Here is a 68,180-nt window from a genome sequence, read left to right on the forward strand (position 1 = left end):
TCTCATTACCTTAAATGGAGTGAATCACATTAATTCAAATTAAATAAGTATTTAATTGGCTCTGACTCCATTTCCAGAAGTGAGTTCACAGCCCATGTATGCATCTTTGGGCCTCTGATGTTTACATATTTTACACTTTTTTTAATATAGTTTTTCTAAATTTTTTTAAAAACTTACCTTTATTGAGATATAATTAACCTACAGTGAAATGCACTAATCTTAAGAGTACAATTGGATGAGTTCTGACAAGTTTGTGCATCGGCCTAACCGCCACAGTCAGGACACAGATGTTTCCATCAGCAGGAAAAGTTCCTGTGTCTCTTCTTAGTCGTTCTCCTCCCTCCCCCACCCCAGCTAACTGACCTGCTTTCTGCCACTTCAGCTTAGATTTGTCTTTCCCGGAGTTTCACGTAAGAGAATGAGACAGTGTAATCACACAACATACGTAGGCTTTTTTGTCTGGCTTCTTTCAGTGTAATGATTTTGAGATTAATCTGTGTTGTTACCTGTATCGGTAGTTCATTCGTTTTTACTGTTGAATGATAAACAGTTGTATTATTATACTGTAATTTGTTTACCCATTCACCTGTGGATGGCAATTTGGTTTGAGTTTTGAGCCATTATAAATAACTATGAATGAATATTTGTATAGAAATCTTTGCATGTTTTCATTTCTCTTGGGTAAATACCTAGGAATGAAATCGCTGGGTCACTTGGAAGGAGTATGTTTAGCTTCGTAAAGAATTGCTCAACAGTTTCCCAAAGTAGTTGTACTGTTTTACATTCTCATCAGCCACATGGGATGGACATGACCTTGCTAAAAGTTGTCATTCTCAGCCTTTGAATTTTAACCATTCTAATAAGTGTGTAGCAGTATCTCATTGAGGCTTTAATTTGCACTTCCCCAATGGCCAATGATGATAAACATCCTCTCATGTGTTTATTGGCCATTTGGATATTGTCTGTTCAAGTCTTCTGCTCATGTTTTAATTGAGCTGTTGAGCTGGTCATCTTATGAGTGAGTCATAAGACTTTATGTATATATTCATAACACATATACATACATATAAAAATATACATATGTGTCTACATATAAATATATAATAAATATACAGAATGCATAATAAATATATCTAGAGAGTTGTCCATTGGTTGAAAAGACTATTAGATCATTTTTTAATTAAGATGCAACATGATTAACTCCATACCAGCCCTTTAATTTTTTCACCTTTTTTTTTCAATCAACAAACATCTGTTGAGTTTCTTGCATTGTTTTTTTTTTTTTTTTTTTGCGGTACGCGGGCCTCTCACTGTTGTGGCCTCTCCCGTTGCGGAGCACAGGCTCCGGACGCGCAGGCTTAGCGGCCATGGCTCACGGGCCCAGCCGCTCTGCGGCATGTGGGGATCTTCCCGGACCGGGGCACGAACCCGTGTCCCCTGCATCGGCAGGCGGACTCTCAACCACTGCGCCACCAGGGAAGCCCTCTTGCATTGTTTTAATTGCTGAGCATCAGCAGTGAACAAGGTGGAACAAGATCCTGCTCTCATGGGGGTCCTAGTCTAGCGGAAGGAGACAGTGAACAATTTAACCAAAAATAATAATAGCGAACCAGGTACTAGAAAGAAAAAGAAAATAGGGTTTGGAAACAGAGCAGCAGGACGTGCTGGAGTGAGACAGAGGCTCAAAGGATGGAGGGAGCAGGGACTGGGAACTCTGCAGATGGGCATTTAAGAGAAAAGCCTCATTTCAAACGCCCCTCCCCTCCATTGCCCACTCAGCTTCTCAGAAGCCCCCTTAGGTCCCTCTGCAGAGTCCTGCGTCCCGTCAGAAGCTACATCAGGCCTCTTCCATGCCCCAGCTGCTCCAGCCACCGCTCACAAAGCTGCATCTTAAAGCAGTGACTCTGCTGCCCAGTCTGCCGGGATTGACCTTAGCAGATTTCACTCCCTCATCCATTTCTGTAACCGAAGGCCGTGTATGAAGTACACTAAGTGAGCTTGGCACTGTGCTTAACCCTGGGGAGACAGAGATGAACGAATAAAGAGGAGAAGGTTGGAGAGTGGGCCCAAGTCACGGCTTCAGCAGGAGCCAGTTGAAGAAGAGTCTTAAATGCGCGGAGAGCACTAGGTCTGTCCTCTGGAGCCAGGCGAGCCCCGTGAAACGGCTGAGCCAATGACCGCTCTTGCTGCTGTGCAGGTACCAGATTTGGGGGTTTGGAGGTGGAGGGAAATGGAAGACTAGTAGGCTTGAGCCTGGGAGGTGCTGCAATAGGCCAGGCAGGCCGTGCTGCGAGCACGAGTTAAAGCAGTGGAGATGGGGGTGGGGAGAAAGACCCTAGGGAGACTCCAGGTCTCTGACTTGAACAAAGGGGGCTGGTGGTGCCATTGATTGTCTGAGGGGACCCAGGAGGAAGATCGGGTTTGGAATGGGTGGCTGGGGTGATGAGGAGCTCATTCGGGGCCTGCTGGGAGTGAGGCACACCTGGTAGAAATGTCTAGAGCTTCATTGCACTTGAAGGTCTAAAGCTCAAGAAAGAGGTCTAGGCTGGAGGTCAAGCCTCGGCAGTGAGATCGTGGTTGATGCCAGAGGTGGATGAGATACTCCCAGGAGGTATCTAAATAAGTGCTTGCTCTGCGGCAGCCTTTGCACCCAGCACATTGCTAAATGCATAGTACAGAGGTTAAAACATTGGGTTCTGACACTCAACTCCTTTCATTCAAACCTCATTCCCACTTACCACCAACTCACTTCCTGTCTCTATACCTCCACTTCCTTGTCTACAAAAGGGTGGTAATAATAAACTCACCCTGTGGGGGTATTACATGGATGGAATTATTTAGAATGTGTATAGCACTTAGATTAGTGGTTTACTTTGTGATCGATAAATGTTAGTTAATTATAATGCCCTTTAATTCTCACAGGACACCTATAAAATAGGGATTATCATTCCCTGTGTTACAGATAGGGGAATCCAGGGTCTGACAGGTTCATGCCCAAGGTCATGAAATCAGGAAGTGGAAGAACCGGGATTTGAACCCAGGTCTGCATGGTCCCAGAGTCTACCATGCAAGCCTGTCTCCCATGGTGGACAAAGACCTGGGGATTCTTTGGCTTCTTGACTAACTCAGCTCCTCTGGGCAGAGGAGTTCTGACACTTGGCTGAGTGCTCATCACTGCTATGCCATCAGCCATTGCCAGCTTCTTCTCAACCCCAGCCTGGCCGACAACCCAGCAGACCAGCCTGCAGGCCTTATGCATGCATGAGCAGGGCACTGCCTTTCTTACCTCCTCCAGTTGCCCTTACTCTTTAGAATCCAGATCCCTCCCTCCTCTCCCAGGAAGCCTTCCCTGCCCACTCCAGGTCCCAGGAGCCCTCCTCCTCTGAGCACCCTTAGCTCTGACAGCCCTGCCCATTCACTCGGGACGTGCACACACATGGTGCTGGACAACCTTTGGCATTTTGTGGCATGATGTTCCTCTTGTACCTATGATGCTGTGTCTGAGTCAGATGCTGTGTGTCCCCTACCTCAGCCTCAGAACAGAGGGAGAGAGGCGCCTTTGAGTTCGTGCTGCTGGAAGTCTGTTCTCCATGCCCAGTGGCCTGCGTTATGCTCCAGGTGCCCATTTGGAGAAGAGAGCTCATCAGGGGCCCTGGCTGAGAGAGCCTGGTGGCCTGGGTTTGCAGCCAAGAGAGCAGACTTGGAAGGACTTGAGGCTGTTAGCAAATAAAGCACAGATAGAGGCCAGGAGTTCTGACAGGAGCCACAGGGTTAAGGAGCCGCCTGAGTCATGGTCCAGTGGGGAAGCAGGAAGGCAGCCAGCCCGGGGGAGGACCCTGAGAGCCAGCAGACCTGGGCTGGAAGCCTGGCTCTACTTATGTGCTCTATCACAAGACACCCGACCTCCCTGAGCCTCAGTTTCCTCAACTGTAGAATGGGTATGACACTGATACAGCCCTTCCAGGGTTGCTGTGAGAACTCTGTGCAGTGCCATGGGGGTTACTTGTAGGTTTCCCTTCCCTTGCCCTGCCTCCCCAGGGAGGGAAGACGTCCTACAGAAGACAAACCTTTAGCAGTATTTGGGAGACAAGGAAGGAGGTGGATTGGGAGAGCAGAGGGAGGAGGGTGTTGCTCAAGGGTATGAGCCTTGCAGCCCTGGAATTAGCTGTGTGGAGGGCGCTATGATTGGAGGGGTTAATAGGCATCCATACATAAAGAGGGAAGGAACCGGCTACTGTCAGTCTATAAATCCTCACTGATGCCAGCTCTGGACTTGCCCTTGGGCTGGACTTGGGTGGTGCCAGGGTGAATGGGGTGCCACCTCTGCCCTCAAGGAGCTCCCTGGTGATGGGACAGTCAGGCTAAGTAATGGGGCATCTCCATTCAAGGTGTTAGGTGATGATCAAGGGGTGGGCCAAGGCCACAGAGCTCAGGTGAAAGAGCGATTGCTTCTGCCTGGGCGTCTATCAGCATTGATTGCTATGGCCTGGCGGCCCGTGGGTGGACTGAAACCCCAGTGTTCCCCTAAGGGTGCAGTGCGGTCAGAGAGACTGTATTAAACTGGATGCTGAAAAGGCAGCATGGGTTTGTACCAGGAGGACTGAGCTGGGCAGTGCCCTGAGAACCTTGACCTCCAGCTGGGGTAACACAAGAGCAAAAGATCTATGGGGAGCAGAGACTTTCACAAACATTATCCCACTTTATCACCCCTTAATGCACAGAGGATCCCTAATGTATCCCTCTTTTATCTGACGCCCAAAGAGGTCAAACAACTTACCTAGAGCTACACAGGGAACAAGTGGCACCACCAAGGTTCCCACTGGGGTCCTTCCGGCTCCACCAGCCTGATCTTTCCCACATGCCCCCTCCTGCCAGCCTCGTGCCTTCCCAACAGATGAGCCACTCCCACGCTTCTGCGAAGTCCTGCCTTCTTCCAGAAGAGCCGGGGCAGCCGCAGGGCCTGGCCCATCCCAGCCCTTCCCCGTCCTCCCCAGCTGCCAAATTAGTGGGCCTGGCATCGTGGACTCCAGTGCGCGCTAGCGGTTGCTCTCCTCCAATCACACCTCCCCTAGAAAGCCTGGCCACCTCAGGCTATATTTAACAGCAGCTGTTGGCAGGGTGGGACGGGGTGGATAGAGAGGGGAAGGAAAGCGAAGTCCGCAGCCTTGATCCCCACACTGAGAAGGGGGTGTGAGGCCAGCCTCTCCTCCATCACCTGCAGGTGTAGCCTCACTGCTGTAGCACTGGGGCTGCTGCACACATTTGGCTCGAACATGATGGATGATGAGGTCCATGTAAAGTAGCAGTTGAAATCTTCAACATTAGACTTCTGTCTTCATCAAAACTGCCTTGTTTCGTTGACAGGTTTTGTAATAAGTAAGCATCACACATTTGTATGTGTATGATAGTTTTATATTAATGTCATCTGTTTCATACACTGAGATACTGTGCAAGGTTTCTTTTGAGAGGGGTTTGTTCCCTAAAACAAAAGTTGGGAAATCAGAAGCTTCAACCGTTAGTGCCTTGCTGCTCAGGGTGCGGTCCGTGGACCAGGAGCCTGGGCCTCACTTGGGAGCTTGTTAAAATGCAGAATCTCGGGCCCCATCCCAGACCAAGTGGATTAGAACCTGGGCTTTAGAGGATCCACAGGCAAGTCCTCTGCTGTTTGAGAAGCACTGCCTTAGCATAAATCAGACTCACTGGTGGAGTTTGTGAAATGCAGACTCCCTGGCCTGGCTTCATGAGATTCTGATTCAGGACCAGGGCAGGGCCCAAGCAGTCTACATGTTTCAGAGCATCCTGTCCATGGTGCAAGCCCTCGATCTGCCCCCAGAGATGCTAATGTTCACGCTCTGCTAATAGCATCAGGAAGGCAGGCTGGCGAGCAAATACACAGAAACAAGCTTTCCTATGAAAACTCCTTTCTTTCCTCCCAGGGACACTCTCCCTTGAGGTTCCTGACCCCAGGGACAGTGGGATGGGTGGCAGCCTCTACAAGCTCAGCCTGGGGGAAGACACACCTGTGGCCCACAACTTCACTCATTCTCACTTTGGCCTTGACCGTGGAGACATTCTTCAGCTGCAGGGAGAGAAGGACTGAGACAGTGGACGCTCTGGGGACCAGGCCTGTCCCCAGAAGGAGCAACCATGGTCTCAGACCAGATCTAATTATGACCCTTCCTAATTACGGTCTCCAGAACCACTCACCAAGGTGCTGATGCTGGTTCTTTCCTGCCCTGGCCCGACCTTCCTACAGGGAAAAGTGTTCCCTGGGAGAGAGATAATGTCCCAAGGTGGGTGGAAGGGAGGGGAGAGACAGGTGATCAGACAAACTGGATTATCCATATCCTGGAGGATGAAGCCCTAACAAGTTCTTGGTACCTGCTAAGTGCACAAAAACACTGAATTAAAAAATAAAAATAAAAATAAAAGACCATCCCTCACCTGGATTGCTGTAGAAGGCTTCTAATGAGCCCTTAGCCCCCAGTCTCCCCTGCTTTAATTCATCCTTCTTAGAGCTCCCAGGCCCTGCCATTCCTTGCTCTGAGTCCTCTGTGGCTCCCCGGGACTCTCAGGGTCTGGTCCAAACGCCTCTGCAGGACTTACAGGGCCTTGTGACCTAGGCCCTGCCTGCTTCCCCAGCCGGAGCTTTTGCCTGACCCTCCACGTGTCCTGTGCTCCACTTAGAATACTTTATGTCTGGTGTCTTGAGTGCACCATGCCCTTCCGCGTCTCTCTGCTTGTGCACCGGCTGTTCCCTCTGCCAGGGACACCCTTTCCCCACCCACTAGCAAGTCTCCTACAACTCACCCCAGGCCCCACCTCATTGGTCCATCATCATTCAGTTATTCAACAACAATTCAGTGAGTTCCTACCACATGCCATGCGCCAAGCTACGGTCTGGGCTATAAACGACAACAACTCATTTAAAGTACTCACAGACCAATAGGCTTCGGGGTAATCTCTCCCCACCCCCTACATGTTACTGATGAGGAAGTCGAGGCACAGACTGGTTCAAGAACCTGCTCAGGAGAAACAACTAGGAGGAAGCCTAGGGTTTGAACACAGAGTCTGTCTCAGAGCCCGAGGCTTGGGCGCCCGCCTCTGGGCAGCCCTGTTGCAAAGGCCTCTTCCCAGTGTCATCCAGCTCCTTATCCCTTGCCCTCGTGCTCCCCCTTCCCCTGCCCTGGTGCTCCTCCCTGCTCCCAGCTCAGAGGTTGGAACCACTGGTCATCCAGTAGCCCAGATCAGAAACCTGGAAGCCATCTTGGCCTCTGCCCTCCCCATCACCCGGTCCTGTCTGTCTGCCTCCTCAAATCTCCCTCTAGTGCCTGCCACCCCCTAGTCCAAGGTTCCCTCGTCTCTCACCTGGATGGTTGGTGCTTTCACTCTTGTACCCCTACAAGTCTTTCTTTATTACACAGAGCAACAGTTTCACAGCCAATCTGACCAGGTCACTCAATGTGGATCCCCATCTGCCTGGAGGCTCTTCTCATCCCTCACCCCACCCCCGCCCCAGCCATGTCTAGTCGTGCTCATTCTCCAGCTCCCAACTCAAGATTCATCGCCCCAGGGGGACCTCTTCTGATCACCTGCTCATCTCAAGTGCCTCTGCTTTCTGCGTGGAGCTGCCTTGCTTTATGATTACACACTTACGGGTGTCATTGCTTTATGAGCGAGACCAAAAGCTCCAGGACGACAGTGACCTGTTCTGGTCTTCACTCTATACACAGCACCTGGCAGAGCCTGGTGTTTAGTAGACATGCCAGAAATAGTTCATGAACAGATGACGGGGTTGCTGTAAGATCAGACCAGAGAGTGCATGTAAAAGCACGTGGTACAGCCCCTCGCATAAAACAGGCACTCAGTTATTAGCTAATACTAACTGCGGTTGTTGTTAGAACTAATCTTGAGCAAGCCTTACCTGATGCCCAAAGCAGGTGCAAATTGCAAATCACAGGGGCGGTGGCTGCAAACATCCGGAGAGGGATGATTAAGAGCCGAGGGTGGTAGCTGCGAACAGCTGGGGCGGTGACTGCACACTCCTGAGGATAAGGCCTGCGAATAAGCGGGGAGCGACTGCAAAGAGCTGGAGTGTTGAACTGCAAATGCCTGGGAGGAAGAGCTGCAAACAGCTGGAGGGGAGGCTGCAAATAACTGGGGAGCAGAGCAGCATGGGGACAGGCACGCATGCGTGTGGGTGCGGCCCGCTCTCCCACACCTGCCATCTGCCAGTAGTACCCCGGTCCCCACACACACACATCCTCCTCTCTCCTGAGAGAGGGGGCCGAGCCTCCACGGGGGTCTCTTGCGAGCCTACAGACAACTCTTGTGCACTGTCTGTGTCTGATCAACTGGGTGAGTTATTTCTTTCCACTCCTGTGCCCCAGGCATGCCGCCCTCTCAGATACTTTGCGGGTGCCAGTTCCTCCCCTGAGCGGCCCTCACCCTATCCTTCAGATCTGAGTTCCAACATCACTTTATCGGAAGGACTGGATTGGGCTCTCCTGCACCTTCCTCATTTCTTCTTCCTCAGTGAGAACAGTGATTACTCTTCCTTCATTTGCATATACCTGTGGGGTGCTCTGATTAAAGCCCATCTCCCCTACTAGGCCATAAGCTTCTAGAGAGCAGACGCCACGACTGGGCTCACCACCTAGCCCCAAGCCTGGCACACAGTAGGTGCTCTTAACTCTGAGATGGGTGCAAGGATGGGTAGAGGGACTGAAGTGGTGGCTGAGAGGCACCGGAGAGATCCTTGAAGGCAGGGCCAAAAAAAAGCTATTTATTGAGTGCCTACAGTATACTTAGCCCTGGGATAAGTTGTCCCCTTCTCGTTGGGGCTGGGGATGCTTGTGTGTTTCTCCAGGGTGGCAGAAGCCCTCAGTTCCCACCTTGTCTTGGCCACTGCTTCACTGAGGACCTGGCCTGATAGGAAATCTGTTGGGAAAGAACAAAATAGGCCCAAGACTGTCTGCACTGACAGCCACCCTCCCTGCTTCAGACACAGCAAGGAAGGAACCAAGGACCCTAGGCCTCAGTTTCCCCATCTTTAAGAGAGGGATTTGGGCTCCTAGGTGATCCCTGAGGACTGTGCCAGGTGTGATAGTGTGAGTCGGGGACTGATTTCTCTGGGAGCTCCCTATATGTTCATCCTACAACGAGCCAGGCCTTCCCAAGAGTCTCGGCCCCCAGACTCCAGACGTGAAAGAGTCTGGCTACCAATGTCCACGGCCTTGGCCAGGAAAGGATCCACAGTGAAAGCTCTCCTGGCTCCAGGCCACATTTTCTATCCACTGAATTGCCTACAAGAATCCCACAGATCCATAAAGCAGGCACATAAACCCACTAAGAGACCCTAAGTAATAACAATACTCAACCATTAAAGCACTAGCTAGACGCGCTAAGCTGAAGCTCAGAGAGGCTAAGGAACTTGCCCAACGTCACACAGATAGTAAGTAACAGTGCTGGGCTTTGGAATGAGGCCGGTAAGCTCCAGAGCCCCTGCTCTTGACACCTGCATCATAGTCTGAGACACCTAGACACCCCCACTGCCAGACACACCAGCTCACAAAAGTACACACACATGTGAAACACACACAGGCTTTTTCAGAGAAGCCAACAAAATGGCTCCCGCCTTCCTCCTCTTTCCTCTCCTGAAGCACACTGGGGCTCCGCTGGCTAGAAGCTCCGCACAAAGCCGGAAAGGGGCTCTCGTTACCGGTAGGTTCCTCTCTCAGATGGTTTGGCTTCCCCGGTCTCTCTGCCAGCCAGGCTGCAAATGAGGCTCGAGAAGCACTGAGCCTGCAGTTCCCTTGGATACGGGTACCCACAGTAGGGGGGAAGGGGTAGGGCTATTTCTCAGCGGGTCCCTGGCCTGGCTTGACAGCTGCTTTGGATAGTAGCCGAAATGCCTCCTTTATCTCTGTGCCGTTAATTCAAAGATGCCTAGGAAACCTGTTAGGAAAAAAACAAAATCGGTCTGCTGACCCTCTGCACCGCCCTCCACCCTTTCCTCCACCCTGCATCAGACACAGCAAGGGAGGGAACCCGGCGGCTGTGAGATGCCCGGGTCCTGCCGGGCACAGAATCTGACCTGTGGGGACCAGGGGGGACTGTTGGGCAGGGGAAACCTGACCAGGACTTAGAGGGGGCAGAGCAAACTAGCGGGAGGGACGAGAGCGTGGCAGACAGGTGCACAGAACAATGGGAATGTGGGGACGAGGGCTGGGAGCTTCTAAAACAGGTACGTACATGTCACGAGGGTACGTCCTAAGCATGCAATGGATGTTAGCTCTTATTACGGCAATAAGGAGGGTGATGAGGATGCAGCCGGGAAAAGAGCAATAGAAGGGACGGTGCCAGGGGCAAGGCTGGCTCTGAGCATCCTTGTATTACTCCAGCCACCCTGAGTTTCTTTAGTTCCTTAGATGACGTGCTGCCCTCTTTTGGCCTTTGCATATGCTGTTCCCTCCACCTGAGCGCTCTTTCCCGGTTCTTCTCTGGATTCGTTCCTACAGTGAGTGCTAAATAAGTATGTTGGAAATGAATGAAAGAACCACTCGTATCAGATCTTGTCCTATCAAACCTGAGTGACTCTTGAAGACCAACTTGGCACGTCTCTTAGCAGCTTGAAGACATACTGAGACGCTGAGTGTGATGTGGTCAAGAGCAGAGGCTGTGGACTCTGAATTCTCCTTCCTTAGTAGCTGCGTGACCTTGGGAAAGTCACTTAACCTTTCTCTTCCTGAAGTTCCTTATCCACAAACCGTTAATAATAAGAGTCGTTGGGAAGATGAACAAGCTAATATACTAAAGTTGCTTGGAACAGGGCTGGCCTAGAATGAGCTCTGAGTAAGCCTTAGTCATGTTGGACCAGACGTTCCGCCCAACACCCCCTGCCCACATGGGGAATTGTGTCTGCCCCTGCGGGTCCCTTTCCCTCTTCTGTTTACTGTTTTAGTAGGTTGTGGAAGCTGCTGTGATTTTTCCTAATTTAATGTTGATATCCTTCTATGTCCAAACCAAAAGCAAACAAAAAATGTATAAGGTTCAAAAAAGAGAAATGAAAGCCATGTTGGTTAGGGCAGGGTGTCTAATTTAAGCCCTGGTCAGTGGGACAAGGCTTGCCGGGCCCCATCTGGGTGGCTGGGCCTGCTGCTTCTGATGTGGCCCAGTTCTCAGCCCCACCTGGGCCCAGGACAGCCCTGTTCAGGCATCTCAGGCTGGCTGAGAAGGCTGAAATCCACCAGATCACGGACTGGCTGGGTTGTCCTCAGCTGGATGCCCTGTGAATAAATGCCGATGGAGGGGGCGGTGATGGGGGAGAGCCATGCCACTCTCTCCTTGCTTCATGGCCCTCCGTCTGACCTCAGTCTTTGTCTCTGGACTTCCTGATTCATCTGGTTTCTGGCTGAGGCTAACTGTCTCCTTCAGCCTGCTTGTCTGGGTCCCAATGTCCTATAGCTCTCACCAGCCCCTTCCCCAGGGCTGGATTCGTTCTCTAGTCCTTCAGCAGCTAGCTCGGCCCTCCTTCACATCTGGCAACTTCTCCACCCCAAATCACCCAAAAATCTGGCGTGAATGCCTCCCCAGGTCAGATCTGGAAGTAGCACCAGTTCCCATGAGGGCAGGCGTGCCTCAAAGCCACGCCTACAAAAGTTAGGACTCAGAATCAAGACCTAACGCCAGGCATGGCCGACAAGGTCCGGCAGACAGGGTTGGTGCTCAGCTCTCAGCCCCCGCTCTCACCATGCTCCCTCTGCTTTCTGCCTCCTGGCCACACTGGCCTTCCCTAAGTTTCTGGAATGCCCCCTGTCTCCTAGGGCCTTGGTAATGCTGCTTCCTCCACCTGGAGGGCTGTGCCTCTGCCACCCCCTCTGTAGTCTCCTCTCATCCTGCTGCGAGCTCAAAGGTCACACCTCAGAGACACCCTCAAGACCACCACGACTAGGTACAGTCCCCCTGCTGCCCATTCCCATGGTTCCCAGAATCTGTTCTCCATCAGCTTTATCATTGCTTACGATTATTAATGAATTAGCATTTTTATTTGATTAGTGTCTATCTTCCCACTAGACTTCGTGGGGAGCCCCCTGAGGGCAAGGCCTGATCTGCTCACTCACCCCAGGGCTCAGCCAGTGATCGTCATCAACACACTTTCCTTGAGCCCCTGCTGTGCACCACTAGGCGGTGAGCTAGCTGCAGCGGGTACCATGGTGAGCGAGACATGGGGTAAATGGCAGGTGACCGGGGTGCTGGGGAAGCACAGCAGAGGAAACGCAGCAGAGAGGAAGGCCATGGGGAGGAGGGGATGTCTGCGTTGAGACTTCTGGTCCATAATAATAGGTTCTGTTTCTTGAGCTCTTCTTCCATAGGGTCAGCCATGTTGGAGGGCTGGGTTGAAGGGTGTTTCAGTCAGAAGAGCCAGCAGGAGCAAAGGCCTGGAGGCCGGGAAGCATGTAAATACGACCCACAGCTCAGTGGTCCTGTTGCTGCCAGGGGAGCAGGGGAAGGGGCTGAGAGGTGGGTGGGGACCTGACTGGGGGGATTATGGTGGGTCATGGTGAGGGGTCATGGTGAGGGTAGGGAATCCAGCAGGAAGAAAGCAGCATGCCACTGAAGGTTAAGCAGGGCAGACCTGAGTGATCACCCTGATGGAGGGGAGCCATAGAGGAGAGTTTGCTGGGTGATGATGGGGGTGTCTTGAACAACCTGGTTGAGTCTCCTGCTTCCGCAGTCACCACTCACCACCCCATAATAAGTGGGCCTGTTTGCTACTCTGCCCCACTCCCTACCCAGCCCTACTACCAGACGGGTACTTCTAAGGGCAGGTCATTCCTGCCTCTTTACCCTCAGCACCCTGGACGGGGCCTAGCCTAGGGTAAGTAGAGGTGTTTTCTTTCTTCTTCCTTTATTTCTTTCTTACTAACTTCCTAACTCCTTTCCTCCTAACTCACTTCCTTACCTTCCTCCCTCCCTCTTTACCTCTTTCCTTGAATAATGGCTTGGGCTGTGAACTGATTTCTCTCCTGTTTCCCCTCCCCACCCTCCCCTCATCCCATCGTCTGCCACCTCTTTGTTAGAAAAGTTCTGAACTCAGACACACTTGAAGAAGGTAAAGGGAGGGGCTAAAAGAACCAATGTCAGTTGCACGCCTTTTCTATGCCAAGAGCCACACTAGGAACTTTACACGGATTACTTCATTTAATCGTTAAATCAACCCAAGGAGGTAGATATTAGTGTCTCCATCTTATAAATAAAAGTCAAAGCAGTTCAAAGCTGCCCAATGTCTCCTTATGGCAGAGCCAGAGGTTTCATCCAAAGAAAGGGTCTGTAGTGATGGGAACTTCAGGCATTATGATGGGACAGTGGGAGAGAGCTTTTGGAGCAGGGAGACCTTCCCAGATAACTCACATCACGTCCCCGCTGTGATGCCTCTCCCTCTACCTTGGGTCAGAGCAGGCCTGGTCTGAGCCTGGAGTAGACCATCAGCTCCCTTGGGCCAGAGGGTGCCCCAGACAGGATGAGCATCTAACTCAGGCAGAGCTGCAAAGGTGGTGTTGGAGCCAGAGTGGCAATGGGGCCAGAGGCCAGGACCCCAGAGATGCAGCACAGGGCTAAGGCTACACCTTACGCCAGGGATGCTCTGATGGGTCTCGAGACCCCCTTTTAGCATCCCCTCCATTTGGATCCATGTCACCATGTCCTCAGGCATCTCTAGCCCCTGCCCCTATGCATGTCTCCACGCCCCAGTCACAGCCCTTGGCCAGGATAGATACGCTTTTGTTCTGGGCCTCACCACGGCTGGTGGAAACCCTGAGCCATCCACAGCCTGAGCTTCCTCTGAAAGTTAAATTAATACATTCTACTCAGGTGAGAAAGCGACCCTGGCCCCTTGGCTCGGCATCAAAGGGCCCGGAATTATCAGCAAGTTGCTTTTGAAAGAGTAGAGAAACGAAACATGGGAGGATATAACTTTTAATTGAAAATACCGTGCCCTCTGCATTTGGATGTCAGGAGGGATCTTGGGTGACATTTGCGGAGCTGCTGGGGTCAGCCTGTGAGGTCAAGCGTACTCATTAGCCATGCTTAGAGGCTGCGGCAGAGGGAGTAGAGAGTAAATCGGTTCCAACAGCCAGGTTTCTCCCTATTAGGAGGGAAACAAAGCTGAGACTCACTTCAGCATCCCCTGGGCAGCGCCATGGATAGGCCCAGAGAGAGCATCTCCGGGGGCCATGGTGGAGCATCGGAAGGAGATCCAAATGGCTTCACAATCTCCTTGTCCCACTGGGAGGGGAGACCCCCAGATTGCTCCCTTAGAGATGGCACCTGTGTGGCATTGTTTCTGCTTAGAGCAAATCAGATTTTGGCTGGCAGGAATTTTACCAGGGGAGGAACCTGGATGACCAGACATTGTGGGGAATTCCCTAACCCATGACCTTCAGATATTTATGTAGCAGTGTGTGTGTGTGTGTGTGTGTGTGTGTGTGTGTGTACGTGTGTGTACTGTTGGGAGAGGCAGGATCCATAGATCTATTGAATTTTTTCAGATTCTCAAAGGGGTCCATTCATTTTTTGTTTCCATAACTATTCTTTCTCTTTTAATTGAAGTATAATTTTTTACAATAAAATGAACAAATCTTAAGTGTTCAATTCAATGAGTTTTTGACAATTCTATACACCCATTTAACTACCACCCCAAACAAGAAATGAACATTTTTATCACCCCCAAAATTACCCTCATGCCCCTTTCTAGTCAATTCTCTTATGGCACAGTTTTTTATTGTGAAAGCCCCCAAACGTTCTTAAGAATGTCTTCTATTTTCTTTAATTGAAGTATAGTTGATTTACAATGTTGTGTTAGTTTCTGGTGCACAGCAAAGTAATTCAGTTGTATAAACATACATATATATATATATATTTCATATTCTTTTCCTTTATGGTTTATTCTAGAATATTGAATATAATCCCCTGTGCTATACAGTAGGACTTTATTATCTATTTTATATATAGTAGTTTGTATCTGCTAATCCCAAACTCCTAATTTATCCTCTCCCACCCCCTTTCCCCTTCGGTAACCATAAGTTTGTTTTCTATGTCTGTGAGTCTATTTCTGTTTTATAAATAAGTTCATTTATATCATTAAAAAATTTTTTTTCAACTGATAATACTACTTTATTTTTTATTTTATATTGGAATATAGTTGATTAACAATGTTGTGTTAGTTTAAGTGTACAGCAAAATGATTCAGTTATACATATACATTTATCTATTTTTTTCAAATTCTTTTTCCATTTAGGTCATTACAGAATATTGAGCAGTGTTTCCTGTGCTATACAGTAGGTCTTTGTTGGTGATCTATTTTAAATATAGCAGTGTGTACATGTCAACCTCAAATTCCCAATTTATCCCTCCCCCCAACCTTACCCTCTGGTAACCATAAATTCGTTCTCTAAGTCTATGAGTCTGTTTCTGTTTCGTAAATAAGTTCATTTGTATCATTTTTTTTAGATTCCACATATAATCATGTGATATTTGTCTTTCTCTGTCTGACTTATTTCTTTTTGATGGCTGAGTAATATTCCATTGTATACATGTACCACATCTTCTTTATGCATTCGTCTGTCAGTGGCCATTTAGGTTGCTTCCATGTCTTGGCTATTGTAAACAATGCTGCAATGAACATTGTGGTGCATATTCTTTCAAACTATGTTTTTCTCCAGATATAGGCCCAGGAGTGGGATTGTCAGAATGGCCATCATCAAAAAATCTACAAACAACAAATGCTGGAGAGGGTGTGGAGGAAAGGGAACCCTCCCAAACTGTTGGTGGGAATGTAAATTGATACAGCCACTATGGAGAACAGTATGGAGGTTCCTTAAGAAACTAAAAATAGAGCTACCAAACCATTTTTTTTAGATTCTACATATAAGTGATATCTTATGATATTTGTCTTACCTGAGTTACTTCATTTAGTATGATAATTTCTAGGTCCATCCATGTTGCTGCAAATGGCATTATTTTGTTCTTTTTCATGACTGAGTAGTATTCCATTGTATATATGTACCACATCTTGTTTATCCGTTAATTTGTTGATGGACATTTAGGTTGCTTCCATGTCTTGGCTACTGTAAATAATGCTGCAATGAATGTTGAGGTGCGTGTATCTTTTCCAATCAGAGTTTTCTCTGGATATATGCCTGGGAGTGGGATTGCTGGATCATATGGCAACCATATTTTTGTTTTTTTGGGAAACCTCCATACTGTTTTCCATAGTGGCTGCACCAGTTTACATTCCCACCCACACTATAGGAGGGTTCTCTTTTCTCCACACCCTCTCCAGCATTTATTATTTGTAGACTTCTTAATGATGGCCATTCTGACTGGTGTGAGGTGATACCTCATTGTAGTTTTGATTTGCATTTCCCTAATAATAAGCAGTGTTGAATATCTTTTCATGTGCCTCTTGGTGCTCTGTATGTCTTCTATGAAGAAATGTCTACTTAGATCTTCTGCCCATTTTTTGACTGGGTTTTTTTTTTGTTGTTGTTATTGAGTTGTATGAGCTATTTGTATATTTTGGAAATTAATTTCTTGTCAGTCACATTACTTACAAATATTTTCTCCCATTCCATAGGTTGTCTTTTCATTTTGTTTATGGTTTCCTTTGCTGTGCAAAAGCTTATAAGTTTACTTAGGTCCCATTTGTTTATTTTATTTCATTTTTTTAAACATCTTTATTGGAGTATAATTGCTTTACAATGGTGTGTTAGTTTCTGCTTTATAACAAAGTGAATCAGTTATACATATACATATGTCCCCATATCTCTTCCCTCTTGCATCTCCCTCCCTCCCAACCACCCTATCCCACCCCTCTAAGTGGTCACAAAGCACCGAGCTGATCTCCCTGTGCTATGCAGCTGCTTCCCATTAGCTCTCTATTTTACGTTTGGTAGTATATATATGTCCATGCCACTCTCTCACTTTGTCCCAGCTTACCCTTCCCCCTCCCCATATACCCAAGTCCATTCTCTAGTAGGTCTGCATCTTATGTTCTTCATGACCTTTTATTTTATTTTTTTTAGATTCTATATATATGTGTTAGCACACGGTATTTGTTTTTCTCTTTCTGACTTACTTCACCCTGTATGACAGACTCCAGGTCCATCCACCTCACTACAAATAACTCAATTTCATTTCTTTTTATGGCTGAGTAATATTCCATTGTATATATGTGCCACATCTTTATCCATTCATCTGTTGATGGACATTTAGGTTGCTTCCATGTCCTGGCTATTGTAAATAGAGCTGCAAAGAACATTGTGGTACATGACTCTTTTTCAATTATGGTTTTCTCAGGGTATATGCCCAGTAGTGGGATTACTGGGTCATATGGTAGTTCTATTTGTAGTTTTTTAAGGAACCTCCATACTGCTCTCCATAGTGGCTGTATCAATTTACATTCCCACCAGCAGTGCAAGAGGGTTCCCTTTTCTCCACATCCTCTCCAGCATTTATTGTTTCTAGATTTTTTGATAATGGCCATTCTGACCGGTGTGAGATGATATCTCATTGTAGTTTTGATTTGCATTTCTCTAATGATTAATGATGTTGAGCATTCTTTCATGTGTTTGTTGGCAATCTGTATATCTTCTTTGGAGAAATGTCTCTTTAGGTCTTCTGCCCACTTTTTGATTGGGTTGTTTGTTTTTTTGATATTGAGCTGCAGTGAGCTGCTTGTAAATTTTGGAGATTAATCCTTTGTCAGTTGCTTCATTTGCAAATATTTTCTCCCATTCTGAGGGTTATCTTTTTGTTTTGTTTATGGTTTCCTTTGCCGTGCAAAAGCTTTTAGGTTTCATTAGGTCCCATTTGTTTATTTTTGTTTTTTTTTCCATTTCTCTAGGAGGTGGATTGAAAAGGATCTTGCTGTGATTTATGTCATAGAGTGTTCTGCCTATGGTTTCCTCTAAGAGTTTGATGGTGTCTGGCCTTACATTTAGGTCTTTAATCCATTTTGAGTTTATTTTTGTGTATGGTGTTAGGGAGTGATCTAATTTCCTTCTTTTACATGTAGCTGTCCAGTTTTCCCAGCACCACTTACTGAAGAGGCTTTTTCTCCACTGTATACTTTTGCCTCCTTCATCAAGGATAAGGTGACCATATGTGCGTGGGTTTATCTCTGGGCTTTCTATCCTGTTCCATTGATCTATATTTCTGTTTTTGTGCCAGTACCATACTGTCTTGCTTACTGTAGCTTTGTAGTTTAGTCTGAAGTCAGGAAGCCTGATTCCTCCAGCTCCGTTTTTCTTTCTCAAGATTGCTTTGGCTATTCGGGGTCTTTTGTGTTTCCATACAAATTGTGAAATTTTTTGTTCTAGTTCTGTGAAAAATGCCAGCGGTAGTTTGATAGGGATTGCATTGAATCTGTAGATTGCTTTGGGTAGTAGAGTCATTTTCACAATGTTGATTCTTCCAATCCAAGAACATGGTATATCTCTCCATTTATTTGTATCATCTTTATTTTCTTTCATCAGTGTCTTTCTGCATACAGGTCTTTTGTCTCCTTAGGTAGGTTTATTCCTAGATATTTTATTATTTTTGTTGCAGTGGTTAATGGGAGTGTTTTCTTAATTTCACTTTCAAACTTTTCATCATTAATGTATAGGAATGCCAGAGATTTCTGTGCATTAATTTTGTATCCTGCTACTTTACCAAATTCATTGATTAGCTCTAGTAGTTTTCTGGTAGCATCTTTAGGATTCTCTATGTATAGTATCATGTCATCTGCAAACAATGACAGCTTTACTTCTTTTCTGACTTGGATTCTTTTTATTTCCTTTTCTTCTCTGATTGCTGTGGCTAAAACTTCCAAAACTATGTTGAATAAGAGTGGTGAGGGTGGGCAACCTTGTCATGTTCCTGATCTTAGTGGAACTGTTTTCAGTTTTTCACCATTGAGGACGATGTTGGCTGTGGGTTTGTCATATATGGCCTTTACTATGTTGAGGAAAGTTCCCTCTATGCCTACTTTCTGGAGTGTTTTTATCATAAATGGGTGTCGAATTTTGTCGAAAGCTTTCTCTGCATTTTTTTTTTTTTTGCTTTTATTTCTATTGCCTTCAGAGACTGACCTAAGAAAACATTACAGTGATTTATATCTGAGAATGTTTTGCCTGTGCTCTCTTCCAGGAGTTTTATGGTGTCATGTCTTCTATTGAAGCCTAAGCCATTTTGAGTTTATTTTTGTGTATGATGTGAAGGCATGTTCTAACTTCACTGATTTACATGTGGTTGTCCAGTTTTCCCAACACCACTTACTGAAGAGACTGTGTTTTCCCCACTGTATATTCTTGCCTCCTTTGTTAAAGATTAATTGACCATAAATGTATGGGTTTATTTCTGGGCTCTCACTTCTGTTCCATTGATCCATATGTTTGATTTTGTGCCATTAGCATGCTGTTTTGATTACTGTAGCTTTGTAGTATTGTCTGAAGTATGGGAGGGTTATGCCTCCAGCTTTGTTCTTTTTCCCCAGTATTGCTTTGGCAATTCTGGGTCTTTTATGGTTCCATATAAATTTTAGGATTATTTGTTCTAATTCTGTGAATAGTGTCATAGGTAATTTGATAGGGATCACATTAAATCTGTAGCTTTCTTTGGGTAGTATGGCCATTTTAACAATATTAATTCTTCCAATCCAAGAGCATGAGATATCTTTCCAATCCTTGGAATCACCTTCAATTTGCTTTATCAATGTTTTATAGTTCTCAGCATATAAGTCTTTCACCTCCTTGGTTAGATTTATTCCTAAGTATTTTATTTTTTTGATGCGATTTTAAAAGGGATTTTTTTTTTTTACTTTCCTTTTCTGATATATCATTGTTAGCGTAAAGAAATGCAACAGAATTCTGTATGTTAATCTTGCATCATGCTACCCTGCTGTATTCATTTATCAGTTCTAGTAATTTTGGTGCAGTCTTTAGGGTTTTCTATATATAGTATTATGTCATCTGAATTTAATGACAATTTTACCTCTTCCCTTCCAACTTGGATATATTTTCCTTCTTTTTCTCACCTGATTGCTGTGGCTAGGACTTCCAATACTATGTTGAATGGCAGTGGTAAGAGTGGGCATCCTTGTCTTGTTCCAGATTTTAGCGGGAAGGCTTTCAGCTTTTCACTGTTGAGTATTATGTTGACTGTGGGTTTGTCATAAATAGCTTTTATTTTGTCGAGATGTGTTCCCTCTATACCCACTTTGGTAAGATTTTTATCATGAATGGATGTTGAATTTTATCTAATGCTTTTTCTACATCTATTGAGATGATCATGTGAGTTTTTTTGTTTGTTTGTTTGTCTGTTCGTTTTTGCGGTATGCGGGCCTCTCACTGTTGTGGCCTCTCCCGTTGCGGAGCACAGGCTCCGGACGTGCAGGCTCAGCAGCCATGGCTCACGGGCCCAGCCTCTCCGCGGCATGTGAGATCTTCCTGGACCGGGGCACGAACCCCTGTCCCCCACATCAGCAGGCAGACTCTCAACCACTGAGCCACCAGGGAAGCCCGATCATGTGGTTTTTGTCTTTTGTTGATGTCTTGTGTTTTCTTTTGTTGTCATTTATTTATTTTTAAAAAGTTTTATTAAGCAATTAATATGTACCTGGCATTGTTCTAGGCACTTGGGGTATAGCAGTGAACAGTTTGTTGATGTTCTAATCCAGGAGTATAAAATATAAATTACTATAAAATATAAATAAATCCAATAGTATAGAACAAATACATGACAGTACTTTGTTTGATGGGTCTTTGTGTCATGAAGAATAGAGCTTGGTAAGGAAAATGGAGAGGGATAGACAATAGTCTGTAGACAAAAGCATGACCCTGAAACTATCAGGAGCCCTTGGTGGAGACAGTAGTAGATTCCAGTCCATGTGAACTGTGTCCCTGGATCCACTGCACCTTACAGAACAGGTCTGGGTGTGAGCTGGTTGCCTTTGCAAGCCAAGCCCTCTGGTCATGAGGATAGACACCAGAGAGACAGGGACCTCTCCTGAGCCTCCTTCCTGCACCTAGCCCTGTGCCAGGCCCCTGAAGGGAGGGGTAGAGCCTGCCCAGCGAGGGGCAGGCTGAGTGGAACTCCATGCAGTGGAAAGCACCCAACTTCAGAGTCCCCCAAGCTGGGGCGATCTGCCCTCCTCACTCGAGAGGTGAGCTGGGTGGACACATCAAGCACCTGATGTCGTGTCTGGCTCACGGTGGCTGCTTCATCCATAGAATGTCTTCCTCCCTTTGCTTATTAGAGATACTCCCAGATAAAAAGTGTGCAGACATCCAAGTGCACTGGTGTGGAAGGGGCCAGGAAACTCTGGTCCTAAGAAGGTCACTCCTTAGAGAAGCTCCCTCTGCTCTCTGGGGTTCGGTGGCTTCAAGTGCAATGTAGGAGTTAGGTTCTAAGACGGGCCTGTGCTCCATTCTGGCTCTCATGTTCATGCTCATACATTTGCCAGCATTTTCCTGAGAACTCCTTTGTGCTGAGCCCGGTGCCAAGATGAACAGCACTCAGCCCTGACCTTGGGATGTTCACAGTCCAGCAGATGAAACATGCAAGCAGAGCAGCTCTGCCACTGACCAGCCCTGTAACCTTGGGCAAGTTACTTCAACTGCCCTGGGGCTCAGTTTCCCCATCTGTAAAATAGGGAGTGTCAGAGTACCTTCTGGGGCTTTTACAAGGATTAAAGAAGTTACAACATACAAAACACTTAGAACAGCATGGGGCAAAACCAGCTCCTCGGGGACAAGCAGACTGATGTGGTGATGTCTGTGTCCCTTGTGCCTGGCCCAGTGCCTGGCCCGGAGAAGCGTTTCCAGAAGAAAGGCAGAATGAACACACATGGGAGGAATCTCTTTCTGCGGGCCAGTTGTCCATTCCTGGAGCCACGTGAGATTTGTGTGAGCCCATGTGACGCTCAGACAGCTCCTGCAGGCTGCTATAAAGCTCTCACCAACACCTGTCCCTGCAAGCTTTCACACTGTGTATTTGAGCCTTTGATATACGGGGGATGCTTGCCAGGGGAGAGAAATGTTATTGGACATTTTTTTGTGGTCGTAAAGATTACTTCTTGATGAAAACACACACAGAGAAAGACTTACAGGCCTCCCTTAAGGTAGGCAAATGAATGACGTGTGCTTACAGCATCCCAGCCATTGTTCAGGGCTGTCAGCTCCGCAGGGGCGGGGGCAGAGGAAGGGGACCAGAGGCCACGTGCAGGCAGGGGCAGTTCCCGCTAAAACTGCAGCAGCACCTTTTTCTGAGCCATCCCTTGTCTCTCCTTGCTCCTCTCAGGTGGTCTAAGTTTTTCCTGTGGAAGACCCAGCCTTTTTCTTGAGGTCTGTCCGTGTCACTCCCCCTCTGTGAACTAGAGAGGATCTTGCACTGTGTGCCTCTGTCTGGAACATCCGCCCTGGGCTCTGGCATCTTGGGGGCTCAGACCCTCCCGCTGCGGGAGTCCTGTCTCCCGAGCCAGGTCCTAAGTCCGCGAGCGCAGTGTGCAGGGCCGTTCCTCTAAGGCTTCCTCCGACTCCATGGAGCACAGTTCACCTCCTGCATCAGGCTGGCTGAGGGCAGAGGGGAATTGCCTTTGGGCAGCCAAGCCTTTCCTCACCTCACTGCACTTCTCTCAGCTGCCTCCTCTGTTGGCTGACCTGGGAGACGCTGTGGGCAGGAAGCTTGTCTCATTCAATCCCTGCTCAGAGCCTGGGGCAGTCGGTGGAGTGCAGGGATGCCTGAATAATGAGGCTCTTCTTTAGCCTCCTTGCTGACCCGAAAACTGTTCCAGACCCCATCTCCCCCTTGGCCGGCCCCCCAGTGGGAAGGAATGTTCCCCCTCCTGGTTGGCTGCTCTGCTCCCTTCTCTGGGTCTGCTTCCTGTCTGGCTTGAGAGAACTTCGTGCAGCAGACACAGTGGTGCCCTTGCCTATGAAGATTGGGGCCTTGCAAGGGAGCGCGGCAGTTGGCCCGGAGAATCTGGAGGCAGTCGGTGTGGCTAGAGTGGGGCCCGGTGGGGCTGGATTCTGGCTGGGCCTGGCCTGGAGTCTGGTTGAGGAGGGAGTTAGAGGCGGACAGGGCCTGGGTCAGGATGGGTGCCTGGGAGCTGAGACTGGGGATCAGACGCCAAGATTGACTTAGAGCTGTGTACCCTTGGGTGGATGGCTTACCCTCTCTGTGCTGTGAGACGTATAATGGGGGAACAGTGAGGGCTGGGCCACATTCCCCCACCTTTTCTCAAGGCGGGTCAGTTCTCACTGCACAGTTTAACATGCAGAAGTCCCCAGGGAGTGCATTTCTGCAGCCACCCTCCGTCCATCCGCGTCCCCTCCACCTTCCCTCCCCACTCCCACCCCCTACCCCCATCCCTGTCCCTGGCTGGGGAAGCCATAAGTGTTGCCAAACCATAAACGTGGCCCTCAGAAACTTTAAAATGTTTTTATCTCCTAAGCGGCATGTTATTCTATACAGATCAGCTTCCCTAGGGAGTGTCAGTGATATAAACATAAATAGTATAAATATTTGTCTCCTGGGCTGATGGCAGTATCAAGCTCTGATTTATTTTGTGAATTGTGCTGTCTCTCTCCAGCCCACCTGAATCCTCTGAAAAAAAGTCCTTGGCATCTCTGAGAACAGTAGACTCTGCCTCTTTGGAAGTCCTCCAGGAGCCGGTCTTAGCACCAGCCCCTGAAGGCTCCCTGGGGCCCAGGAGGAGCCAGACAGGAAGGTGAGGGGGGTCAGAGTTGGTCTCCTGGAGACACTCTCCCTCACTCATCCCCCAGAGTAGAGCCCAGCCATCCCGCTGAAGGCACTTGCACATCCCACTTGGCCTTCCCAAAGTTTCCGGAAACGGCAAAGGAGCAGTCAGCCTCCCTGCCACGGGGTTCCACTGGGAAACCTCAGCTCTGTTCACGTTTCACACGATGCGTCTCCCAGAGCTGCTGGTAGTTGTTGGCCCCGCTCTCACTCACGCACACGATAGAAAGGACATCGGAATATGTCTGGCGTCGCCCAAAAGCTGAAGTGATGGGATTCAAGCAAATGACCCAAGACAGGCACGCTGCTTCCAGGGGGCTGCAGACCTTCCCGTCCGGGAGCTGCCCCATCAGGGCTGGCTGGGCGGCTGCTGCCTCCACGTGGCTAAAGGAAGGTCCGTCGTGAGTGTCCATGAGGCTGCTGGCGCACCCGGGGCCTTGGGAACTCGGGAAGTCACCACGGATGTGGCCCAGGCAGGGCCTCCAGGGAGGACAAACACTGCTTATCCACCGCATGTTAATCTTGAGTCATGCTGTCCAGGAAGGCGTCCTTGGGCCACTCCAGAAGCCTTGAAGAGATGCTCTTAACTGCCAGCCACTTCCCCAAAGTCCCTGCAGACACCCCAGGGGCCCCCATAATGATAATGGCCATCCTGAGGATGATAACTGCACTCATTTCCAGAGTGTCTGTCCCGTGCCCAGCCCGGTGCTAAGCTCCTCACACGCATTATCCCAATGAATCCTCCCAGCAGCCCGATTATTGCCATCCCCATTTTACTGATGAGGAAACTGAGGCTTAGCAAACCATGAATGACGCAGATGGAAAGTTCAGGAGGGAGGCAGCATGGGTTATGGAAAAAGGAACAAACCTTTTGGAGTTAAACACATATGGATTAGAATCCAGAGTTTGCCACTTACCAGTTAAGTGGCCTGGGAAGTCACTTCCCGGCTCTGGGTTTCAGGGAGGCAGGAGAAAGCAGGTGGGCACATATGGGTCCACCTCCCCACGGTCTCAGCCCTGTACCCACACATGTGAGCTCCATCTCTACAGGCAGGGAAGAGCTTCACGGGAAACCACCTCCCTCCTGGGAAGGTCCGGGCTGGCAGGAAGGGCTGCTCTGTCCAGTGGACACCTGCTCTTCCCTGCCAGCCACGGCAGGAACTGGGATTGTGCCAAGGCGCTTCCATAGAACTGCCCACTCCCAAGTGCCAGGCCTGAGCTCAGTCTGGGATGCCATCAGATGTCGCCTTGCGATTCTGCAAAGCTGGGTTCGCTTGCTGAGAGCAGAGACCAGGGGGAGATCTGGAATGATGGTCAGACGAATGATGGTAGATACAGGGATTCCCAAGGGAGGCTGTGTGGCAGCCTCACACAGGGGAGGTAGGAGGAAGGGAGTCCAGGGCGCCATCTCTGCAACAAGGCTTGCCTTTGGCTAGAGAGCCTAGTGGCAAGAGCCAATCATTCCACCTTGCATCACCATCAGAAACATACACTCATGCTCGTTCATTCACTCCTTCACTCATTCATTCATCTAAGGAGTCAGCCGAGCATAGTGGTTACCAGCAAAGAATTCTGAGTCGACGAGACCTGGCTTTGAATTTCTGCCTCTTGATGAATTCTTCATGCAATCTTGGGGAAGTCACTTAAGTTCTCAGAACCTCAACTTTCTCATTTGTAAAACGGAAGTGATACAGTATTACATGAGGATCAGATGACATAGTGTCATAAATCATTAGCACAGTGCCTGGCACCAGAAAATAATTCCAAATAATTCCAAAACATCTATCAATCGATTGATCTAATAGAAATATAATGTAAACCTCAAATGTGAGCCATTTATGTAATTTTAAGTTCCTAGTAGCTGTCTTAAAACAATAAAAATAAACAGGTGACTTAAATCTAATAACATATTTTACTTAAGCTAACATATCCAAAATATTATTCTTTAAACATGTAATCATCGTAAAACATACTAATGATATATTTTACATTTTCCCTTTCATACTAAGTCTCTGAGATTGGGCATGTATTTTATATTATAGCACATCTCGACTTGGACCAGCTGCCTCAAAATGTGCATATTCCCCAGGGTGTGGTCCTGTTCTGTTCTTTTCTCTCCATGTTCTTTCTCACATGACCTCACTGACTCCCACAGTTTCAATTATCACCTCTAAGTGAATGATGATGGGAGAGTCTGACAGGGAACAGACAGGATGTGCATAGAACATGCCAAGAGGGGCATGCGACCAACAAGGGTGAGTGTTAGCAGAGGCCTAAGAAAGTAGCCTTAACATGGTAAAGTCCTAACGGAAAATGGGTGAAATAGTTGTCATCACAAATATCAACAATCACAAGTATAGATTATCCTAATTACAAAATTGTCATAAACTTAGCAGCCTAAAACAACACACCTCCATTAACTCACAATTAATAATACTAACACAGTTATCATATAGGTCAGGAGGCTGGGCGTGGGCTAACTGGATCCTCTTGCTCAGGGTCTTACAGGCTGCCCTCAAATATTCACTGGGCTGCATTCTCATCTGGAGGCTCGACTGAGGAGGAATCCCCCTCCAAGCTCATTCAGGTTGCTGGAAGATTTTGTTTCCTAGCAGCTCAATTACTGAGGACCCTCAGCTTTCTGCTGGATGCCACCCTCAGGTTCCGGAGGAAGCCGTGGGTCCTAGAGGCCACCTCCATTCCTTGTCACATGGGCTTCTCCAGCGTGGCCTTTTAGTTCATGAAACTTCAAGGGGAGTCTCTATCTCCAGTCTGCTAATATGGCATAATCATGAGAGTGACATCCTGTCACCTTTTCCATGTTCTATTGTTAGAAGCAAGTCACAGGCTCTACCCACACTTAAGGCGATGGTATTACACAAAGATATGAACATCAGAAGGCAGGGAATTTGGGGAGATCACCTTGGGGTCCATCTGCCACATGGGATTTGTGAAAAACTGTAAAGAGTAACAAGAGTTCAAGGGGCTAAAGACACTTCTCTTCCCATTTAAATTTTAAGTCAAAGAAAGAAGAGATGCAAAGATAACTTGCCAAATAGTAGTGAAAGAACCAGCTTTATTAATTTCTGGACAAGCTCCCCAAAGTGGGGGACTTGAGAGGGCTAGACTGGAGAATAAGGTGGAGTTGCCCATCTTTCTCTCAAAGAAAAGATAGGCAGGCTCCAGGGGCAAGGCTGGCCAGATTTACCCTCCCAGACACACACAGGAAAGGTGGACCAGAAGGAGAGAATGGTGTGCTTTCCTTTAGAAGGCAGGTTAAATCAGAGCAAACACAAGAGTCAGCCCTTTTGCTCTCGAAAATATGGCCTGATAAATATTGGGCTCTCAATAATCAGTTGTGTTCCTCCTCTTTTCTTGAGGAGGAAGAAATAAGGGAGTAGGGAAAGAAGCCAGAAGTGGCCTCTCCGGAGGTAAGGACCTGCCCTCAATTAACATAAAAGGAATTTACAATTATGTTGAAGCAGGAAGAAGCGCCAGGCCCACAGCTAGGTAATAACTCCTAACATGTGCAGTGGAATTTGTAGTCTCCTGAACACTTTCATGCTCACTGACCCACTGAATCTTGATAACAACAGTCAAGGCAGGGATTATCATGCCCATTTTAGAAATGAGGAAGCTGAAAGTCTGAGTGATCACATGACCTCACTGACCAGTTGCATGGCTGGTCCTTGAAGCCACATTTTCTGGTTCTCCATCTTGTCCCCCTTCCACTGTCCATTATGCTGGCCACAGGTTGAAGACAGTGCAGAGCAACTCAACCTCTCTCTCACTTACATCTGCTATTATCCTTTATATCCACCTAAGAGAAAGTTTAGCAAAGACTTGATTTCGTAGCTGGAGAAGAGCTAGGTGCCGAACCAGCGTGGGTGCCCTCAGAATATGTCCCATCACATTTACCTTGCTTGTTACAGCTGGCCAGGGGTTGAGAAAATAACAGGTGTGCACGGTTCCCGTGCTTTAGCATCTAAGAGTGCTCCAACGGGGTGGTCCTTCACCTGTGGTTTTCTGACCTCCTTGCAGAAAACCATCCAGGGAAGACTTGGTATCCTCCTGAGTTTCTGTTATCCTAGAGGATGGAGCCCTTCAAACCAGCCCTCCTTCCTCTACCTCGAGTGTTTGTCCTGCTGCAAGGCTCTTGCTCACAGACTGGAGGACTGGAGGTCTGGAAGTACAACAGGAATGAGGCAGAGTGTGACCTGGGATCTTCTCAGAGACCCATTGCCCCAAATGAGGCATTTTTAGCAGGTTGCTCTAAGCCAGTTGGCCCCAATAACCCTGGGCAGGCCCTATGGGATGTTTCTTCCAACTTGGAAGCCCTGACTTTCAGGTTAGTACCTGTGGTGGGGTGGCGGTTGGGGGTGATCACAAAGAGCTCATGTGTTTTCCTTGGGATACCTCTAGAACACCTGTTGAGTGACGTTTATGGACCTTTGTCTAGGATCTGACCTGAGGAGTAGAAAGAGGAGGAAGTGGCATCACATAGAAAGATAAAGAAGTCTGTAGAGATATCTACATGATGTAGGGAACGGGGGTGCGCACACTCGAACTTGTGAGTGCAGGTGTGCTGCCTGATTAAGCAAGAGTATACCTGGGTATGTTCACACTAGGGTGAGTGAGCATCCTTTTGTGTGTAGATCCTTGAAATTCAAGCAGGGTATATTCTGAGAACTTGACATTCCCAAATCCTCAAGTATCTTTATAGGACATTTCCCCCCTTAAATTAGTAGAGTGTGTACTTGAAAAAAAAAAGTATTTTGATGACCTCTTCAGATCTTTAATGATTCCATTACTACAGACCAGAGCCATTTATAAAAAATTAAAATTAATTCTCCACTAAAATAAACTCCCCTCTCCATTGCCTCCTATCATTACTCAACCAGCATTCATGCAGAGTTGAAGCAAAGCTTCTAAGCTGAAAGGAGGTCATGATGAATGATAATGCCACGCCCCTATTAACTTTTGTGGCAAAGGGAAAACACTTTGCAGAACGTTTAAACCTTTCCTGTGCTTAGAGCCAGCCCATAGCCACACGACTGCCTCTGCCACCCAGTGCTTTATGGAAATGTTAATGGGGCTCCCAGCTGTATTCCAAGAGCATTTCCACGGAGAATCCTGGGTTCCCTGGGCAAATTCTCACAATACTCAACCGCCTTTTGAGCAGTCACCAAAGTATTCATTCCCACTCAGTGAGCAATTTTTGCCCTGGCTGAAGCACTTGCTGAAATGATTTCATAAATCTTTTCCTTGTTTTCAAACACTCACAAATCGGAGCCACCATCAAATTCAACATCCACTCCTTAATTCACCCATGGCTTCTATTTTCTAGCTAAAACCCATTACTTCCTTAGACTCCTCACTTACTTTTCACTTCCATTACCACCTTGGGCGGTTGGCTTTATTTTGGGAAATGATTTTTCACAATAAAATAAAGATTTTCATCACTTCACAGGAATCGCTGCATAAACCCAAGAAGAGAACCCCAGAGAACCAGAGATGTCCACTAGTCAGCCAGGTCTGCCCACTAGACAAATGTCTCCCTCCTATGTGATTCAAATCTAAACCTCAGTATCATTAGGAATGGTGTCCTGGGTCAAAGTTCTCTTTATGGAGCCTGAGCCTTCAAGGATTTGCAGCCCTAAGGGCAGAAAACGTCTATGGCTGTGGTTTAGATGTGCAGGTGGGACCAAGGTTGGCCTGGAGTTGAGCTCTTGAAGGTTTCATGGCTAGTGGGCTAGCTGGAGTCTGGGGTCGAGATGAGAGATCCAAGGTCCAATTCAATGGACCAGGGACTCCCTGGGAGTTCAGGGACCCTCGTAGGTTTCCTGTCCTGTAAAATCCAGATCTTGAATCATTTCTTCCTGGAAGCCATCCCTGACCTCCCCCTGGCCTCTGCACAGCAGGATAGCTGCTTTCCCGAAGTTCATGCCGCTACTGCCATGCCTCGGCCATTGGGCCTGGGGCTCTGTGCTGGGCTTACCTGCTGGCTTCTCTCTGCGTCCCCCATGAGACTGTGAACCCCTGAAGGCCAGAATTCTCTTCCAACCTCCTCAGCCCAACCTTCATTTTGCTGCTTCTCGGCCCGTGGAGAGGATGCGCCCTTTTCATAATTCCCTGCACTCAGGACCAGCTTCAGGGGTGTAAGGCCTGTGTGGTCGCACAGGGCACCAGGGCCCCTTGTGTGGTTTCATGCTCCACTGCTGCTATCTTGCAATTCATTTTTCTTTTGAATTTTATTTTATTTATTTTTTATACAGCAGGTTCTATTAGTTATCTATTTTATACATATTAGTGTATATATGTCAATCCCAATCTCCTAATTCATCCCCCCCCCACTTTCCCCGCTTGGTGTCCATGCGTTAGTTCTCTACATCTGGGTCTCTATTTCTGCCTTGCAAACTGGTTAATCTGTACCATTTTTCTAGATTCCACATATATGCGTTAATATATGATATTTGTTTTTCTCTTTCTGACTTACTTCACTCTGTATGACAGTCTTTAGGTCCATCCATGTCTCCATAAATGACCCAATTTCATTCCTTTTTATACCTGAGTAATAGTCCATTGTATATATGTACCACATCTTCTTTATCCATTCATCTGTCGATGGGCATTTAGGTTGTTTCCATGAACTGGCTATTGTAAATAGTGCTACAATGAACATTGGGGTGCATGTGTCTTTTTTTTTTTATTATTAAATACTTCTCTTTCCACTGTTTATTATTAATGTACAAAATATACAAAACCAAAAGAAAAAAGAAAATACTCATCCTCAAATCCACTGTGGCTCTAACCCAAGACCATGCACAAAACCCAACCAATCCACTGTTTTCATAGAAAACAACTGTGCTGAGATAGGTGAAGGAGAGGGCTGGGAGAGGGCAGGTCATCTTATCGAATCCACCCAGGAAGGCACCTGGTGGGTATTCAGAGGTGGCTGACAGGGCAAGGGAGCTGGAGGCCTCACACGCACAAGGTTCCAGGGGTGGGGCCAGGAGCGCGCTAACTCCCGGAGGCAGTTCGTGTAGTGTGACTGGCATGCCCAGCACGCCGGGCTTCAGTTGATGAAAAGCTGGTCTCACTGAAGCGTTTTAATTTCCAGAATGAGCTGCAGGCAAGGGTGGACCACCACCAGTGGCCTCACCTATGCCAGCTAAAACTTTTCACCGGATGCCGACCTGAATTTGCCATCATTGAACCTAGCAGACCCATGATGCAAACTTGGGTGTTCACGGAAGATTGCAACGTCTTACTTGAGAAAGGACTCAATGTAAAGCCTGTGTCAGAGGAGGAGTGGGGATGATGTGTTCCAGAGCTCAAATCCAGCCTGATTGAGTCCTCTCAGTGCAGTGGGATCCACAATACCCCTTTTACCATCTCCTCACCCCACGAGGAAGCATGAACTTGGCTGGGATGATTTCATAAGTGCAGCTGATCCCGTGTCAGAGTTCTGTGTGCATGTGGAAGACCCACAAGAGGAGAGTAGAGGTGTTCTCCAGGATAACCAGCTTTAGGTTCTCAGGCATAAAGGGTAATACCGGAGAGGCACTTGGCATAAAGGGCAAATCTCCTCAAAAAGTGAAGCCAACTGGGTCTCCTCTTCAGCAGCCCAGGGTACGGAATGTGTCCAGTCTCTCTCCTCCCCAGACTGGAGGAAAATATGTACATCAATGCGCGCCAGGCGTCAGAAAACCCCCAGGAACCCAGGCAGGTGGGCACTGAGGGGGCCGGCTCCTTATCAGCTGGGGAAAGGGGACAATGGGCCTCACAGAAGCCATAAAAGGGTGGAAGGAGCAAGGCTGCAGTCCACAGGGGCGTGGGCGGGGTGGGCAGGTGGTCCCTAGGGCAGGGGGTGCCCATTGACACCCGGGTGGTAGAAGGGACAGTTGTTCTCATAGCGGCAGTTACCCTTCATCATGAAATGTCGACAAACAGGGCGATTTGACATGTCTCCTCCATGGCTGTGGCCTCCATCATGCCGTCGGTGGCCCCCTCCGCCATGGCCAGGGCCATCATGGCCACGGTGCTCATGAGGGGGTGGCCCTTGATGGTCGTGGCCTCGGTGACCAGGGCCATAATGAGGCCGGTGGCCATGGGGCCCCCCATGTCCAGGGCCTTCATGGGGCCGATGTCCACCACCAGCACCCATTCCTCCACCAGGGCCTTCATGAGGACGATGGCCACTGCCACCACCCATGCCGCCGCCAGGGCCTTCATGGGGGCGATGCCCACCACCCATGCCACTGCCAGGGCCTTCATGGGGATGATGTCCACTGCCACTGCTCATGCCCCCACCAGGGCCTTCATGGGGATGATGCCCACCACCTCCGACCAAGCCCCCACCAGGGCCCCCTTGTCCATTTGGAGGTCCTCTTCCAGAGTGACCTCCTCTGGCCCCTCGGAATGGAGGAGGAGGAGAAGGTGGTTCACTCCCGCCTCGGCCACCACAGCCTCTATGGTATGGCCCCGGACCTGGTCCCCCACGCATCAGGCCACCCCGCATGGGGTCACCTGGGCCATCCCAGAAGGGATCAACCCCCGGGGAGGGGGTGGGGGACCCAGGAGACGTGGACCCACTGGCACACCAGGGCCCCCAGGGCCTCCATGGGGACCTGGCATAGGTCCGCCAGGCCCAGGGGGGGAGTGCTGCATGCCCTTGGGACCCCCAGGGCCTCCCGGTGGGAAACCATTGGCTATGGGACCAGGGCCTAAGAGTCCATGAGGCACCAGCATCTGCCTGGTCTTGTCTGAATAGTCTGGTTGCTTCAGCAGTTTCTCTGAGGGATGAATGTTAGGGCTACCCATGATGGAGGTGAGGATCTCCTGCACACTGATGCCTCCTCCTCCCGGACCCTGGGAGCTCTTCCCGGCACCCATGCTTCCCATAAGATTGGCCAGAACAGGAGGCAACTTGGAGCTTCCTGCCCCATCGGGTGAGCCACCGGTCCCCCCAGGCTCCAGGGTCTCAACATATGGGGTCTCATCCATGGAACATTCCTCATCTAGGGGGATGAGTTTTGGGGGGATAGGCTCATAGGGCTCAGGATCAGGCTCGTGAGTATTTTCCTGGTTCAGGAAGAGCTCCTGAAGGATCCCCTTCTCCCACTCAGCCTGGATGTACCGCTCCTGGCTGTTGCTTCCAGGGGTGACAGGAGGCGAGGGCAGCACCAGGGGCCGGGGGCACACCCAGGGCACCTTCTCTTCCATGTTGTTGTGGCTCAGACGCCGGGCCGTCTCAAACGCGTGTCGGTCTGACAGTATCTCTCGCTTAGCTGCCTGGCCGAAGTCCTTGATCTTATTCACATTCACTCGTTCAGTTTCATCCAGTTCAAAATAGAAATACTCTCTCAGTTTGCTCTCCTCAGGCCAGGTCACAGTTTTCCTCTTCCTGCCTTTCCGGGTCAGCTGGCTAGGATCTCCGGGACTCTCCACTGGCTTTGCATCCAGAGCTCCTGGCTCCAAAGGGGCAGTATCCATGAGCCCTGGGACTTCAACAGGGGGAACTGGGGTCCCTGGACGTTCTGTATCCATAGCCTCAGAAGGAGGTGCTGGCTCTGGGGAGGAAGGTTTGGCTGTGCTAGGTTCTGTGCTCGTTTTCCCTTCAAATGGGCTTGGCTTGGCAACTGTGGGTGATAGCACCTTCTTCTTCTTCTTAATTTTGATGCCTGGAACAGGGGCTGAATTGAGCGCATCCAGAAAGCCCAGGCCCTCCATAGGCTGTGGCAGGATGATCTTCACTTTGATCTCTTTGGTGGCATTGGGTGTTGTGTTGAGTGGCTTGTATTTCTTCTTTGCAGGGGGCGCAGCATCTCCTGGGACAGCTGTGGAACTCTGACGCTTGAGGGGGATGGGTTTAAGGTTGTACTTGTCAGAAACCACCACTGCACAGGCATTCTTCTTCCAGGCACCAAAGACGGGGTCTCCAGCTCTAGTCGAGTAGAGCGGAACTTGGTGTGACTGGGCGCCGTGGTTCGGAGGGACTTGGGCTTCTCCCTCTTCTTCTCCGGGGCCTCCTTAGCCCAAGTCTCAGTCTTCACCTCAGTCAACGGTCGCTCAGGAGGGGTGGTTCGACTCTTTCCCTCTTCTTTCCGTTTCTTCTTATCTTTCTCAGCAGGCTGGGTACTGCTCTGGGAGCGGATCACAGCCATCCAGTCGCTGACAAGGACTGAGGCCAATTTCCGGAGCTCTGCTTGAGATGGTCAACAGTGAGTGGTAGGTGCCGTAGGGTCAGTAGAATTTGCTGCAAGAGGGGAATGTTGTTGGTTGTCTTTGAATATGTCAGCCAATTGTTAAGAAGCTTGTAACCACCAACATCAATAAACTTGACCAATATTTCTGGTGAACGGGTCTGCAGGAGAATGTTCAAGTAAGTGCATCGACTCACTCTCTTTCGTGCTTCCTTTATCAGACTGAAGATCTTTGAAATCCCATCCACACTCTTGACTTCCCCATCTCGGTTAAGGAAGCTATCCAGGCCCTTGAGAAGCTCTTTGGGGTCCATGGGACCCGAACCCATGATCGAAGTTTTTATCCAATTTTTTTGCGATGTCAGCACCTTGGGCTCAGCGGGGGAGGGGGTTAAAATTTTGGAGAAAAAAATAAAACAACCAACCAGGACCCAAAACTCAATTATTTGGGGGGCCTGATTGGATCAAAAAGTCTCCTTAAAAAAAGTAAAGGCCAACTCAGTATTCATTTCACCCCCCACCAACTCCATGTAGGGAGGGGGGTCGTAGAAAAAAAGTTCTGAGTGGATTAAAAAAAGTAAACTCTGGATGAGTGAATTTGGGTGGGTTTGGGAAGGGAGGGTGGTTGATTATTTTTGAAGTTATGTGGTGACGGTCCTTTGGCCACAGATTTCAAGTCCCAGGCAGCGTGGGCTGGTGGGGTGGGCAAGATAGGTGGGAAGGGGCAGAAGACATAAGTGGTGGGCTGGAGGCTGCTGTTTTCCCTTTCCCTCCTCTCTCAGGATCCTTTCAAGGGCTTAGATGTTGCTGCGGCTTGTTTCTTTTCTCCTCGTGGCCGGCCCGTCTTTCTCCGAGAAAATTCAAACCTCTAAACGAACCCCAGCATCTGCATGTGTCTTTTTAAATTATGGTTTTCTCTGGGTATATGCCCAGTAATGGGACTGCTAGATCATATGGTAATTCTATTTTTAGTTTTTTAAGGAACCTCCATACTGTTCTCCATAGTGGCTGTATCAATTTACATTCCCAGCAACAGTGCAAAAGTTCCCTTTTCTCCACACCCTCTCCAGCATTTGTTGTTTGTAGATTTTCTGATGATGCCCATTCTAACCGGTGTGAGGTGATACCGGTTAGAAACTACACCTCATTGTAGTTTTTTTTTTTTTTTTTTTTTTTAATTCATGTTCATGCCTAATTCGAAATTTTCTGCTATTTCTTTTTTCTCTTTTTCTTTTTTTGAAGATGTTGGAGGTAGGAATTTATTAATTTATTTTATATCTTTTTGCTGTGTTGGGTCTTCGTTTCGTTTCTGTGCGAGGGCTTTCTCTAGTTGTGGCAAGCAGGGGCCACTCTTCATCACGATGCGCGGGCCTCTCACTATCGCGGCCTCTCTTGTTGTGGAGCACAGGCTCCAGACGCGCAGGCTCAGTAGCTGTGGCTTACGGGCCTAGTTGCTCCACGGCATGTGGGATCCTCCCAGACCAGGGCTCGAACCCGTGTCCCCTGCATTAGCAGGAAGATTCTCAACCACTGCACCACCAGGGAAGCCCTCATTGTGGTTTTGATTTGTATTTCTTTAATAATTAGTGATGTTGAGCATCTTTTCATGTGCCTCTTGACCATCGGTATGTCTTCTTTAGAGAGATGTCTATTTAGGTCTTCTGCCCATTTTTGGATTGGATTGTTTGTGTTTTTAATATTGAGATGCATGAGCTGTTTATATATTTTAGAGATTAATCCTTTGTCCGTTGATTCGTTTGCAAATATTTTCTCCCATTTGGAGGGTTGTCTTTTCGTCTTGTTTATGGTCTCCTTTGCTGTGCAGAAGCTTTTAAGTTTCATTAAGTCCCATTTGTTTATTTTTGTTTTTATTTCCATTACTCTAGGAGGTGGGCCAAAAAAGATTTTGCTGTGGTTTATGTCATAGAGTGTTCTGCCTATGGTTTCCTCTAAGAGTTTTACAGTGTCTGGTCTTACATTTAGGTCTTTAATCCACTTGGAGTTTATTTTTGTGTATGGTGTTAGAAAGTGTTCTAATTTCATTCTTTTATATGTAGCTGTCCAGTTTTCCCAGCACCACTTATTGAAGAGGCTGTCTTTTCTCCATTGTATATCCTTGCCTCCTTTGTCACACATTGGTTTACCATAGGTGCATGGGTTTATCTCTGGGCTTTCTATCCTCTTCCATTGATCTATATTTCTGTTTTTGTGCCAATACCATATTGTGTTGATTACTGTAGATTTGTAATATAGTCTGAAGTCAGGGAGTCTGATTCCTCCAGCTCCGTTTTTTTCCCTCAAGATTGCTTTGGCTGTCTCAAAAATTTTTAAGATTTTTTCTTCTAGTTCTGTAAAAAATGCCATTGGTAATCTGATAGGGATTGCATTGAATCTGTAGGTTGCTTTGGGTAGTATAGTCATTTTCACAATATTGATTCTTCCAATCCAAGAACATGGTATATCTCTCCATCTGTTTGTGTCATCTTTGGTTTTTTTCATCAGTGTCTTATAGTTTTCTGAGTACAGGTCTTTTACCTCCTTAGGTAGGTTTATTCCTAGGTATTTTATTCTTTTTGTTGCAATGGTGAATGGGATTGTTACCTTAATTTCTCTTTCTGATTTTGCATTCTTAGTGTATAGGAATGCAAGAGAATTCCATGCATTACTTTTGTATTCTGCAACTTTAACAAATTCATTGATTAGCTCCTGTAGTTTTCTGGTGGCATTTTTAGGATTCTCTATGTATAGTTTCATGTCATCTGCAAACAATGACAGTGTTACTTCTTCTTTTCTAATTTGTATTTCTTTTCTTTCTTTTTCTTCTCTGATTGCTGTGGCTAGGACTTCCAAAACTATGTTGAATAATAGTGGCAATAGTGGACATGCTTGTCTTGTTCCTATTCTTAGAGGAAATGCTTTCAGTTTTTCACCATTGACAACGATGTTGGCTGTGGGTTTGTCATACATGGCCTTTATTATGTTGAGGTAGGTTCCCCTCTATGCCTACTTTCTGAAAAGTTTTTTATTTTATTTTTTATTTATTTATTTTTTTAACATCTTTATTGGAGTGTAATTGCTTTACAATGGTGTGCTAGTTTCTGCTTTATAACAAAGTGAATCAGTTATACTTATACGTATGTTCCCATATCTCTTCCCTCTTGCGTCTCCCTCCCTCCTACCCTCATTATCCCACCCCTCTAGGTGGTCACAAAGCATGAGCTGATCTCCCTGTTCTATGCGGCTGCTTCCCACTAGCTATCTATTTTACATTTGGTAGTGTATATATGTCCATGCCTCTCTCTTACTATGTCACAGCTTACCCTTCCCCCTCCCCGTATCCTTAAGTCCATTCTCTAGTAGGTCTGTGTCTTTATTCCCGTCTTGCCCCTAGGTACTTCATGACCTTTTTTTTTTTTTTCTGGAGAGTTTTTATCATAAATGGGTATTAAATTTTGTCAGAAGATTTTTCTGCATCTATTGAGATGATCATATGGTTTTTATTCTTCAATTTATTAATACGGTGTATCACATTGATTGATTTGTGTATATTGAAGAATCCTTGCATCCCTGGGATAAATCCCACTTGATCATAGTGTATGGTTCTTTTAATGTGTTGCTGTATTCCGTTTGCTAGTATTTTGTTGAGGATTTTTGCATCTATTTTCATCAGTGCTATTGGTCTGTAATTTTCTTTTTTTGTAGTATCTCTGCCTGGTTTTGATATCAGGGTGATGGTCGCCTCATAGAATGAGTTTGGGAGTATTCCTTCCTCTGAAAGTTTTTGGAAGAGTTTGAGAAGGATGGGTGTTAGCTCTTCTCTAAATGTTTGATAGAATTCACCTGTGAAGCCATCTGGTCCTGGGCTTTTGTTTGTTGGAAGATTTTTAATCACAGTTTCAATTTCATTACTTGTGATTATTCTGTTCATATTTTCTACTTCTTCCTGGTTCAGTCTTGGAAGGTTATACCTTTCTAAGAATTTGTCCATTTCTTCCAGGTTGTCCATTTTATTGGCATAGAGTTGCTTGTAGTAGTCTCTTATGATGCTTTGTATTTCTGCGGTGTCTGTTGTAACTTCTCTTTTTCTATTTCTTATTTTATTGATTTGAGTCCTCTCCCTCTTTTTCTTGATGAGTCTTGCTAAAGGTTTATCAATTTTGTTTATCTTCTCAAATAACCAGCTTTTAGTTTTATTGATCTTTGCTATTGTTTTCTTTGTTTCTATTTCATTTATTTGTTCTCTGATCTTCATGATTTCTTTCCTTCCACTAACTTTGGGTTTTGTTTGTTCTTCTATCTCCAGTTCCTTTAGGTGTAAGTTTAGAACATTTATTTGAGACTTTTCTTGTTTCTTGAGGTCGGATTACATTGCTATAAACTTCCCTCTCAGAACTGCTTTTGCTGCATCCCATAGGTTTTGAATCGTCTATTTTTCATTGTCATTTGTCTCTAGGTATTTTTTGATTTCCTCCTTGATTTCTTCAGTGATCTCTTTGTTTTTTAGTGATGTATTGTTTAGTCTCCATGTGTTTGTGTTTTTTACATATTTTTCCCTGTAATTGATTTCCAATCTCATAACGTTGTGGTCAGAAAAGATACTTGATATGATTTCAGTTTTCTTAAATTTACCAAGGCTTCATTTGTGACCCAAGATGTGGTCTATCCTGGAGAATTTTCCATGTGCACTTGAGAAGAAAGTGTAATCTGCTGTTTTTGGATGGAACGAAAATATAAATTTTAAATATCAATTAAATCTATCTGGTCTATTGTGTCATTTAAAGCTTGTGTTTCTTTATTAATTTTCTGTCTGGATGATCTGCCCATTGGTGTAAGTGAGGTGTTAAAGTCCCCCACTATTACTGTGTTACAGTCGATTTCCTTTTTTAGAGCTCTTAGTATTTGCCTTATGTATCGAGGTGCTCCTATGTTGGGTGCATAAATATTTATAATTGCTATATCTTCTTCTTGAATTGATCCCTTGATCATTATGTAGTGTCCTTCCTTGTCTCTTGTAACATTCTTTATTTTAAAGTCTATTTTATCTGATATGAGTATTGCTACTCCAGCTTTCTTTTGATTTCCATTTGCATGGAATATCTTTGTCCATCCCCTCACTTGCAGTCTGTATGTGTCCCTAGGTCTGAAGTGGGTTTCTTGTAGACAGCATATATATGGGTCTTGTTTTTGTATCCATTCAGCAAGACTGTGTCTTTTGGTTGGAGCATTTAATCCATTCACGTTTAAGGTAATTATCAATATGAATGTTCCTGTTAACATGTTCTTAATTGTCATGGGTTTGTTTTTTTAGGTGCTTTTCTTTTGTATTTCCCAGTTAGACAAGTTCCTTTAGCACTTGTTTTAGAGCTGGTTTGGTGGTCCTGAATTCTCTTAGCTTTTGCTTGTCTGTAAAGCTTTTGATTTCTCCATCGAATCTGAATGAGATCCTTGCCGGCTAGAGTAATCTTGGTTGTAGGTTCTTCCCTTTCATCACTTTAAGTATGTCATGCCACTCCCTTCTGGCTTGTAGAGTTTCTGCTGAGAAATCAGCTGTTAACCTTATGGGAGTTCCTCTGTGTGTTATTTGTCATTTTTCCCTTGCTGCTTTTAATAATTTTTCTTTGTCTTTAATTTTTGCCAGTTTGATTACTATGTATCTTGGTGTGTTTCTCCTTGGGTTTATCCTGCCTGGGACTTTCTGTTTTTCCTGGACTTTGGTGGCTATTTCCTTTCCCATGTTAGGGAAGTTTTCAACTATAATCTCTTCAAATATTTTCTGGGGTCCTTTCTCTCTCTCTTCTTCTGGGACCCCTATAATGTGAATGTTTGTGTGTCTTATGTTGTCCCAGAGGTCTCTTAGGCTGTCTGCATTTCTTTTCATTCTTTTTTCTTTATTCTGTTCTGTGGCAGTGAATTGCACCATTCTGTCTTCCAGTTCACTTATCCGTTCTTCTGCCTCAGTTATTCTGCTATTGATTCCTTCTAGTGTATTCTTCATTTCAGTTATTGTATTGTTCATCTCTGTTTGTTCTTTAATTCTTCTAGGTCTTTGTTAAACATTTCTTGCATCTTCTCGATCTTTGCCTTCATTCTCTTTCCGAGGTCCTGGATCATCTTCACTATCATTATTCTGAATTCTTTTTCTGGAAGGTTGCCTATCTCCACTTCATTTATTTGTTTCTCTGGGGTTTTATCTTGTTCCTTCATCTGGTACATAGTCCTCTGCCTTTTCATTTTGTCTGTCTTTTTATGAATGTGGTTTTTGTTCCACAGGCTGCAGAATTGTAGTTCTTGCTTCTGCTGTCTGCCCTCTGGTGGATGAAGCTATCTAAGAGGCTTTTGCAAGCTTCCTGATGGGAGGGACTGGTGGTGGGTAGAGCTGGCTGTTGCTCTGGTGGGCAGAGCTCAGTAAAACTTTAATCTGTTTGCCTGCTGATGGGTGGGGCTGGGTTCCCTCCCTGTTGGTTGTTTGGCCTGGGCAACCCAGCACTGGAGCCTACCCCACTCTTTGGTGGGGCTAATGGCAGACTCTGGGAGAGCTCACTCCAAGGAGTACTTCCCAGAACGTCTGCTGCCAGTGTCCTTGTCCCCACGGTGAGCCACAGCCACCCCCCACCTCTGCAGGAGACCCTCCAACACTAGCAGGTAGGTCTGGTTCAGTCTCCTATGGGGTCACTGCTCTTTCCCCTGGATCCTGATGCGCACAGTACTCTGTGTGTGCCCTCCAAGAGTGGAGTCTGTTTCCCCCAGTCCTGTCAAAGTCCTGCAATCAAGTCCCACTAGGCTTCAAAGTCTGATTCTCTAGGAATTCCTCCTTCCATTGCCAGACCCCCAGGTTGGGAAGCCTGACATGGGGCTCAGAACCTTCAGTCCAGTGGGTGGACTTCTGCGGTATAAGTGTTCTCCAGTTTGGGAGTCACCCACCCAGTGGTTATGGGATTTGACTTTATTGTGATTGCACCCCTCCTACCTTCTCCTTGCAGCTTCTCCTTTGTCTTTGGATGTGGGGTATCTTTTTTGGTGAGTTCCAGTGTCTTCCTGTCAATGATAGTTCAGCAGTTAGTCGTGACTCTGGTGCTCTCGCAAGAGGGAGTGAGCACACGTCCTTCTACTCCGCCATCTTGAACCAGTCTTCTATCTTGCAGTTCTTAACCATGCTTTGAACAAGGGGCTCTGTATTTTGCACTGGGCTTTGCACATTATGTAGCTGTTTGTGCATGCGTAATACACTGGTGACCAGGCAGTGGTTTTGGAGGGTTGGTATGCCTAGACATTAGATGAGAATCCCTCAGGGCAGGGACCACAGTTATCCAGCACTTTCTGACAGCACCGAGCATCGGCCTAGGCACAGGGGCATCCATCCAATGGCCTTTACCCACTGGCCTTGGCTGGGGCAATTTGAAAATAAGGAGAGGGTTCCCTGCACCCAAGGAGACTCTTTAATGAGAACCCTGGACCTACTCCTGAAGGTCATGTGTTTAGGGCACTAAGCATGGAAGGCATTTGTCCTCTGGCATTATTTCAAAGCCAAATGGCAGTAAAGCCAGGGGTGCTGGGCTCTGATGAGCCTCACAAATCAGGTAGGATGCAAAACCAGAGGCCTTTTTATCAGGCCTCGTCCCAAGAGGACTTGTAGGGGAAGCGGGGAACATGGGGGCCTGAGCTTCATGGTCAAGGGGAAGAGGATGAGTGGGGAGAAGAATTCTAATTCCATCCTGGGTGACTTTGATTCAAGCCTGTGAGATTTACCAAGCAGTTGCTTGCTAAATAGAGGTGACCAAGGGGGACAGAGGCAGCGCAGGTGGAAGTGTTAGGAGTGTCGCTGTTTTCTAAATGAGGAAACGGATCCCAGAGAGATCTGATGACCTGTTCGTGGTCGTCCAACTTGTTAGGGGCAAAGCAAGGTTGTAACCCAGACCTATCTCGTGCCGCAACTCACTGCCCCTCCCCTGTTCTACATCAGTGGCCTCTGGGGTCCAGAGGAGGGGCTTTCATATGAGGGGAAAGTCAGTCCCCCTGGGCAGGGCCAGAGGAGAGAGGAGGCTTGGGTCCCCATCCTCAAGAATAGAAACAGAAAAGCAGAAGTCTTGTTGGGAGTGGGAGGTGTGAGTCCCAGAATTATCTCAAAAAGCCTCAGCACCTTGAGGATTCTAGAACCTTTGTCATTGCGCCACTCCAGTTGCTTAATTTTCCATCCAGCAGACGTTTCCAGAGAGCCTGACATGTGCCAGGCAAGTTTTACTAGGCACCAGAAGTGTAGAAATTAAAAGATAAATTGCAAATATTTATGCGGTGCCGAGCTGCAGATGTGCCACGCAGTGGGAAAACACGCAGCAGTGGACGGTAGGTGTTCCGAGGAGGTGTGCTCAGAGCAGGGCTGCCAGACCCAGCCTGGGCGCAGTCAGGGGAAATGTCTCAGCCAGGTGACAGCTGATCACACACAAGGCAATGGCATCTAGAACGCTGAACAGGAGTTTTCCAGGGTAAGGAGGATGGAGGATGCCAGGGAAGGTGGTCCAGGCAAAATGGGCAGCTCCAAGGTCAAAGGCACAGAGGATGGAGAGACCAGCGTCTGAACGGGAACATCTTGGTGGTCCGTCGCCTACAGCTTGGGGTTGTAAAGCAAAGAACGTAGGGGAGGCCACAGAGGCAGGACACAGGCCCTGCGGAGGAGTTTGGCCTTTATCTTGAAGGTCTCCTTGAGGATAAGGGAAAAGCTCAGCAAATGATGACACTACCCTTTCCCGAACGTGGCTCTCCCTCTCCCGGGAAGGCTTGGGCGCAGCACAGATTATTGGGCGAGGGACTCGATAAAGGGCGTTAAGGAAGAGAGAGGTGTGGTCAGGGATGCATTTGAGAGATCACTCGGGGAGCCACAGCGAGGAAGGCAGGAGGGCGGGATCTGGACTCTCACCCCGGGACAGCAGGATCTGGGCTCTCAGGGGGGTGGTGCCTGCCCTTTCTTCCTTCCTTCACTTATTCATTCATTCAGTGGATATTTACTGAGGGCCAGCTATGTGCCCGGCACTGCTCTAGTGCTCAGAACAGGTAGGAACGAATCAGAAACCTCTTCCCCAAGGAGCTTACATTCTAGAGAATATAAACAATCAAGTTAAATGACTACAGAATGTGTTAGATGAGGAGAGGTGGGGCGAGGTGTGGGGCTTGCGATTTTAAATAGGATGGTCAGGAAAGATCTCACAGAAAAGCTGACATTTGAGGAAACAGCTGTTGGAGGTGAGAGAGTGAACCTTCTGATCTTTGGGAGGAAGATGGTTCCAGGCAGAGGGAACTGCAAGTGCAAAGGCCCTGAGGCAGGAGCGGGGGGTGGGAGTAGAGCAGTAGAGAGGAGGGCAGACGAGGAAGAGTTTGTGTGGGACCTTGCAGGCCTTCCCAAGGACTTCAGCATTTACTCTGAGAAGGGAAGCTGTTGGAGCATTCGAGCAGAGGAGCGGTAATAAATTTATTACTGCAGGGCTGTTTGTAAATCAGATGTTTGTCAAGTGAATCCAGCTTAAAAACCCCCGATGAGAACCCAGGCTGACTTAACGGTCCTTGCTTGGAGGTGGCTGGTTCCCACAGAGCAGGTGCATTTGCAGAGTCCTGCTTTTACCAAATTAAATCTTTATGTCCCCGCCCCCCCAACCCTTCTGGGAGAGAGAACCAGACCCTCAAATAGCAATACTGCCCAGTTATAGCCCTCGCTCTTCCTTGCCCCGGGGACTGCTTCTAGGCAGATCAGCTCACCCTCATTATAAGTGGATGAAGCTAGGGGTAAGACAGGAATAAAGACACAGACCTACTAGAGAATGGACTTGAGGATATGGCGAGGGGGAAGGGTAAGCTGTGACAAAGCGAGAGAGTGGCATGGACATATATACACTACCAAACCTAAAATAGATAGCTAGTGGGAAGCAGCCGTGTAGCACAGGGAGATCAGTTTGGTGCTTTGTGACCACCTAGAGGGGTGGGATAGGGAGGGTGGGAGGGAGCGAGATGCAAGAGGGAAGAGAGATGGGAACATGTATACGTATAACTGATTCACTTTGTTATAAAGCAGAAACTAGCACACCATTGTAAAGCAATTATACTCCAATAAAGAGGTAAAAAAAAAAAAAAAAGTGGATGAAGCCTTCAAGGAGGGGAGGAAATATGCAAAGAAGATGGGAATCATGAGAGTGAGGCTTGGGCCCTGCAGTCAGAGTTCCTGAACAAAAGAGCCTGAACATTCTCCCTCTAGCTGAGCCCGCATGCACTTGCTGAATGCTCTCCATCCCAGCCTAAACAGCTACGTACCATTTATTGGGCACTTACTATGTGCCAGGATCTGTGATAAGTACTTTACGTGATCTATCTCATTTAATTCTTTCAACACCCCTGAGTCTTAATAACTCTCATTTCACAGATGAGGCACCTGAGGATGAGAGAGGTGCAGTAGATTTCACAAAGTCACACAGCTCAACTGGAGCCTGGGTCTGTCTGACTCCAGAAGCCTGCTTGGAGCCACTTGTCCCAACTGTCACTGAAACATTGGCGGCCACTGCTTTCCAAACAGGAGAGGGCACACCAGGCCAGGAGACCCGATTCCCAGTGAACACAGCCGTCCAGCCCTCCACAGCATAATGGGACATCGGTGGCAGGCTGTGGGGAAGGGGCGGGGCTGGGGGCCAGGCTGGGCTTGAACTGGGGGAAGGGGCCAAGCCGCTGATCGTAATGAGGGTGCGCAGCAACATAACTGCAGAGCCCCAAACATCCCCTGACCTATCTGCGGGGGTCTGATCCAGTGGGTGAGACCAGGCAGAGGGGCGCTGCAAGCCAGAGAGTTCTGGGTACTCTGTCTTTTGAAAGTAGGACTCCAGCTGGCCAGCAAGGGATTGGCAGACAGTGATGCTCTCTGTCACATTGATGGGCTGGATTTAGTTCAAGGTCCAGTGCTAGCTGGGAATGGGAGAGAAGGACAGGAGATGGAGACAGAAACCCTGACCCAGGCTTGTCTGAGCCAACACAGAGATCAGAGAAAGGATGGGCGACATGGCCCACTCCAGACCCTGTCCCCCCTGGGCATGCGCCCTGGAGCACTGCCTCCCAATATCTTACTAATTCCAGAGTCGCCTTCAAACCAGATTTGTCCCCAGTCTGGGGGCGACTTCTAAACACCTATGCGTAGATTCTGCAAAACACCAAGAAAGAACTGGAAAACTCTCATTCTCCGGAAAGATTGTTAGCTGGGAGAGGAAGCGTCTGATTCTCGAGCTCAGAACGGTTGGCACATAAGTTTGCATTTCCGTGCGAAGTGATTGTGGCCCCCGGGCTCCCCCAGCACCCGGTGCAGGCTTCTGCTCCAGCCCCCCCTCGTCTTCCTGTAATTATTTGCTTATACGTCTGTCTCCCCGACAAGGCCACGAGCCCCTGGAAGGCGGGGTCTGAGTCTGATCCATCGCCCTGTCCCTGATGCCTGGAACAGGCTGCTCCATAGAGTTCTAAAATAAATTAGTGAATAATTAGGAAGAAACGGCTGCTGGAGAGCTCCAAGGTTCCGAGCCAGTGGTCTGATAATGTCTGTGCGAGTGCAACGGGCTCCTGTGCATTTTGTATGCTGAATAATTGAGTGAGGGATGCCGGAGGCAGAGCAGATGTGAGATTTCTCGGACCTGACAGATGAAAGACAGGTTCAGTACACAGGAGGCGGGGGTGAGGTCGAGACCCCTCCTGGGGCTTCATCAGGAGGAAAGGGTAGGGTGAGGGGCACAGCTTCAGATGGAGGAAGTGGACAGGAGATGCTGGTGCTGGGAGCACCAGGGACGACAGAAGGGGTCAGGGGCAAGGTAGGTGGACCCTGAGACCCAGAGGGCTGCCGTCTTATGGTGACCAGTATTTGGAGAGGGGCTGGAAGTCCAGGTAGAAGATAAGACTTCATTAATTCATTCAACTTGTGTCCTCGGCACTAGGACCCAGCAGTGAAAAGATGGTCGCTGCCCTTATGGAGGTTGACTTCTAGTGTGGATTCAGGTCAACAGGTAAATAATCGAATTTCAGAGTGGAATAAGCAGGGCACAGGAACAGGGCCAGGGAAAGAGAGCGGTGAGTTGAATTATTGTGGACTGACCAGTCCAAGAGGGCTTCTTCGAGGAGCTGACACTTGAGCAGACACCTGAGTGATGCCAATGCACCTGCTTTGGTGGCTCTGAGCTTGGCACATTTGAGGAGCTGCCAGAAAGCCTCAGTGGCAGGAGACACGGGCTCGGTGGGGAGGGAGGGGGCACGTGGCCAACTGTGCTGCTGTGTCCTGACCCAGGCTTTCCCGGGACATGGGGCTTCCTGTACTAAACCTGGTCCCAGGCAAACTGGGACTGAGTTGGTCACCTAGAGGTGGGACAGGAAAACAGAGAGGAGGGTGGGGGCCGGAACATGCAAGGCTGCTGCCTCTGAGGCCGCGCTGAGAGGTTTGGGTTTTATTCTGCGTTTGAGGGGAATGGAAGACAGCAACTCCTTTTTGATGTAACAAGTACCTCTGAGTGCCTCCTCTGCGCCCCGGGCTGCTCTGAACAGTGAGCGGGGGTGGGGTGCACGTAGTCCTGCCTTCGCGGATTTGAGGCTTTTGTGGTCTCTCACACTGGCAGTGAAGTCACTGTCGCCACACGTTTTCTCTTTGGCATTTTCCAGCTAAGCTTGAGATAAACAAAGGAAAACATCTGTAGCGATCAGAGCAGGTACTTTCCTTTCCCATCCAGATCACCGGGACGCTATTTCCAGACATCATTTCATTGTTACAGAGAAGGAAGAGCATGTTATCTGACCTCACGCTGCAGCCCAGGTCACCTGAAAATCAAATCCAGGCTCACTTTGCACACCTGAGTTGGAAGGGCACAGGGCAGCTGGGAGGTGGAGATAAGGGGACAGTTTCAGCGCAGCCTGGTGAGGGCCGTGGTGGCTGTGTGAGTTGGGAGCTGTCACACCAGCAACAGCGAACGTCTACTAAACACCGACTGTGTCTGCTTCCCGTTGCCATGTCACAAATTACCACAAACAGAGCCACTTAGAACACATTTGTCATCTCACAGTTTCCTGGGTCAGAAGTTTGGGCATGGCTCCACTGGCTTCTCTATTCAGGGTCTCACACAGCTGGAAGCTAGGTGTCTGCTGAGGCCGGGGTCTTATCAGAGGCTTGGGGTCCTTGCTCCAGCTCACGTGACCGCGGGAAGATTCCATTTCCCTGCAGCTGTAGAGCCATGGCTGCTGGCTTCTTTAAGATCAGCAGAAGAATTTCTGCTGCTTCAAGTCTCTGACCACCAAAGCCTCAGGCTCACCTGATTTGGTCAGACCCACCCAGAAGATTTGTTTTTTTTTTTAACTCAAAGTCAGCTGTTTTGGGTTTTAATTATATCTGCAAAAAAATCTTCCTTCACCTTTGCCAAATAACTCTGTCTAATCATGGGCATGACATCCCATCATATTCATGGGTCGTACCCACACCAAGGGGAGGGCGTTATGGAGGTGGGACTCAGAATTCTGCTTACCATACTAGCCACGTAAGAAGTGCTTTACACACATCAGTTCGTTTAATTCTCAGAACGATCCTATGGGATGGATACTGCTATTGGCCCCATTTTACAAGTTAGCAATGTGAGGCAGAGAGAGGGTGAGTAAGAAGCCTGAGGTCCACAGCTAGGACCTCAGGAGAAGCTGGTGCTTTGGCAAAGCACAGTGTCCTGGAGCCAGGATCCCTTTGGCAGTCAGGGAAGGAGGAGGGGAAGGGAGCCCGCCAAAGTTCCCATTGCTGTTTCTAAAACGTTGCCATGGAAACCCTGCATGAACCATCACTTAAAGAGCTGTTTGATTATTTTTTCAGGGTGGCATCTGCAAGCACATAGCAGTAGCACCAACACACACACACACACACACACACACACACACACCGTGGTTGAGTTCATGGGCCGAGTGGCAGGCGCATGGCAGGAGGTCTGGAAGGTCCATTGATAATGGAATATGCTCATTGGCGTGATCAGGGCCTGGTGAGCGTCCCTGTTGCAGGGACCCAGGACTGGGGAACCATTCAGGTCCTCTTAGTTTTCACTGACTGTGCGCCCAGAGGGAGCCGTCTCCCAGTTGCTCCCTTCTCTCCTCCCACCAGGCCTACATTCCTGGCCCCATCCCGGCCACGTCCTTCCTGGGCCTTCTCATAGCAGCAGTCTTCTTTTTTTGTTTTTTTTTAATTTTTGTTTTTTAACATCTTTATTGGAGTATAATTGCTTTACAGTGGTGTGTTAGTTTCTGCTTTATAACAAAGTGAATCAGTTATACATATACATATGTCCCCATATCTCTTCCCTCTTGCGTCTCCCTCCCTCCCACCCTCCCTATCCCACCCCTCCAGGCAGTCACAAAGCACTGAGCTGATCTCCCTGTGCCATGCGGCTCATAGCAGCAGTCTTGGTGCCTTGGTCCAACCAGGGAGAGGGTGAGGCCACTGTAGAACTCATGGAAGTCAAGCCCAGACAAGGGACTCAGGAAGGCTCCAAAGCTGCTCACTAAACTCCTTTGAGGAGTTCAGCTCCCATCACGACACAGAAAGGCCTGGACACTAACTGATCTTGTCCCAAATCTTGAAGTGAGGGCTGGCCCAGCAGACCAAGGAGGCAGGAGGTCCAGGGTAATAATTATGTCGACGACTATGATCATAATGACTGCCAGCTAGTCTGACTTCTGCCAGGCCCTGCACAAAGTTCTTTGTATCCATTGTGTCTAATTGCTCATTTGTCAGTTCATTCAACAAATATTTATCGCGCAATGGCTGTGCCAGGCTCTGGGTCTACACGTGTGAAACGGTGAGACTTGGAGCTTATGTTCTCGTTCGGGGAGACAGACAATAAACAAAAGGGGAAAAATGACCCATTGCAGTAAGTGACACAAAAAGGATTAAAATAGAACAGTGTTGGGGACTTCCCTGGCCGTCAAGTGGTTAGGACTCCGTGCTTCCACTGCGAGGGACACAGGTTCGATCCCTGGTCAGGGAACTAAGATCCCGCAGGCCGTGCGGCACGGTCAAAAAAATAATAATAATAAAATAAATAAAAGGTTAAAATAAGTAAATAAATAGAATAGAATAGTTGGAGGGAGGGCCCGGGGGCTTCTTTGATTTGTGTGGTGAGAGGAGGCCTCTCTGAGGAGGTGAAAGTTAAGCAGACATCAGAATAAAAGGCTGTGCCAGGGAGAAGGTACAGCTGATGCAAAGGCCCTGAGGCAGGAACTGGCTTGGTGAGCCTGAGGAACAGAAGGAAGGGCCGGTGTGTGTGGAACACGGAGAGTAAGGAATAGAGGGCAGGAGCGGAGGTTGGCCAAGGAGACTTTGTAGGTTCAGGTGAGGCGTATGGGTTTTATGTGAAGGGAGATGAAGTGCCTTTGAGGTATTTTCAGAAAGGCAGTTGCATGCTCTAACTTGTGTTTTAAGAGATCACTCTGGCTCCTCGAAGAATGGCTGTGTGGGCACGAGAGAGCAGTCAGAGGTCCAGTTAGTAGACGTCTGTGGCGACCGGGGAAAGGATGCTGATGGCTTGGACCATGGAGGCCGCACTGCAGCGGGAGAGAAGGACGTGCATTCCGGTTTGGTCAGCAGCGCTAGCTGATGATTTGGCTATGGGGGTGGAGAAGAGGTTTCTGGACTACTCCTAGGCTTTGGGGGTGAGCAGCAGGGTAGATTCCATCCTCGTGAGAACTCTAAGGTACACTGTTGTCTGCATTTCATAAGTTAACAAAGCAGGTCCACAATCACCTGACATCCGCCATAACATGGATGACCCTTGAGGACATGACACGAAGTGACAAGAAGTAGTCAAACTGGGGCTTCCCTGGTGGCGCAGTGGTTAAGAATCCGCCTGCCAACGCAGGGGACACGGGTTTGAGCCCTGGTCCGGGAAGATCCCACATGCCGCGGAGCAACTAAGCCCGTGCGCCACAACTACTGAGCCCACGCGCCTACAGCCTGTGCTCCGCAACGAGAGAAGCCACTGCAATGAGAAGCCCACACACCACAACCCAGAGTAGCCCCCGCTCACCGCAACTAGAGAAGGCCCGCACGCAGCAACAAAGCCCCAATGTAGTCAAAAATAAATAAATTTAAAAAAAAAAAAGAAAAGAAGTAGTCAAATTCACAGAGGGAGAGGGTGGCAGTTGCCAGGGGCCAGGGGAAGAGGGGGTAGGGTTAGTGTTTAATGGTTATGGAGTTTTCTTTTCACAAGATGAAGAGTGCTGCGGATGGATGCTGGTGAGGGCAGTGCAACAAGGTGAATGCGCTGAATACCGCTGAACTGTGCCTTAGAAAGGGTAAAGATGGTGAATTTTATATTATGCGTATTTTCCACAATTTCCAAAAAAAGGAAAACAGGCCCAGGATCACACTGTTAGTAGGAGATCAAGCCAGGTTTTGAACTGGGCCCAGCAAACTCCACATCTTGTGTGTTGAACTGCCCCCAGGGAGCACAGGGCCCCAGCCTGTGTGTGAGCTCACCTACCTCCCCAGCACCAAGGTGACGGTCACCCCACCTTGTGTGGGCACCAGGCGAGGATGCCAGCCCTACTTGTGGCTGGTTGAGTGCCTACCTGTGCATGTTTGAATGGCGAGGGGAACAACAGAAAGCAGACCAAGTCTCAACACTTCATTTTGTCTAATAATCGTGTGTGTGTGTGTGTGCGCGTGTGCGTGCGTGTGTTTTCCAAAGCAGTCCTTTAGAAACGATGATGCTGGTGGTGATGACGATGACAATAACCAAATGATGAAAGTGTCAGCTCCCACACATGAACATATGTGTGCCATGCATTTTCCGTATAACGTTTTATCTATCCTCTCTGTGACCTATGTGCACACTTTCATTATCCCATTCTACAGATGAGAAGACTGAGGCTAAACGAGATTAAGAGACTCACCCAAAGCTGCCTGCCAGTCAGTGGGAGTGAAAATTCAAAGCTTGGCCTGTCTCCAGATGCCTTTCTAGTAAGGGCCCAGGTTAAATGAGGAAGCTAATTAAGAAGGTATAACTGTGCTGCTTCTCAGAGTTCTATTTTGGGGGCCAACTTGAAGGGACACAGATAATTATTTCCTAGAATGAGCATCTTCTGCACAGGCCCTGGGATCCTCCATACTCAGCCTCCTGCGTGGAAGCTGACACCGCCTTTGCTTGGCGACAAGTCACAACAAGGCTGGGCCCACACCCGCCCCGCCCCACTCAGACAGCACCTCACGGGGAAATAAGATAAAATGAAATTAAGCTGAGCTCCTAATTCACATTCCATCTCTGGCAGCTCCTTGATGATAAATAGTCTGGAATTGGAAATGAGGCAGGAGGGAGGCGGATGGCGATCTGGGCAGAGCCTCTCGGCAGACCGTTTCCACTTGGGATCACTCTCTCTGCTTCCTGGGGCAGCTAGGGAGGCAGGGTCTACGGCGGGGGTGAGCAGCCACCTTCTCCTCTTCCTTTAAAAAAATTATTATTTTTAATCATGATAAAATAGACATAACGAGGTCCACCATTTTCAAGCGTACATATCAGTGGCATCAAGTATATTCACGTTGTTCTACAACCACCACCAGATTCCATCCCTAGAATATGTTCATTTCCCCAGCTGAAACTGCACCCATAAAATACTAATCCCCATTCCTCCCTCCCTCAGCCCCTGGCAGCCACCCTTCCACCTTCCTTCTCTGTGAATTTGACTACTCTAGGGACCTCATATCAGTAGAATGTGCGCCGTTTGTCTTTTTCTGACTGGCTTGTTTCACTTAGCATGATGTCCTCAAGGTTCATCCATGTTATAGCATGCTACAGAATTTCCTTCCTTTTTAAGGCTGAGAAGTATTCCATTGTATGGATATACCACATTTGGTTTACCCATTCATCCATCGATGGACACTTGAGTTATTTCCACCTTTTGGCCAGTACGGATAATCCTGCTGTGAACATGCCTCCTCCTCTCCCACCCTAGGCTTGACCATAACTGTGTAATCAAGGTATTGAGGTGGCCAGGTTAAGTCAGTGTCCCCCACAGGACTGCCACCCTGCACAGTGCCCCCCATGTACCCCTCACCTCGCCTCACCAGATCTCACCCCAGGTCTTGCAGGTTTCCATAGCAACCCTATGTCAACCAGCTGTGAAAAGCAGTCAAGTGTAGTGGTTTGAGTCCTGGCTGTGTTACTTACCAGGTTGGTGACGTCGGGCAAGTTCTTTTATTGTCTATGGCCTCAGTTTCTTCACCTATAGAGCTGGAATCATAGTAGGACCTACTTCACAGCTAAGAGGAGGGGTTGCAGAAAATGGTACTAGCCCTTGTTCTGTGCCAGGCATCGTGCTGGTGCTCTGCATGGATTATCTGACCCCACAGCTACCCTACGTGGCAGTTATCCCCTTAATTAAAGTTAGTGTAACTTTATCTATAAAGTTATCTGCTTTCTAGATGAGGAAACTGAGTCTCGGGGATGTGAAGCCCTTGCCAGTAAGTGGTGATGCTGGGATTCTGAGCACTGGGCTTGCACTCTTGTCTAATACCTTATCCTGCCTCCTGTACCTGGAAGGCATCTAGCACAGGGTCTAGTCCACAGGAAGTGGCCAGCAAATGAGGACCAGTGCGATAAAGTTTGGACATGGCCATAGCTGGCTCCTGGGTTGATGAAATCAACCTGTCTCCTCCAGGGAGCAGAGTTGGCTTTATCAGGCAAGGTCATTATTTGGCTTGGACATTTTGAACTTGGGGCTGGGCTGACAGATCTGCTCTTCTGGGCAAAAGTACTAGACATCTATACCTGACCTCAGGGACCTGTGAATCCTATGATCCTGGGAAGAGGAGGATCCATGTGTTCCATCGTTTCTCGAAAGGTTCCTGACCCCAGAGTGGTAAAGACCCACTTGGGTTCTAAGCCCATGGATCCCAGAAGGGGCCACAGGCTCTAAGGTTTATGAGCAGCAGAGATGATGTTATGCTGAAAGCTCAGAGGAGGCAAGCTCCTGGGTCAGCCAGGCTGCAGTCACCATGGAAACCTGGCGAGGCAGCACAGGCCACGGCTACAGGACAGACAGAACCAGCCAGGACCCAGGTCATGTGGGACAAGCTGGTCCTGACATTAAGGATGACCAGGTCAGAGCACTGAGAATGGTCAGCCAGGCCATGGTAACCGAGAGACACTCAGATTTCCATGGCCAGCAAATAGAAACCTGTTTCCTACTCCTGTATCAGTCCTGGGTAGGTGTTCAGTTTGGTGGGGTGCCCTCCTCCACGTGGTAACTCAGGGATGAAGCCTTCGTCCATCTTGGAGCCTCAGCATCCCCTGTGGTCTGGATAACCACATCCATCCGACATGGAAGGGCCTGGAGGAGGAGGCTGCGGAGGTTTTTGTGGGCCAAGCCCGGAAATGTCATATATCACCTTTGCCCACATTCTACCCAACTGCAAGGAAGTCTGGAGAGTGTCATCTAGCTGTACGACCAGAGAAGGGACAATGAATTTTGCTGGACAGCTAGCTTTTTTTGGTCACATGCAGTCAATTTGATACACATTTTCTGCTGCCTCAGGAAGTCCTTAAGGAACAGAAGCCCACTGAAGCAAACTCAGTAAAGAGGGGTTCATGATAAGCATACAGCAGACAGTCTCACAGAAAACCAGGCACGTGGAGGTTGCCATCCATCCACTCATTTATTCCTCCATTCATTCTTAAACTCATTCATTCAATGCAGAGTTTCTGAGTGTCTGCTCTGTGCTGGTCACTGTGCTGTATGCTGGGATACAGAGATGGAGAATGTCAGATAAGGTCCCTGTTCTCACGGAGCTTCCATAGGAAGTGGGGAGAAAAAAACAATTAAGAACACATAGAAAGATTACACATTGCAGCCAGTGCGCTGAAGGTCACATAAAGGATGGTGAGACAGAAGATAATTGAGGCTGGGTTAGGGGTCAGGACCTCTCCAAGGAGGTGGCATTTGAGCTGAGTTCTGATGGATGAACATGAATGAGCCATGCAAAGAGCAGAGGTCAGAGCACCTCTGGGCCAGGGAAAGCTGTGCAAAGGCCCTGGGGCAGAAAAGAGCTTGATCTGCTTGAGGATCATCCACCGCCACTCCGATCACGCTTATTCAGACCTCTAACTCTCTGTCCCACTGCTGTTCCTCTGTTTAATGCTCCTGTAACTGGACCGCCAAGTTCAATGACTCAGTCTGTTCTCCTTTTGCCTCGAGCTCTCAGGGGCACTTCATGCTTTACTGGCCGTGTTGTCATCTCAAGATCCTCCTGGGCACCACAGCTCCCTTGGCCCACCCATTCCTGTTCATACAAGTTTCTTGTTCTCTCTGCCTTTGCTACCACGGCCTCCCCACCAGCTGCTTGTGCTGTGTGTCTTCACAGAGGCCAGTGCCAAGCATGCAGGACTGTTTGCCTCCATGGAGGAGAAAGGGACATTTGAGAAGAAGTGACATTTGAACTGAGTCTTAATAAGTGGAGTAGGATGAGATAGGAAGGACAGAAGAACGCTTCAGAGGAGGGGACAGCAATGCAAAGGCCCTGGAGCATGAAGGTCCCTAAGGGAGAGGTCAGGGAAGGAGAGGTGACAATTCCAAAGGGGTCGGGGTGCGCATGGCTGAGGCGGGTGAGGGATGGAAACTGTGGGAGCAAAGCCTGGACAGATTGCTGAGTCCTGGCTAGGAAGGGCCCTTAGTGCCTTGCTGAGAAGTTGCCAGTTTGCTCCTCCAGGAGCCACAGGAAGCTTAAGGATGGTGACTGGATTTGTCTTCTAGGCGGGTGACAGTGGAAGCAGGGTGGGGGGCTGGAGAGGGAGTGGGGGTGGCAGGGGACCTTCAGGGGAGGCTGGGTGGGTCAGCAGAAGAAGGCCTGGAACGAGATCCATTCTTCCTGGCTGTCGGGCACGTGAAGTACTACATAACGTGCTGGCACAGAGCAGGCCCTCAAATGCCGTTGCCTCACCTCCTGATGGGGCTGCGGTCTTGGGTGGGCTCTGGTAGTTTCTTAAATAAAAGAGCACCATCTCCAGAGTGTCGGCATAATGAGGGCTGGGAAGGGGCTCCTTGTGGGACCGCCAGCACGCCACCCGTGTGTGGTGCTTGAATACATGAACGAATGAACGAATGAGCAGCTCTTACTGTAAGCCAGGGGGCCTTCTGGGCAGAGGACAGTGTGGAGTGACAGCGGCCCTGGCGTTTAGAGATTCTTGTCACTTTGCTCGAGGCTGGGCAGAGAGGACGAGGCCTGCTTCCGGAGCCTCCTCCAGCCCTAACCAATTGGCCGAAGGAAAAGAGGGCGGGAAGGTCAGAGACAGGCTGGAGCGGCCGTGGGGTAAGTTCAGACAGAGGACAAAGGAGAAGGAGAGGTTGGAGTCCTCAGGTGTCTAGAAAAACACTGGAGGCTCTGGGTAAAGCGGTGACTCCAAGCTCTAAGCAGTTGGAGCCAGAATTAAGAGCTTGTCTGTCTTTGGGGAGCAGTCCCAGCGACAGAGCCGTTGGGTCCACAGCAGCTCTTAGGAGACAGAGCGTGGTTCAGGCGCTCGGGGCCTCTTGCCTCCATCCTTCCCAGAGTGGTGCAGAGGGACCGGGGATGGCTCTGTCTCCACGCACATGCCCTGCACCCCAGGCCCGGTCTGGAGCGTGTGCGGCTCTCTTGTTTCCACGTGGAGAGGGGTGGGGACCGGTAGCTCCTGACTCCCAGGCCCTGGTTCCCTGGTGCCGTCAGCAGCCCTGGCTCTGCTGTAAATATCTAGTCTTGCCCAGCTGTGCCAACCATTGGGCCCCATCCCCAACAGGCTCTTCCACATAATTACACATGACATATAAATACACGTAGATACATGTATATATACACACATGTACACACACACACACAGGTACACGGGCACGCACGTGTAACACCAACACAAAAGCTCGGCTATAGAAACCCGTGCCTTGGTGATACACACACACACACACACACACACACACACACACACACACACAGCGCGTGCTTGAGGAATCAGTGTTGCAGGAACAGCGGGTGTGAGGGGAAACGGTGGAGATAGAGGCAGGGGCCGGGCCAGCTTGTGGAGGACCTTGAGTGACATTCCAGGGATTTGAACTGACCTGGAAGAGATGGGAAGCCACCGCAGGGCTTCTAGTGGGAAGCGCTGTGGTCGCAGGTACCGTTTAGAGGATGCGTTGGACTGGGGTGAGTCTAAAGCGGGAACAGTGAGGAGCGGGGGACTATCTCCAAGTCCCCAAGAAGAAGGGGAGATGGGGGAGTGGCCCTGGGCATTAGCAACGGGACTGTGTGGGAGGGTCAGATAGGAGGGACGAAAGGAAGCCGACTCGAGAGACTGAGTGGGCTGGGCGGACTCCAGGTCAGTGCCAGTCACTGGGAGCCCAGGGGACAGGTGGCTGGCGGCGAGGCCAGGGGTTGGGGTGGGCCATGTGCAGCTGCAGGCACGTGTCAGGCTTCCACGGGAGCCACCCAGAGGTGCTGGGACTTGGGTCTGTGGTCAGGAGGAGGGTCTGGGCTGGGACTCTGGATCAGTCACACAAGGGACAAGAGCCTGAAGCACACACGGCGGCTGCGCGCTCCTGCGGGTGTGCCCGCCCCTCTCCCTTCTGTGCCAAGACCACCTTGAGCGCCTTTTCCAGGAAATGGCTCTGAGTTAGTCGTCCCTGAGGCTGGGTGCTGAGGGCAGGTAGGGGAGCACAGGGCGGTGAGGAGGGGGGCAGAGAAGGGGCAGGGTCTTGGGCTGGTATCTGTCACCTCCTGGGCCTCTGTGTCGCCTGCCTGTCTCATGTTGCTTTGGGGCTTAGTAGGACCATTTGCAAATTATTCTTATTAGGATCTAGGGGAGGCCTTTCAGACAGGAAGCAGCAGGCCCCTGCCTGGCTCGGTAAAAGCTGTGTGGGTCCAAGCGAAGCCCCCTTCCTGGGCGGCTTCCCGCGTTCCAGCTCCAGGGGCCCATCTGCTCTCTCCAGCTGCTACCCCGAGCTGCTTCTCTTTCTTAATGCTCCAGCATCTTCTCCCAGGGAGCTCTAGGGACTTATATACAATCATATCCCAAATTTATCGAGCACGTACTGTGTGCCAGACACTGAGATAAGCCCTTTGCCTGGTTTATCTTACTTCATCCTCTCAACAGCTCTCTGAGCTGGGTACACTTATGACCCCCATTTTACTGGTGAGGAAACTGAGGTGCAGGAGGTGAAGGTAACTTGCTCATGAGGTAACAGAGTTGGGATTTGAACCTGGGCCATCTGTCTCCAGAGCCGCACTCTGCCGCCTCTTCTGTCACAACTGCTAACCCCCGCCCAGGAGGGGCGCGGGCGAGCTCAAACCCACGTCTGTGGGATGCCGGAGCCCTTCTCTGACCCGAGACGCTCTGTGCCTCCCGGACCCAGATACGCCTTTTGCCGCCCACCTCATAGACCACGGCTTGAGCCAACAGCTGCGTGGAGCCCCGCCAGGGTCAGATCTGCATCCCCACCCCCACATTTCATACAGTGCCTGGAATGACAAGAACTTAAGTGCAGGTGCCAGGCAGGCCCCTGAGTGTAGGGGAGAGTGACACTGGCTTCCAAGAGGTGCTCTGGGTGTAGACGTGGACTCCGGTCTACAGCCCAACAGAGGCTCTCCAGAAGGGGATCGTCATTTGACTACATAAACATGGGTTGTTTACTGGTACATGGGGGCGTAGGTGTCGTGTCTGTTGTCATATGTGTGAATGCAAGAGCTCGCACAGATGCATTCTGGAGGTCTGGTTTTACACGTGCATGTTTGTGTATGAGGATGTAAGTGCATGTGTGCACATGCGGGCGTGTGTATGGGAAGGTGAGTATCAGAATGGATGGATTTGTGCATATTGGCTGTGAAAGTATGTTGTTGTGTCTGTTTCCATGTGAGAGAGTGTGAGGACCCCCAAGTAAGGAAACTCCCTGGGCAGACCCTGTCCTCCCTCCTGCCTCCTGACCCTGGAGGACCTGGACCAATGGTCCCCGCCTGCACCGGGGCCTCCACGAAGCCTTTGGAGAGGTTGTTGGGCTCAGACAGGAGTAAAAACAAGCGGCCAAGCAAGAAGCCAGGCCATTCTGTCTCCCCCCATTCCTGATTCTCAAGCTGCAAAGTGTACACCAGGCACCATCTTTGGCCCCATTGGGGGACCTGCAGGAAATGGAGCCTCGAAGCCAACTTCTCAGCCTCACCATCCCTTCCTCTCCCTCTTTGCCGGAATGCAGCAGCTAAGAAAGAAGGTGCAAGAGTCAGTCCCACTGGGCGTACCTCCCAGCTCCCCCAGCTCTAGTCGTGTGAATGGAGAAGCTCACTGTCTCTGAGCCTCAGTTTCGTTATCTGTAAAATGGGGATAGTACCCACTTCACAGTGTTGTTATGTGCATTAAATGAGGTAGGGTACAACGAGGAGTTAGTCCATACAAGTGATCAGTAAGTGACGGGGCTCATGCAGAGGAAGGAAGTGAGGGCGAGGAGGATTTACAGAGATCCCACGGGGACTCAGATGCGCCTTTTACTTAGCGTCTTTTGTAGACACAGAATCCCCCATCCTTTGCATAAGGTATGAGAAACAGGTGGATGATGGTGTCTGGAAGCCTCACTTCTCAGCTTCTCTGTAGGCCCCTCTGTCTAGTGTTTCTTAGCGGGAAGCCGAGGGGTCCGGAGCCTTTGGAATATTGTGCGAGTTAAACTGTCTCTGGCCTTAAGAAGAGAGATGGGTGTGAGGTATGCTGGGGCTTCCTGGTCCTGGACGGGGGACCACATGGAGGAAACAGGGGCTCTGGGGCTCCATGTCCACAGGGCTGGAGTTGGCGGGTGGGGTATCGCCATGGGCATCGCAAATGGCGCACAGAGATAGCAATTCCCAGCTGGCCAGCAGGATATAGGGGGGCTAACACCCAGCCTTGGGGAGGGCGCTGCAGAGTCTGAGGGAAGTTAAGGGGAAAGCAAGCCAGTTATGCAGCGGTGGGGTAGCCCTAGCAAGAGATAGGGTGACCTTTCTTATGGGCAGCCTCACCCAGGGTTAGGAGTCCCAGCCTCACGACAGGACCCCCAGCTGACCCAGGTCACTGCCTCCTCTTTGAGCTCCTTTGCTAGGATTGGTTCAGGATTCATGACTTCCTGTCTGCAGCTGGACAGGGCTGAGGACCAAAACCGGCTGGCCCTGGCCACAAGCCTTTGGAAGTCCAGGTGCAGCAGGTCAGGGATCATTCTGCCCCAGCCAAACAGAAACTGTGCCCTGCTATAAACGTTGTCAGATGAAAAGGAAGAACCTACGCCTTTGCCCTTCTGTAACATAGGCTGCTCTCAACTGGAAGTGATATTGACTTCTTTGGTAAGAACTGATCACGATCCCCAAAGCTACTGACCATCCCAGCCCACAGAAAACCAGATGTGCCAAAGGGAGATCACGTTCGTAAAAACAATGCGTGTTAACCTGGAAAGGTCTGCATAAATGTCAACTATCGTTGCTGTTGTTGTTTTACGATAATAATGATTAATAAGGAAAACAAAGCAACTCAGGTTTATCTTATCTAGAATCTAGCAATTCCCAAAGTGTGTTCCACAGAACAATTCAGAAGCTCATAGGTGTTTCTGAGGGAAAAAAATTAAAAAGTGTGAGGAGAGAGTCTATAGTCAATTTTGTGGAGATTCTGGTTGAAGCAAGGTTTAATAGGTTTCTCTCCTGCAGAACCTCTGAGATAAATTCGTAAGCATTTGTTTCTTCCAGAGGAGAGAATTTCTGCAGCATTTTCCAAAGTTCCTTGACCCACTGAATGCTTTTCTCGTGGAACTTATTTCTCAGCCTGTGTTTTATGGAATGTACTTTGGGAAACATTTCTAGGTGTCATTCTGCAATTAATCAGATTTAGCCCCAAATTGCATGGTTAGCTCTTCTAAGCCTAACACTGACAGTATTTTTCTGTGTTGCCCCATAGGGTACCACTGATGCTCCATGCATTGGCCTGTCTCGACAAGGAAAATCCCAGTGCTAGCGTGTGATGGGGGCAGGGAGGGCTGAACAGGGAACAGTGGGGCTCAGGGCTGCAGAGGTCACCAGAGGCTGCATGCATCACAGGGGACCTTGTGCCAGCCTGAAGCTGTTCTTCAGAGGGGCTAAGGCACACCACAGTCTCCTGAAACGGGAGAGGGACAAGTGGGTGCAGACTAACACACGGAGCTTCCCCTAGAGAGCTGATGGAGGAAGGAGGAGGCCGCCCAGCTCATTGCTCCCCTGTAATCCTGCTGGACCCTAAACTTCCACAGGCCCCACCCTGGGGGCTCTGATCTTTCCTCTCTGCAGCCTCTCTTCTGGTTCAATGTTGAGTTCCTTAAAGTTGGGCTATCTCTCTCCTTGTCCTCTTCCCCTTTTCCCCAGAGAAACCCCCAGTTCCTTAAGAAGCTGAAGTTATTGATGTAGAGAATACTCCCCTCCAGAGCAGAGTTGATAAAATTAGCAAATGAAGATACAGGATGCCCAGTTACATTTGAATTTCAAATAACAAATACTTTTTAGTATAGGTATATCCCAAATGTTGCATGGGATATACTTATACTGAAAAAGAATTTGTGTTCCTCTGAAATTCAGATTTAACTGGGCGTCCTGGATTTTAACTGGCAGCTCTATTCTGAGGCCTAGGATGTAACCGTTTCGGTTTTGCTTCTAAAGAATCTCAGGTGAGAGAGAGGAGGCCATGGGGCCCTATGGTTATGAAGCATCAAGGAGAACTCCCACCGAAAGCCCCTCTGTGGCCCCTGCTGGTAGGATGATGGATGTCTGTGCAGCCCCAGGTTGTCCAGGTGGGGGGATGGGGCCAACGAGGGGTCTGACTGGGTGTAGGTCAGGCGTGCTCTAGGCCTGGCAAGGAGAGGGACTGTGTGCAAGCCCAGAGCACTGCCTCCATGCTGGGAAACACAGGCCTTGAAGGTCAAGGTTACAGCCTGATAAGGACACAGGCGCTGAAGTCAAACAGCTCAAGTTTCAACCCCGGCCCTGATCCCAACCAGCCGTGTGACCCTGGGTGAGAGTAGCCTCATTGTTCCTCATTCCCCTGCCCCCGAAAGGGAACAGTTAGAGTACCTCTCGTGGCAGGGTAAGATGAAATAGAAGAGTCCAGATAAAGTACTGAGCAGAGTGCCAAGCTCATGTTAAACACCTGAAAGGTGACTGTTATTATTATTGCAATTAGCTGCGTGACCCTTCAGCTCTCTAAATTCAGCTCTTTGGGGTAAAATGGGGTTCATAAATACCAACCTAAAGAGTAGCTCTGAGCACTTGCATAAATTCTATTTTAATGGGAAAGATTGTGGACTGAACATACGCACACAAGCCCTTCCCTGCAGCCAGCCACCACAATGCCCCCTGTCTCCAGGGCCACACTGAAGGGGAAGGAAATTTAAGTTTGGTCTCAGTCCTCAGGTGCCAGCGGCCTGTCTTCTTCCTGCCAGTCATCTGTCCAGGACTCTCACCTGTGCAGCTCACTCCCCTCACAGCCCCTTCCCTTCCTTGACTCCCAGCAAAACTGGTCTTTTCTTAGTTCTCTTTCTCTACTGTGGGAGATGGGGGGCGGTTGCTGAGATTGTACACCTGGGATAAGTACGTAACTGAATAAACACGAATTCAGGGGTACCACACTGTGGCCCGTGGGCTGGGGACCTGTTTTATAAGTAAAGCTTGTTTGGAACAACTATTGTCTAAGGCTGCTTTTGTAGCACAACAGAAAAGCTGGATCATTGGGACAGAGACCATTAGGCAAGGCCAGAAGTATTTACTCTCTGGTTCTTTACAGAAAAAGTTTGCCAACCCTGCTTTACTCTGTTGTTCCCTATATATAATGCATATTTTTATATGCACATAGTATAAACTATATGTGTGTGTGTGTGTATATATAAAACACATTCCATCAGGGTACTCCCTCCCTGCCAGGCATTAAAGCAAACACTAGATAAAAAAAGAATTCTGCCCCTCAGGGAAGTCCTGAGAAGAAAATAGACACCTAAACAAACAATTACAGGCAGACTTAGCTCCCGTTTGGAAGCTGGGGTATTGTAAATTAATGAATGATTGAATTGTAATGTCGTATGACAAATGCAGGAATTGAAGTGCAAGTAAAACCCTGACTTTAATCTGCGAGTGGGGTCCAAAAAATCCTGTCATGTAAAATGTGGGCCTGTGAGATTGCAAAATTAACCAAATGACCAGAACAAGCCTGTGTAGTTAATGGGCTGGGAGTTCCAGGATTCTGGGAGCTGGTTGCCAATGACATTATACCTGAATTTACATTCTATCAGGATGTCTTCTCCTGGGGTTTTCCAGTTTACACAAGATGCTAAGGGTATCAAGGAGGGCTTCACAGAGGAAGTGGTGCAGGGGGAAAGATTGGGGGAGCAGGAGGTGAGGCAGAAAATGTCAGCAGGGGTCGGATCATAGAAAGATGGGGCTGCATGAACCTAAGACTGGACTAATCCTGACAGCAATAGGAGGGTTCTCATGGTTTTCTTTTTCTTCCCTTTTATTTACTGTGGTTGATCTTTCAAGTCATTATTTAGTCTTACATTCATCATGCAAAAGACCAGAGGTCTTTTGCCCATGCACCTTGGTGGCAGGGAACCTGCTTTGGCACGTGTGCTCCGGAGGGTGGAACAGGGCAGGACCGTGGGGGATTTGCCATTGTAGAAGGCTCAGTCCAGCGTCAGTGCAGACAATGCACTGGAGGGCGCAGGGCCAGCGGCAGGGAGATCAGAGTTGGGTGCAGAGGTCCAGGAGAGAGATGATGAGGATCCTCAAATGAGAAGGAAGGAGAGGGAAAGAGTGACTTACGGAGGACAGCAGCATCCCAGGGAGAAGCCAGGCTTGCTGCTCCCAGAAGTCAAAGCCCAGTAACAAGAAAGTCACTGGAAATTGAACAGTTCACAGCTCAGAGAGATAACCCAACCGGGCTAATGGAATAACCTACGTGAATAGGTTACCGTGAGTGGTTCTCAGTTTCACTTCTGCCTACAGTCACCCAGAGGAGCTTAGGCTCTCCCTCTGAAATTCTGATTCAATAGGTTTGGGGACAGGTCTAGGCATTGGTGTTTTTATAAAACTCCCCACGTGACCCTGATGCTGAAGGTTGCAGAATTGCAAACGTGAGCCAAGAGAACAGGCTCACAGTGGAGAGCTTATGCCAGATGCTGGGCAGGAGGAGGCTTGGCAGGACAGGGCCCTGTGGACTCGTGGACCCCTGCCTTTGTCTGATTGACAGGTAGCAGGAAATGTACAGGACCAGGCTAAGGGTTGACTTGTCTGGTTGTCACCCCAAGTCATCCCCACAAGGAGAATGAGTGTGAGTCCCCTGTGAGGGTGTTTCAAGGTACACTAGTGACCGTGGACTCTATGTGGAACGGTCAGTGCAAGCATGGCCTAACGCAGGTGGAAAGTACATGGGCTCGGTAGCCAGGAAGTGCTGTGGACACCCAGCTCTACCCCCAGTGAGCTATGGGGCCTTGGGTAATGCTCCAACCCCTCCGGCAATCACACTCATGTCAACGAGAGATAATAGCCCCTCTCTCAATGGGTTATTGGGAGGATTAAGTAAAATCATTAAGTCACACAATAAACTCTTATCAAGGTATTATTATACATCAGGCACTGTTCTAGAAACTGGGACACAGAAGGGAACAAAATAGATTTTAAAAAAATGTCTGTCTTCATGGAGCTTATATTGTAGCAGAGTGGGACAAACAATAAACAAATGAATGCATCCACTATATACTATGTCAGATGTAGATGTGAGAGGAAGTGGAGACAACAAGTATAGACAATTCTTTGGGGTGGAAATATATGCAAAGCACTTGACAATGGGGATGACACATAGTAAGTGTGCAATAAATTATGTTTACAAGGCCAAACAGCTAAAAGCAAGGGAGTTTTAAGGATTAACTAAGATAATGTGTGATGCAGAAGTGCCTAGCACAGCGTAGGTACTCAAAAGATAATGGATCTTATTCTTCCCTCCCTTGTCCATGCCCACTACCCCTCAAGTCACACACACACCCATACACACACACGCCATCTCCCCTTTCCATGTTGAGGGCTGTGGAAGAAGAAATCTTTCTTCCTGCATCCTTTCTCCCAGCCACCCTGCCACTTTGTATCAACCGTATGACCGTGGACATGAAACAAGTTACTTGATGGAAGATAAGAAATCAAAACACATGGAGGGTGCTTGTCCAGAGAGCATTAAACGACTCTTCATTATAATATGGGAACTAAAGTCTCACATTAAAAATAAAAGAAGGTATTATGTAGCTTTTGCTGCACTCCAGCCACAAAGGAGATTCATTGTCATACAGTCACTGAGAATATCTTGTTGAGTGGCAAGAGCCGGGCTTTGTAGAAGGGACAAAATTCCCCACAGCTGATCTACAATGGAATTGTTCAATGTCACGCACAGCTTTAATAATATCGTTCTGGGCTGCCTTGGATGTAAATATCCCACTCTTCATTTTGTAAGAAATCAAAGGGAAGTTTTCCAGGCGGGAGAGCATGAACGGTTATAAGGTCTGTGCCAAAAAAACACATGGGCAGAATCCAGAAATCAAAGAACGCTGTGCCTTAGAAAGCCTGGCCTTTGAGGCTTATCTCTGATCTCTGTCTGTCCAGAAAGCTGTGCATCAGACACAATACAAAAGACCAAACTTTATGTTGCCCTTGACACTCTTAAAAAGTACAAGATTGGCAAATCAGGCTGGAGAAGACAGACAATTAAATCTGGACAATCAGGTAATCACCCTTCATTTTGTCTCAGTGTCTAGAATAATGAAGGGAGGAAGGGAACTCTTGGTCATTAAGCACCCACTATGTCCTGGGCACTGTCTCTGTCAGTATTGTATTCCAGAATTAAGAGTGCTGAATGATGGAGCCAGAAAGACCTAGATTCAGAACCTAGCTCTGCCATTTTCTAGCTCTGGGGTCTTAGGGAAGTTGCTTAAGCTCTCTGTGCCTCCGTTTTTTTCATCTGTAAAATGAGGATAATAGTTGTCACACATGATTGCTTTGAGGATTAAGTAAAATAAATTTGTAGCCCAGGGCCCAAAACATACGAGGAACTCAGTGGTGGGTATTATAAATCTAGCTTTATTTAATCTGTACAACGGTCCTGTTATGAGTTGAATTCTGTCCCAAAAAGATACGTTGAAGACCCAACCCCAGTACTTGCGGATATGACCTTATTTGGAGATAGGGCCTTTGCAAATGATGAAGTTAAGATGAGGCCATTAGAGTGTGTCCTAATCCAATATGATTGGTGTCCTTATAAAAAGGTGAAATTTGGACATAGAGACACAGAGGGAGAATGCCAGGTGAAGGTGAAGGATTGGATGGATGCATAGACAAGCCAAGGAACGTCAAAGATTGCTAAAAAAAAAACTACCAGAGGCTAGGAAGGGACAAGGAAGGTTTCTCCTACAAGTTTCAGAGGGATCACGACCCTGTCGACACCTTGATTTTAGACTTCCAGCCTCCACAGCTGTGAGACAATAAACAGCTGTTGTTTTAAACCACCTGGTCTGTGGTGCTTCGTTACAGCAGCCCCAGGAAACTAACGCAATTCACCCTCTAACCCCATAGGAAGAAAAAGAAAGTATCCTCATTTCTAGATGAAGAACTGAAGTCCAGAGAGGTAACGTTTATGGCTCAAGATCATTCAGCCAGAGGTGGACGAGCTGAGATTTGAATCCAGGCCTCTCTGAGCCCAACGTCTGCCCTCTCTCTGTTCCCTGAGTGACCTTTCGGGAGCAAAGATAAAAAAGGAGGTGGGGTTGGAACTGAGACTCATCACACCCAAGTCCCAGTGGAGGTGCCAGGTCAGAGTGATCTGATTATGAGCGCTCATTAAGTAAAAAGCAGTGAGCGTTAGAGTGACTTTTGAAAAAGAATCGGGTTTTATTTATAGTGACGTTCCAATCATTAATTTCAAAGGAAGAAAGTCCAAAGCAGAAACAGGTTCATTAAAAATGTGACATTAGTAATTTAATTAAATTGGGTCTTGGCGTCTCGTTGTGGAAAATGAACCGTTAGTTCTACACCAGTTCTCAGCCCATTTCCCAGGTTGGCTCCCTCCCCTCACCTTAGCTTGCTTTCTTCTCCAAATGTTTACCTGACCTGCCCCTCCCACCCCCAACACTCACAAACACATCGCAGTTCCTGCCTCCACTGTGGCCAGTAGTGCGGGATCGTGGGGAATGCCAAGGAAGACAGCACTGTGGGATCATGGGAAATGCCAAGGAAGCCAGCAGCACGGGATCGTGGGGAATGCCAAGGAAGCCAGCACTGTGGGATTGTGGGGAATGCCAAGGGAGCCAACAGAGCGGGATCATGGGAAATGCCAAGGAAGCCAGCACTGTGGGATCATGGGAAATGCCAAGGAAGCCAACAGAGCGGGATCGTGGGAAATGCCAAGGAAGCCAGCACTGTGGGATCATGGGAAATGCCAAGGAAGCCAACAGAGCGGGATCGTGGGAAATGCCAAGGAAGCCAGCACTGTGGGATCATGGGAAATGCCAAGGTAGCCAGCAGCATGGGACCATGGGAAATGCCAAGGAAGCCAGCACTGTGGGATCATGGGAAATGCCAAGGTAGCCAGCAGCCCAAGGACTATTCTAAGCTAGGCTAATAGGGTGACGGAAGTCAATCCTTTCATCTGGGTTATCTCACTTGTCAGAGGTAGAGAACGGGCCTGGAGGAGCTCTTCAGCCCTTAAGATAGCTCTTCCACAAAAACATAAGGGCAGGGGCCCTTCTTGTCTAGTTCATTGCTGTACTACCAGAGTGCAGTAGGCCCACAATATATTTTCGTTGTATGAAGGAATTAATGCATCAGTGGGTAACCCTTCCAAATGACTAATCGATGAACACCCAAATATGTCCCTACAAGTGTCACACACAGTGTCAGGCTCCCAGGATACACCCAAGGACTGCATGGCCCTACAGTACAGTGGAAGGATAACACCTGCCATTTTTGAGCACCTACTCTGTGCTGGGCACTGTGCCAGCCATGCATCAGTTATTATCAGTAACCTCATCGACCACTAGATATTACTGCCCTCCTTTCTCAGTTGAGGAAACTGAGGCTCAGAGAGCTCACATGACTCAGGGCCACAGAGTAAGACAGTGACAGCACCTGGCTTCAGACCAGATCAAGCTAGTACCAAAGTCCGCCCTTTCCCTCTACAACAAGCTGTGTCCTCCTGGGAGGAGAGGAGAAGTGGGAGAGAAAGCCTTCTTTCTGAGGGCTCTGAGATCAGCAAGGCTGGCAAAGAGGGTCCTGAAAGACAGAAATATGGGCTGGAAGAGGGTACTGCAAGGGCCTGGGAAGCTCTCTAGAATCCAGGCTGGCCGTCTCCACGTCTTCATCTTTATTCCTCATCACTGCCACCCCTACCCTCTTATTCCAGGCTCTCTGATCTCTTAGGTTATCTCTGGCCTCAGGGCCTTTGCACATGATATTTCCTCTGCCTGGAACACACTTTGACCTAGCTAATTCTTACTAATCTCTCAGGGTTCAGCATAGACATCACCTCTTCCAAGAAGCCGGCCCTGACTACCCCCTGACTGGGTTTGTTCCCCTGCCTGGTTCCTATCTCATCGTAACACTTAACGTACCTTTAATCGTATGCATCTCCCAATGGACTGGGAACTTAGATTCACTTGTGTGGTATTCACTGTATCCAGGCTTTACATACCTCCACTCACATAATGCTCACAGTGACCCCAGAGGAAGGTACTCTTGCGAACCGCCTCTTACAAAGGAGGAAACTGAGGCACAGAGAGGTTAAGAGACTAGCTCAAGTTCCCACAGGTAGTTATCCATCAGGCTGTGATGCGAACCCAAGCACTGAGACTCTCGGGTCTGTACTTTCCACCACCCTGCTCTGTGGCCTCTCAGGGTTGGCCTCAATAAACCATCGCCAGATGAATTAATGGAGAGGTACTTGGATGGCAATCTGGACACGGCTGTGACCACTTGTCCTTGCCTTACGGGGAGGTGTGAAATGGTAGGAGGTGGGACCTTCTGGGCACAGGCAGTTCCAACTCTAGGAAAAAAGGCAGAGGGTAGGGGAGCTGAGTCAGGTTGAACAAGTGACTCGGGCACAGAGGAGCTGCGCCCTCCCTTTCTCCCTCCTGACTGGCGGG

General features: G+C 48.5%; 1 protein-coding gene across 1 annotated transcript; it reads right to left on the reverse strand.

The window, feature by feature from the left end:
• Positions 1-31,200: 31,200 nt before the first annotated feature.
• LOC111175547 (serine/threonine-protein phosphatase 1 regulatory subunit 10-like) lies at positions 31,201-37,838 on the reverse strand. Its single transcript, XM_089896520.1, is given in 4 exon segments — positions 31,201-32,352; positions 32,355-33,719; positions 33,722-34,006; positions 34,009-37,838. Coding segments are annotated over 4 exon segments (2,670 nt in total). The 5' UTR covers positions 34,334-37,838; the 3' UTR covers positions 31,201-31,657.
• Between the last annotated feature and the right edge of the window lie 30,342 nt (positions 37,839-68,180).

Source organism: Delphinapterus leucas, chromosome 1, assembly GCF_059928025.1.
Source record: "Delphinapterus leucas isolate spDelLeu-1000000601 "Yukka" chromosome 1, BTC_Dleu_Yukka2, whole genome shotgun sequence".
Lineage (NCBI taxonomy): Eukaryota > Metazoa > Chordata > Mammalia > Artiodactyla > Monodontidae > Delphinapterus > Delphinapterus leucas.